This window comes from Triplophysa rosa, linkage group LG2 (assembly GCF_024868665.1).
Source record: "Triplophysa rosa linkage group LG2, Trosa_1v2, whole genome shotgun sequence".
NCBI classification, from domain to species: domain Eukaryota; kingdom Metazoa; phylum Chordata; class Actinopteri; order Cypriniformes; family Nemacheilidae; genus Triplophysa; species Triplophysa rosa.
In genome coordinates this window covers 26,948,882-27,020,970 of record NC_079891.1, presented here as the reverse complement: position 1 = coordinate 27,020,970, position 72,089 = coordinate 26,948,882, and the positions used below count along the sequence as shown (strand labels likewise).

Here is a 72,089-nt window from a genome sequence, read left to right as displayed (position 1 = left end):
TTAATTGTATTAGAATTTCTAAAATGTCTTTTAAACCCAACTGTTCATGTGTTTGTGTGTATTTGTGATTGACAGCCCTAGCGAGGCAAGGCCAGGTGGCGTCCTGTTGTAAATTTGCTTCTACCTTTCTCTCCACACGCGTCCCTCCCAGCTACAACCTGTCACGCTTGACAGCGCATACAAAGGAGGAGAATAGAGAGAGAGGCAGGGGAATGAGGATTAAAAAGAAAGCGAGATGAAAAAAAACTTAAAAGATGAAATTAAAGAAAAGAAGATGAGCTGACAGCAGCTTGTGAGGAGGTATTGTCTGATGGGGAAATGTATCTGTGAAAGGGAGGCTTTGATCACTAGAGGACAAGAGAGGGGGGAGAGCTTGTAAAACTGCTCTCTTCAGATTACCGAGAGACTGCAGGAAAATAACTAGACCTGCAATTACAAGCTACCAGTCAAAGGCGTAGGAAACAACACCGGTGCTAATGACACAACAAAACGGATGCTGGGAGGGTCAGATGGGAGGGTCCCTTCTTATACTCTTTGTGCTAGCAATTTATTGCCAAAAGTCTCGTCACATTCGGAGGAACCGGATCAGACCAGAGATGTTGTTATTTACTCACCTTTAGTGTAGCCGTTGGCACATATTCTCCAATACGTTGAATCTGGCCTGCATTGTTTATCAGTGCAAATCATTTCCTGCAACCCCTTGACCATCCCCATCAAAATGAGAGAAATAAAAGACAATAAAAAGAGAAGAAAAGAGACAAATAGATTCGTGTGGGTGTGTTTTGGGGAGCTGGGGATGAGGGGAGGAAAAAGCGCTGAAGGGTGAGGTCCAAGATAATCAGCCTTATTTAAGGATTTGAGGTGTGTGTGTGTATGTGTGTGTGTGTGTGTGTGTGTGTGTGTGTTGAGCATTGCTTCAGTGCTCTTCTATAGCTCTGTGGCACTTTGATAAGCAGAGCAGCTCGCTGCTGGTGGGGGAACTCATGAGGGGGCCTGTCTGATGAGGACCTGCCACTGTCTGCGTGGGGTCTCTGACTGGAACACGGCCTTTGATGTCTCTCTCTTTTCTTTTTTCTTTCTTTTTCTCTTTCTGTGTCTCTCATTCTTTCTTCCTTTCTTTCTCTCGAACCCCCTCCGGCTTAACACAAGAGCATTCAAGTGGCCAATGTTCCACTTGAGTGTACCTCTGTATTGACAAGTATCTGCTGAAGTGTGACCTGCCTCTGTGTTGTGTTAATTCGGACTGAATCACTCATGAGTTTGCCCCCCATTTTAATCATCTTTTTTTCATTTTGCTGAACTCCTGTGGTTTGGATCTTTCACGGGTGATTCAAACAATCTGTGTGTGTCTCTACAATGTACGCTTATGTGTGTGAAAAATGTATGCGTGAGAATGTGTTTTGGCGAGGGAGGGGAAACGGAAAAGGAAAAAGAGTCAAATTGAGGTGTGTGCGTGTGCATATGCATATGTGTGTGCTCTGATGGGGGTCAAACAGCACCTGTCAACGGCCTTGCTGCTTTAATGTGACATATTAATGTGACCTGCCAATGCCAATAAGTCACTACACATTGCACATGTGCGCATATTTATAAGCCTCCATAAATTCAAGTGGCTTGTAAAAAATTTAATCTCCTCTTTCGCCCAGAGCTGCTGAGTTGCTTTATATACGGCTTGAGCAAACATTTTTTTCTACCTGTTGTAAAATTGTTGTTGCATTTTTTTTTACCTCTCTGATGATTAATACGTTTATGTGCGTGTGTGTGGACATTCTGGCGCAGTTTCTATAAAGAGCTACACTTACATCAAATGACACAATTACTGAGGAAAAAACCATGACTAATTCAGCCTTGTCATTTCCTATTAACCTAGTTAACTTTTAACAAGCATACATACAGTATACTGTATATATACATTTTTGTTTATTATTATATTACATTATATTATATTATATCAATTTTTAAGACCATTTTTATTTTATTATTATCAGGGGCAGCGCTAGGGGTGGGCTAAGGGGGCTGAAGCCCCAAAAGTTTTCAGTAAAGCCCCGAATGTTTTTATTACCATGCCCTGTATGAATAACTTAGGGGCCATTTACATTTTGCGTCTTTTGCATGTAGAAGTTCGTTATTTTAAATGTAGACGCACTGCAAGCGTTCAAATGGAGAGCAACACGGTCGCGATGCACATGTGGTGTGGCATGCTCTTTATTCCTAGCGCGTCAGTGCTGAAATCTATCCTTTGCAGGAACCTTCCTGACGAGCGCAACTCATGGTGGCTTAGAAGCAGCAGTCGCCACAACAGCGCAAGCCCCCTTGCACTTTGAAAATACGAGAATGCGGCGAGTTCACGCTTTCCACACATTTTTAGATGCTAAATGTGTATTCTGACACATTTATGGATGTCTATGGGCTAAGCCCTGGATCTCCAGTCACCCTAGAACCGCCCCTGATTATTATTATATTATTTTATTGTTATATTACCGAATAAAAGACCATTTGTATCCATCCTGTAGTCCATTTAGTCACTCACTCACCACATTTGTTCATAAATCTGGCCATAAACCTGCATGCATAATTAATATAAAATAATTAGCAAATGCTGTTTGAACCATTTAAAATGTAGCATAGCATGTCACGACAAATCCCAAATACATTTACCATCAACTACCCATACACACGCACACACAGTATTACCCTCATACTTCACCTCTGCTACATGATATATGCAGAACATATAACACACACTTTATTTCCACAACCTTACTGATCAACCGGGAAAATAAAACAGGAAGAGACAGCAAAGACAGGTCGATTTTCAAGCTCTGCTTTGAGAAGAATACAGTAAGACTTCTCTCTTTTCCGTAATTTTCTTTGCTCCCTACCTCTGGAGTAAATGAGGTGCATGCGGACTGACAAATAGACAGACTTCAACCTCCTGACGGAGTTTCAGCCCAGAAAGCGCAATGACTTCAGACGTGCCCCCGAGTAAAGAGAGGTTACGCAAACTGGCCCCTAACCACCGACACTAATCACAAACTTACAGTCTTCTGCCATACTCGATGTCACACATACACACGCACACGCTTCACCGCTGTTATCTACCCTACATCAAAACAGAAATGTAAATAAAAGAAATGCCCGAACCCCATGAGGCAGAGGTTCAAATGAACTCTGACAGCTCGACACACAATATGGCATCGGTAATGTGATTACGGCCGTATGGCACTCCCTGCCTACACTCACAGCTCTCTGAGGGAAAGATCTGGACCTGCTACGCCAAACATATTACCACAAAAAAGGAGCGAAAGGGCTTTTTAGCCACCAGAGTTTACATTTGAATGTTTCATGCTTAAGAAAGCCTGGCTATGATGCTAATGTTGAATCAAAACTCTGGCTGTGTGATCACAAACACATGTGCAGGGACCGGCAGAGCGCTGGCTGCCGGACAAGAAACAAGAACGCCGGGATTCGAAAGAGCGGGTGACGCCAGGGTGTATTATGAATGTTTTGGAGTTAAATGGAATTACTTTGGATTACTCGGGGTCGCCCGGTTTGGCCTGTACTCGGCTTTGTGTTAACAGGGTTGGAGATCCATCAAAAACGGAACAATTCTGAGGAAAAACAGCAATAAAAGCCAATGAACTATGGCTGTCACACCTGTTAGAAAGTACAATGGAGAGAAAAGGAAAGAAAGAGAGAGAGAGAGAGAAATGAGAGAGCGAGGCAGGAAGAATGCCTATTGCTGTAAAGTCCAGCAGGAAACCCAATAAATATTCTTCAAAAGTCCACAGCTGACATTGAAAAATAGCAAAAGTATAAAGTGGGGCAGGGTAAATAAAGAGAGGGGTTATTATATTTGGCAGGACAGAACTGCATTTTCAATTGGGTGAAAGAAAGAACGAACAAAAGAAAGAAAGAAAGAAAGAAAGAAATGGAATAGGGTGATATCAGATGGTAATATGGCAATACATTATTTACCATTATGAATAATTATTATATTGATGGTATTTATATGAATACGATATTTGAACTTTTTATAAAGTTTCAAAAAGTTGTTTGTCGAGATAAAATTACTTGTTGTAAAACTAAGCTTGTTACTGGAGAGCAAAGATATGGTTGCGATGTTACAAAAGCCTCTTAGCTATTTATAAAAGGGGCGGACTCTCCAATATATTCTGCTCAGACTTTCTGTTTCTACAGAAAATAATTAACTGTGCACAGGTTCTTAAAGTTAGTAATATCTCTACTTCTAACCGCCAAGCAACAATCTAACAAAATAAAAACTTTTTTTAGTGTTCTTCAGTCTTTTTGAGCTGGTATAACATTGGTTTTGAAGAGAAAGAAGTGAGTAATGTTTGCATGGCGTCCTTTGAACTGAGAGTGCATTTACAGTCCAAAAAGAAAAGCATTGTTCTGCCAAACAGAGCAAATCCTTCAGTATTCAGAAATTACAGTTATTCTTCGGCGCTGTTTAAAAACGTGTCAACAGCTATGGAGATGGCCTGTGTTTGCCAGCGGTCTAGCTTTGCTTAGTCCTCCTCCCCCATTTTTTCCCCAATAACATGTTAAACGCTCCACTGGAATGACCTGCTCTCTCTCTCTCTCTCTCTCTCTCTCTCTCTCTCTCTCTCTTTCTGAACAGCCAAAGCTCACAACCCAAAATCCCTAATAAAAGAAAATGAATGCTATCCATCATTCTCCCTCTTCACGTTCACTCCATCAAGCACATGCTCACACGCAGGCTCTGGATCAGATGCTTAGAAACAATACAATGAGTAGTCATTCATTGTCAGTGAGCACTGGTTAGTCATGTAAAATGTAAAAATAGAATACAATTGAAAAAAAGAATAAAAACGTTTACTTTATGCAAATGAGAAGCAACACTGTGGCGGCTGCCGTTGAGAGAGATGGCATTGGTGCTTACGTGATCCATCTTCTGTGTAGCCGAGTAACAGAAGTTACAATCGTGTTGCTGTGAGCGATTTTAGTGTCTAAATTTGTTTTTTAGAAATTATCAGCATTTTAAGTGACTGTGATTCATGCTTTGATAATCATTTACAACACAATCTCACAGGAGTTTGTTACAATTTTACGAGGTGGCGAATTTGCATAAATTCGTACGATCGTATTCGTAGATTTTACTACGATCTGCATTTGCACTAGTGGCATTAGGTTTTGGGGTGGGGTTAGGTTTGGGGCTTCAGTATTGCTTTTTCTAATAATCGTATGTTTTTGTACAATTCACATTGTATGAATGCATACGAATTAGCCACCTCGTAAAATATTTACGAATTCCCATGAGACCAGGTTGAAATCTATAATATGATTTACAATACACGTATACATGGACATTTTTTGTGACAATTTAGTGAACTATTTTTTAATAGATTTGACTTGACATGTTGGTAATTTCATTTGAGTGTAATCATACATACAAAGCCTGTATGTATTGTATTGTATTGTATTGCACCTAGTCAATTAGAAAGCTATATAATCACATATTAAATATCTTAACATCTTCATAATTTACCCTGAAAGAATAAACTGATTCATACTCATTCAATTCTTAATACCAGCTTGTTGGTGTCACGCTTGGCTTCCTAGCAGGAAAAGTTGGCAACTGAATGGTATGGGCAATTTTCCTCAGCCATTTTAGTCATTAGTCATGAGAGAGCTCTTTTAACCGTATTCATTTTTCTTCGCCGTGCTGTGCACGTCACAGGGTCAGATTTCAGTACACCCGTGAACAACGCACCATGTCACACAGGACATTAATGCTTTGTGTGTCACTGCCCGCTACATGTTTTATTCATAAGGTCAAACTGTGATGAGTGTACTTGCTTGTTTCTGCGCATGCTTCGTCATAGGGTTGATTTTTACTTAGCGAGCGTTTGTGATCTTTCAGAGAACAAAACAAGTGTTTCTTGTGGTTCGGGGACAGGAGGGTTTCATAGCTGCAAACTAAAGGTGAAGTGGAGCATAATGTTCATGGTGTACGTGTGTATGCGAGTGTGTGTGTGGGCTTACCGCCTTGGCGGCAGGCCACCTCGTCAAAGTCACTTACTCAAACTCTTCGTGACGCGTGTAGCTCCGAGCACCTTGGCTTAAGTTACAGTTCCAGTAATAAAAAAGAAAGGCCTCATACTTGCTGTTTGGCATCGATAATAATATCTTAGTTACACTTCATCTCTCGTTTTCTCTCTCTTTCCACTTTTCAATCCCTTCATTTTGAGAGGTTGCTACAAACATATCCACCCAGCACTTGACTGCTAAACTAAAGAGACAGTTTGCTGACAGGCCGTCTGCCATTGAACTACAAGCCAACGAGGAAGATTTTATGAAAATATGCTGTCTGTCATCTCTCATACGCTTTATTCCCATTAAAACTCCACTTAACTTTACGTGAAGCGAGGGATGTGTGCGTGTGTTGATGCGTTTGTGTGGTTCAAAGCGAGAGTTGTCAGATCCTTCAGCGTGTTTTGATCTCAAACGCATTTCTCTCTGAATGACTTGTTAGTCAAAGCTCCCTAGATAGCATCTTTGATCGGGTCGACGCACTAACCTTCGGTCTCGTTCGCTTTAATTTCTTTATTTTTTCCTCACCCTCTTTAATAGGCATCTACTGCGCTGTTGAAATGAGAGCTGGTGACAGGGATGTCAACAGTGGTTTGTTTCGCGCTCGACTGGAGAACAGTACCGGTCTCTGTATCACCGCCATCCTTCCCCACCAAGCGCTCTAACCGTCTTCATTGCATGTAGACGGATGCCAAGCTGTATTAATGTCAATCTCCGAACCATCGTAGTGACGTGCGGAATCACCCGTGAGACACCTCCACATTCTCCAAAACTGCTTCACCCCACTGTCAGCGTGAACAGGACTTATGAATAGGAGATGCCGCGCAAGTTCCCTGTGTTTTGTCATAACTGATAACATTTCATTCCAACACTCTCCCGAGCACAGCCGCGATCAGCTCCGCTATAGTTTTTCTACTCTGTGATTTAAACAACGAAAACAACTCGTTGAGTTAATGGACAGACTATTTTTCTCTTACGGCAATCGGTCTTGACTTTAAATCTTCATTGGAGGTTAATCTATAGCTCTATCCCTCCCTTCACTTCTAAGTCACTTATGTTAAATTATGGCGAAATATCCCCACAGTACAGCGCAAACTATGATAAATCTTCGAGAACATCCACATCGCTTTGTCAAAAATGACCATCTCGGCTCCAAAGCCCTGCTGGAAAGAGAAAGACAGCTTTCTGTAATAAATGTAAATGATGAAAGGAAGAAAAAAAGCGGGCCTGTGGTAGAGGGATTGATTTTTGTGATGAATTAGTTAGTGCGCTTTCAACTGTCAGGCTGTTAATTTATGAGTGTGCAAACTTCCAAGTGTTTGGCTTGGCTGTTTAGCTCTACCTCCCCTCAGCTCTCCGAGGTGACTGTAAAATGAAATATGGAGGCAGCGTGTTACTGTTTTATTTATTTCACTGCCTGGAGCTCTCACACAGCTATTTGTTCAAATACTCCAGAGTGCCGTGGAGAGCTTGATTCCTGCGCACATTAATAAAGATAATATTTTGCAGGCCGAGTATAATGGTTGAAATGTCACCTTTATGCGCTCTCGCTCTCTGACCATAACTTAACAGGCTTCCTTTTTATATGCTGGGCGTAAAAAAACTGGGAGCATTTTCTACCTGGTTTTTAAGACTTTTTCTTGGTGTTTGCCCATGTGAGGTTGTCCAAATGTCACCTAGAGTAATTTGGAAGTTTTCGTCAGGGTTCTTTGTAGCTTTAGGGACTGTTTCTCCTTTTTGTCACTGTTCTAAAATGAGATCACTTTCTTAAGTTGTCTTCTGTGCTCGCAAGTGAGCAGGCACACACAGGCGCGCACACACAAAGTCACTGACTTGTTAAGAGTTCCTGTCCTACTAGAATAATAAAAGAGGGGTCATGCTCAGTACCAACCTTTGGAGTTACAGAAGGGGGTGGAGTGTGTCAAAGGCAGGGGGTAAAAACGAACACTGTTGAAATACAGTCAGACCTCATTGATCAGGGTTCAAAGTTGTTCACATTTTTACTGGCCCCACAGCAATTTTTTATTTATTTATGTCAGATAACATATTTTGGTTTTTTTTAATCAACTTTCATTTACATAAATTGTATAAAATTACTATTTTTCAGTCTTCAATGTCATCTGGAAAGTATTCAGTTTCATGACAGAATTCACATTTTTGCTGGGAAATGATGGCATGCAGCAAAACATCATTGTAGATATGCACCAATATATCAGCCAATAACTGGTATCGGATATCCGCTATCGGCCGATAGTTTAAAAACAACCAATAATCAATCAAAAGAGGACAGGACAATAAATTTGTGCTCTGTGTATAGAAAATGTTAAAAAATATCACCAGTATGAATTAATAACATTCAGAAAGTTAAGAAATATTAATTTCATCTTCAGAGTTTAATGTGACCACCATACTATCAGTTTCGGCATTGTCATATATCACTCTGAATAATCGGCTATCGTATCGGATGAGAAATTTAGTATTGGTGCATCTTTACATTACTCACGTCTCACAAGTTTTTAACCCATCTGTTACCCATTTGTCCATTTCTAATACTCAACTCATTTCACAATTTCATCGAAAGATCTGCCTACGTCAACCACGCACCCCCCCCCCCCCCACACCAGAGCCACCTCCCCGTTATACTTGTTCACAATCACCGGACTTTTAACCCGTGGACTCCATTTCCCATCAGTCACCGCACCCCACCGGCCATCTTGATTCTCCCCACACCTGACTCTGGTTACCGGACCCTTTATATGTTAATTTAAGATAAATACATTATCAGTAGCATTTTTTTGTAAATAAAACATTTAGGGTTTAATGTAACCTTCTATTCGATTAAAAAAACCTTTTTATGTACATTAATTAGATTAATAAAAATTGAATAGGTCTGTCACTGAAAAATTGCGCTGAATTTTTTACATAAAATTATGAAAAATTGTTTTTTTTCAAAACCCTAGGAGAGTCTTGAAGTTCTTTCCAAAAGGCCATTGCTTTATAATAGGCCTACAGATCTTACAATCTTTGATACCGTATTGCTAAATATCAGGCCACAGTATATTTTAACACCCCCCCCCCCCCCCACACACACACAATTTACATTTATAAAACCAAGCTGGCAAGACCAAGTCACTACTGTATGTCAACTAAAGCAAAACTCTCTCACACTGGCTTACAGCCCTACTGAATTTGTCAAAGATGAACGTTTCTCTCAATGCGTGGCCATGCAGCAGTGCTGGTTAACCTGAGTTAAGGTCGGGGTGAGATCATCACGAGAGCACGGGGAGATCTAAGGGAAGCAGAAGTTGTATTTCAGCCACAACTGTCCCATGACCCGATGACCTTCACAGACCACAAGCTTCTGTGTATCAGTCTGACAGACGAATGGAGCGTTTGTCAGCAGGGGAGGCGGCGGTCTGTGTGGGGGGGTTCACTCAGGAGAGTCTGTGTGCATCTGCATCTGTGTGTGTATTCGGCCTGTGTGTGTTCCTGAATTCCTGCCGAGTTCACGGTAAGGCCAGGCCTGTGGTGGAGTGTGCTGTGGGCTCATTAATTAAAGGCTGTGGCAGTCGGACGGCAGGCTGTAATTGATGCCTCCTATGCAGCAGGGGGGCCGCGCAGACACGCACTGAAAGGGTCACTGTTTAGACGGGGCGAAAACACACAAGCGTATGAAAATACACGTACGCACACAGATTCTCATACATACTAAACGGATACAGACACCGGCGTCAGCGTCTAACGCGAGCACTCGACACACAGCCGTACAGTATGTTTAGACAAATTCCATTAGCTCTATATACTGCATCTGCGCATACTTTGGTTTTGGTGGTTTGAAAGGGCGTGTGTGTGTTTGTGTGTCTCTCTCTGCTCCCGTGACTCCTATTCCTTGTCAGTAAGGGAAGAGAGATGACCCGTCAATAGTGAGGACAGACTGCCTCTTGTCAGGGTCCTCAGAGTTCCTGCTGGGCGTCCTTTGATCTGCCTGATGAATAATGAATAACAACTGACAGGCCGGGTCAGACACACAGCCCTCTGAGAGAGGCTTTGAGTGTGTGTGAACTTCTCTGTGGGAGGGGGCTTAACTTTCTCTCTTCTCGGTATGATTTTCCAGTGTGTGTGTGTTGTCCTGTTGCATTACCAAACAGTGTTGGAGGTGTGTGAAGAGACAGGTATGATTGAGTGGGCATGATACAGGGGTGATTTGGAGGTCATCTCCATGCTTCGGTTGTCATTCTGAACACACACGTACTCCCATGCACAGTTTGTGTTTGTGAGATCAGAGACATGAGATCTCAGACATAGGCTCTGATTTTTATTATTTTGGATAATAAAATATTGAGTCTATCTGTGGGTGGACTAGGGAGAAAATGAGTTGTAAATTCTGCTCTCTTTGTAACAATGGTGGGATGTTTAAACGTCTACATACTGTGTACGGTTCATGAATTGTGGGTGATTCTTTAATATGAGGAACTTTTCTAATTAGCTTTAAATGAAAATGGCTTTAAATATTCAATATTGTCTTTTTAATTGTGTTCATTTCATTTATTTTTTTAAATGTTAAATGCCAAATTTTCACAAATTTAGGCTTGCTCCCCCACCTAGATCTTTTAACTTTGCCTATGCAATAAATATATAGAAAGTGGTAAAATCAGAGAATTCTACATTGGAACTTGATTAAAAAATAGTTAAATATAATATAATAATATATAAACAAAATGTATGTATTTAAATATAAAAATATAATTTAATAAAATGATAATAAAATTAAGTAAAGTAAAATAAAATACATTTCGCTATTCTTATACTTTCTTTTGTACCTTATTTTACCGTTTTACCAGTATTTTGTATTGTAAGTGCACATACTGTAAAATAAAGTGAAAACCGTTTTTATTTTGAATAACAAACAAACTAATAAATAAAATAAATCCAAATATTTGGTTACTATGGAAACTGATCAACATTTGATACAATTCCTAATCAATCTGAAAATTATTTAAAGATCTTTCTTTTTTCCTTCTATCTGTCTGTTTGTCTGTCTGTCTTTCTTTCTTTCTCTCTTTCTTTATTTTGTCTGTCACACACATGTACCTGTGAGACACAAAGGTGAATTAAAAGTGAAAGGTGAGAATAGCAGGCAGGTGTGGAGGTCTGGGGTGGGCTCTGGCCCTTGACCACTGCTGCAGGACTTTAAAGGTCAACAGCAGGGCTACACAGAGAGAGAGAAGGGCGAGAGACCAGGATCCTGGTTCTGTTTGTTAGTTTAGATCCTGCTGTCACACACACACAAACACACACACACACACACGCACACACACACACACACACGCACACACACACAAATGCTTGCATGCCCCTGGGCCAAACTCCCTAGTTCATGTAAGAGTCAACAGGCTGAGGAACAGAGGAATGCGGTTTCAGCTGCTCAGAGCCATCAGTGAGGTTTCAGTCTATTAGGCTTGGAAATCACATTTGCAACAGGTCTGGTTGTAGTTAAGGATCATTTTAGAGTCATGCGCATGTGTGCGCACACGCCGTTTTATTAATTTGCCTTTAAAGATCTTGTGTACTTACTAAGACCTACGATGGGATCGTTTTATCACTGGGATTTGCAGCGCAGCACTTTTGGTCCTCACCCTGAGCCCTGTTAAGTCTCTGAGATCACACACTCTGTCAAACACACACACATTGTCAGACACACCCTGCATGACACTTTGACGGATTGAGACATGAACAGTTTTTTTTTTGTGAAATACAGACTGTTGATGACGGGGTGAGGTCAATCAATGAATAACCGGGATCAGTCTTTAATCTAGTAGTTACTCATTTTCTTTATCCGATGACATTATTATTGAATGGGGTGTGGACGATCGTTTTGATGAATTCTTTTCATAACACTTGACTAAACTCCTATTTTGAAAACACTTGTATAGGATGTTAATGGCGTGTTAACCAGACTTAGTGTCATTGTCAAACTTTACAGAAACAGCTTTGTGAAAACATCATAAATACTCATTGCACAGGAGGTGTCTTTTAGATAAATGAATTCAGATTTCTTTTAGCGGCAGGTCACAATTTTTTCCACCTTTAATTCCATCAGGGACGATAACACCAGGAAAGAAATTACAAATATAACTAATAGGATCCTACACTGTAAAAAATCATGTAAAAAAAAGAGAAACTCTCTGGCAGCTGGGGTGGCAGAAATGTACCGTAAAAATTACATGTATTTTCTTGTACATTTGCAGTCTTTTTTGTGATTTGACGGGTTTTGATCATATTTCAAAACAGTAAAATTCTGTCAAATTACAGTTTTTTCCATGTACAGTATCTTATAGAGGAATGGAAAGAGTTTGACTAGGCCAGTGTTTTTATAGTTTAGCTGGTGGCGCGTTGCTTTCACAATGCTAAGGTTATGGGTTCAAACCCAGGGAGTACACCAACTGATGCATATGCCTTGAAGGCACTGTAAATCACTATGGACAAACGTTTCTGCCCAACACATAAATGAAACAAGGGAGACTGTCATCTTATTGATCACAAGAATGCTGTGCAGACAGGAAGTTAACATTTATTAGTACACACACACAACTGAACTCTTCACTCCCCACTGTAAATACAAGCGCCCTCATATCCCTCTGTAGTTTACGGGAAAAACAGCGCCAGTAGAGAAGTGTCCAAACAACATGAGTTATCGCCCTGCAGACACTCTGAGTGTGCGAAAAGAAGACGCTAAGCAAACATGGCCAAAAATAAAAGACAAACAGGAATAAATCTAACACTGCGAGCCTTCAAGGAAGGAGAAAGGGACAGGATGGAGGGAGTGATTTATTGATGTATTAGTATTGAATATGCAGAGAGTAAAGTAAAATCGTTCAGTAGTACCCCCCCCCCCCACTCTTCCCCTCGTTTAACCTCGACTGCTGACAGTGAATCTCCATGTCCTGTACACCTACAGGCCCACACAACAAAAGAGATCAAGACCTGCTCCCACGCCACCAGACACAGATAACACCAACATCACCCGCTGTATGCAAGGACAGTGTGTGTGTGTGTGTGTGTGTGTGTGTGTGAGAGAGAGAGAGAGAGAGAGAGAGAGAGAGAGAGAGAGATAGAGTATACAGTTCCGGTCAAAGGTTTAGGATCACATACTCTTTTTCTTTATGATGATTTCAGAACAATAGTAACCATAATAAATAAAAGAAATGGAAAACTATGAAAAATATGTTTCAAGTAATAAAATCCTATGTAATATAATTTATTTATTTATTCATTTAAGCAGACACTTTTAGATCTGAAGGCTTTAAGGATTATGAGAAACTTTTCTGAACTTTTGACCCGTAGTGCATAATATATAGGAGGGAGCGGGGCCACAACGCATGTTGGTTTTGGCTGAATCATTCCAGAAATCTTTATGTTAGATTATATTGCTTATATTTTCACACAAACAACATACACATCGCTGCGACAAATGAATACTTAAAATTTCCAGAACATACCGTTACATTGTTACATACAGTACTGCATGTTACAATTTTCCCCATAGGTGGAAAAATTATATTTCTAATTCTATTTGAACATAAACAATTTCATTCCAAAAATCTTTTTGTTAGATTGCTTATATTTTCACACAAACAACATACACATCGCTGCTAAAAATGAATACTTTAAATTTCCAGAACATACTGTTACATACAGTATTGCATGTTTACAATTTTCCCATAGGTGGAAAAATTATATTTCTAATTCTATTTGAACAAAAATAATTTAATATTTTGTCTATGTATTAGAGGTGGTTTGTGCATCTTTCTATAACAGATGTCTACACATCTATTCTTCTATTATAGATTGCATAGACTTGTGAGGAGAGGCTGCACAATTATGAGAAAAAAACAGCTGTCAATTATTTCCACTGATACTGTAATAGCATTATGCATTTTGATTCATCTTTGGACGCTTGAAGTTAGTTGTGTGACAACTAACCCTGCTGTGTGTGGAACCAAAGGAATTGCTGACACTATTGCTATGTTATAGGCTAAAAGATTGAAATAATATGACGTTGGATTTGGTGACTTACACACCTAACTTAGACATGTAGACAAAAAAAAAATACTTTCATGCCACCAAAACAACCTTTGTCAAGTATCTCCACAAAAACACACAAAAATCTTCCACAACTTCACAGGAGACCATCTTCCGACAGTAACAGAAAAATACTAAAAGCAAAATATCACTTGATCCTGCATAACTAAGTAAAAGACCACGTCACAGTTACAATGACAGTTTCTGTCCAAATCTTTAGATAAAACCAGACTTTGTCTTTTAATTATTTTAATATAAACCGTGTGGGAAACTAAACTATTGGGAATCTGATTGTGTGCGTTTTAAGTGCAGTAATAGCGGCTAGGAACAGTGTTATGTGCTGAAGCTCGGCAGGCCTCAGGTTGTACGGTGTCAGTGATGTAATAATAGTTACCAAGCAATGAAAAAACCTGTCTCTCATTTTTTATACACAGAGTAGAAGAAAGAGAGAGAGAATACATGGCGAGTTAGCTGTGGCGATAGTTGGGAGGGATATGTGAGCGATATATGAGTGTTGAAAGAGCAAGAGTAAGGAGAGAGAGAGAAAAAAAAAGTAAGTGAGCCAAAAGCTCAAGATTTGACGTGGGCGTTTTTCTGACAGCTATAATTCTCCAGCCTACAGAATTTCATCAACACGAGTTGTGTTAAAGCTCAGCCCGAGGGCCTCAGCCCTTTCAAGTCCCCCACACTGACAGGTAGATTTATTAGTCCTGAAATTTGTACGGATCACACGTCACTCATGGCAAGCTGTCAGAGTGTCAGAGCAACGCGTCCCTTCGGGGCCTGACGCCATCACGCTCTGCTTTAGCACAGAGACACACACACACTGCACCGGCAGCGCTGCCCAAAAACACTCTTTTCAACTTAGCACTTCATGTTCATGTCCAAATAAACTATTTGTTTTAATTGCTACATGCTACATATGTGATTTTACAAAGTTTTAAAGCCTTCGAGATCAGAAGCGGTAATTTGTGTCTTCCTTACAGGCCGTGTTCATTCAGTGTAAATGTTTTGATCTTAGTGGTAAATTAGATGGAATTATGAATGCTTCGGTGAAATTTGTAGTCTGGGAGAGATGGAGAAAGATTATTAGGTAAAAGATGATGAGAGACGGGGAGAGAGAGGTGATGGACGTGAGAGGAAAGTGTCTGTGAACTGCAGGATATGCAGCAGAGCCAGAAAAATTTAACCAGGACCAGAGTACGACAAGTCACACATTAAAGCAAAAAGAGCTTCACTTAACAAAAACGAGTTTGAGAGAGAGAGAGAGAGAGAGAGAGATTGGCATGTTCTCTTGGCTGCTGCGTAGAAACTTCCTTCACCCGAACATCTGGTTCCTATATTTCAGAGTTAATTAGTCATATTGGGGTTGTCTGAAGATAAATTTATCATCGCAAAAAAACACAAACAATTTGAAAAATGAAAGGAAGTGGGGTGACACACGGCTGACGTTAAAATAAATCATTTCAGTGTGATTAAAAACTTACACAGTGCTGATGATAGAGTGAGTGAGGGAGAGAGGGAGAGACACAGCGGGATTTATGGTCTCTCCATCACATTTAAAAGCCTGTCTGTATTTCTTAATTATTGCTTCTGCTTTCACTCTTTCTTTCAGCTCTTCTTATTTTGGCTGTATTTCTTTTCCTGCTTTTCCACATGTTATAATTTATCTGTTTGAATTGATTTAAAATGTCGTCTTTTCACTTGCCGACAGGGCTCGTTCGGGCACAGTTTGCTTTCAATAGCTGTAGCACATTATAGATGTAACGACTGATTGGGAATGACAATTGTGCAGGCATTACTATAAGAACGTAATATCAGTTCGTAGCAGTGATTTTTATTTTACCATGTGTCGTTTGAAGGCCAATGACAAACGGAACGCAACGTTAATACATGTCTTCAGAGGTCCCATGAGATGGACAGTGAGTAAGGAGAGTGAAAGGAGATGAGTCTGTCAAGCTGTCTGTTAGAGGAAGAGTCATTATCACACTCAGCACTGAAGCAAACACACACTTTCTGACAGTTTCATTCAAATCTGTCTTCTACTGTGGTTACTTGCAAATTGAGATCCAAGAGCAGAGATCAGAAAGAAAGAAAACGCTTTTGTGACAACATGCCCCAATGGCTGGACATGATGACACATTATTTGGGGTAAGTTGTCACAATGGGAATCTGCAATTAAATTTAATTCAACTGTAAAACAATTATGAAATATAAAACTGCAAAAACTGAAAGATAAAAGAAATATAGAAATGGTATCAAATACATTTTATAATGCATCAAAAACATGACAACATACAAAATATGACAGATTTTATGACATTCACTTTACCCAACAGCTTACTCAAAAGAGATAGTTCACCCAAAAATGAAAATTCAGTCATCATTAACTCGCCCTCTAGTCATTTCAAACCTGTATGACTTCCTTTCTTTTGCAGAACACAAAAGATGATATTTTGAAGAAAGTTGGTAAGGGAACAGCGAGGGTACATTTACTTCTATTGTACCACATGGACACAAAACCAATGCAAGTGAATGGGTTCGATTTCACAACATTCTTTAAAATATCTTCTTTTGTTTTCCGCGGAAGGAAGAAAGTCATACAGGTTTGAAATGACAAGAGGGTGAGTAAATGATGACAGAATTTTAATTTTGAACTATATCACTTTAAGGTTGGAAGATAGAATTAAAAAATATTCAAATTTATGACAGTGTTAAACTGCGCTTGAAACCAGCACAACCACAGAAAAAGTGTAATTTGTAATTTGTGTAATTGGACCTTTGACCAGTACGGAGATAGTCCTTGAGACAAGTAGCAAAATAAACAGTTCTGTAGACTTGAAGTAACTGCAGTTTTTTAAGAGCTGAAATAATTACTTTTTAATTCTTTTTAAAACCTAAGGGAAAGTGCTTATTCGATATTTTTCGCTAGCATTTATGAGCCTCTTTAATAGCTTTGCCTTTGAGAATCATCGGGTAGCTCTTTTAAATTTAATTAAAACACACCACTTTTCTGGAGACTGCCTTTGATCTGTATCTATGACTTTCTACGTAAAATATTAAAATATTACAAGTGCCAAAATCAGGTTATAGTGGCAAAGGCCATCCGACCAGGAGAGTTCTTGTTCTGTTCTTTCATCACATTTCCCATAAATTTGGAGGGATATTCTTGTTAAGCAAGTGATTCGAGTTTCTGTGTTGTGTTGTCAAGTTGCCACATTGAAATGCCCTGTGGGTAAAGAGTGTGTGTTTGATATGATCATGTTTGACATAGCAGTGCGACACTCTGCACATTAGTTTGACAAAGCCACTTTAGCTCTTCTTTGACACTTGAGTGTGTATGTTTACGGTCTATATTACCAGGAGACTATTTGATGCTTCAAAATGTATGGAAGTGTTTTTGTGTAGCAGACCATTAATAATAGGATAATAAGAAGAGATAAGAGAAAAGTGTCTTGTAAACAGAACTGTTGTCTCGACTGGCGTCAGAGCAATTATATTGGATTGATGCTGCGGAGGTTCAAGTTCATTTATAGTGTTGCAGGGTGTGTGACATATAGAGATTTGTATTCTTTCACAAAGAGGTCAAGACGTCATATATTACAAACAAGTCTTTACAAAGTGTTTCGGTCAGGTTTTGTTGTTTGGGGAAACAGAAATTTTGTCTCCACAATGAATGCGAAACTTGCCACACACAAATGCTCTTTCCAGATCATTTTTGGAATCTAAACTGCAAAAACAGGTCATCAGAAATCTTCATGGTTATGATGTCACAACCATGAGCACTTTAACACCTATTCACTATTCAGCAGCTGGGCCCTTTGAAGAACAGAACTACAGCTGTAAAGTTAGCCAGTCAGACTCTGGGGATAAAATATACTGCAACAAAAGTTTTAGTGTTAGCCATTATAAAGCAGTTACATTTGAGACGCCTATTTCACGTTCAGCCACATGAAAAATAGCTATACACACAAGTACAGTTACAGCTGAGTCTCCGTTTGTCTGATTAGTTGCCGTATTGCTGTTTGCAGTCATTAGAGAACCCTCAATAACTCTCAATGTTGGACAACCTTTAGTGTAGACAAACACAAGACTCCATTCATCTCTCTGAGGGAATTCAGCTTGAAATATCAGACCTTCACTCTTGAGTTTTCTCTTTTGTTTTGCGTCTCCTCTTTTCTTCTCCCGTCGCTGCAGAGGGATAATTTACAGCACCTTCAGCTGTTGGAATGTATTTGTAGTTGCGTATAATGGAGGTCATCTATCCTGCCTGTCAGCAGCGGGAAACACTTTTCTGACCGCAGCGGGGAGAGCTATTTGACGGAAGATCGTGGGGCCAAAAAGTCTCCTGTTTTGGAGATGGGTGGGACTTTGTGGGTGTTTGAAATTGAAACGCTGGTTTTGAGAGCCGGCTTATTTTCTGAATGAATGCGTCTTCAACTTTATATGACATATACCCTACAACAGTTGTGTGTTTGGGTTAAGTTGACACCCAAAGATCAACGCAATGTTTTGCCAGCAGTTCCTTCAGATCTGAATGACCTTCAATTTGGACAAGACTTTATACATCCAATGGTATGCACTTTACACACATAATTCAAAAAAGTTGCTGAGTTTGTGTGCTTCTTGGAGGTGTGCTACAGCTTTTATACAGGCCTGTTACTCAATTCTAATCCAAAATGGCCACCTCAACTTACACTCCATGTTATACTGTATGGTAATGTCAACTTCACCTTTGTCAGTATTGCTAACAAATAAATCGATTTAATTTGCATAAATCTAATGGTGAAGTGTGTAATTTACGCACCACCAGCGTTACCAAACGTAATTGGAAAAATAATGACTATTATAAAAATCATGGCATCGCTTGAACCAGTGTTGCTGAGTTGTGCTGGTGCTCGAGCAAACAGAGCAATGTTTTTATAGCATTACAGAGCCACAAGGTTAAGTTTTCAGGGGAATCAACCTACAAATGGCTTAATTATAGCTGTCTCTGTATATTACGTTTATTTTATACGATGATTAGCTTGGCAAGCTAGAATTTAGCAGAGTAGCATCTCACAAACTACAACCAGTATGAATTATTGAGCTTACTGGGGATAGTTCACCCCAAAATAAAAATTCTGTCGACAGTATTTCACCTACATGTGGTTTAAACCCTGTTTGACTCTCTTTTTTTCTATAAAACATGAGATATTTAAAGAAATATTTCTCAAACACAGTTTTGTGTTTATGAAATAAAAGTCAACGGAGGCCAATGTTTGATTCTTCACATTATCTACTGCAGACCTTTACTAAAAAAAGTTTATGTGTGCTATTAGTTTACTTCTTTTAAACAATCAAACAAAAAAGAATATGTTTATTTTCAGTCTACTTTTTACACACTACCTAGAAATGTACTTTATATACTTCTCAAATACATAAAATTACACTCAAGTAAACTTGATTTATACTGACAGAAACTTTTAAATATATTTGACCTATACTTGTATTCAGTCTTTTGACTGAGATATACTTGTTACATGGTAGTACTGTATACTTAAAATGTTAAACAAATATATAAATATTCAACTATAATTTTGATGTTTAGTTCACTAAAGAAAACTTACAAGTAAACTTGCAGTATGAAAACCAACTAGTTTACAGAGGGTGTACTTAACGTGTACTTTCGTAAACTAAAAAATGTAGACCTATATGTTCACTTGTCATATAGTTGGAGTAGAAACAAAAAACATATTTGTAAAGTAGCAGTGTACTCAAATGTTCCTACTGCAACACTCAAAGTCTATTTAAAAGTATACTTTTATAAACTAAAAAGTGGGGCAATTTAGTCCCAAGTTTTATTGAAATTAGACACTTACAAATATACTTCCAGTACATTGATATTAGTATACTTACTTCACATAGTATAACTTTACTTCTGTATTTAAAAATAATTGGATGATGAATTGAACTCCCTTAAATATACATACATACTGTACTCCTTTACACATACATTTTGATATCCCAAAAGCTACACGCAATAGGATGAGGGGACGTCTGGAAATAAGAGTATGTTCCCCTTCTTTTTGTAGAGGAAACAAAATGTCAAAGACTAACGGCTGTGAGAAATTCCAGCACTGTGAAAGTCAGCCCCATGAAAGTGTGTCATTTATCAAGAGAGAGAGAGTGAGTGAGAGAGAGGCAGAGAGAATAAACACAACATTCACAGTGGACAACTCTTTCCATACAAGGCCAAGATCTCTGAAACACCTGTTAATGCAAAGTCCATCCAACACCTGGATCTCCTCAGTCACTCCCTGTGGAGGAGGAGACGCTCCGATATACACGCCGGAAAATAAACCATAAAACGGCTTTTTAAGGAAATGTTCTCTGCTTATCTAGGTTTTTCCTAAAGTGCATAATTAACAATAAAATCCACAATTGGTCACGACGGATTTAAGATGAATGTGAATCCTGGTTTACAAGTGGTTTTATTTGAGCAGTATGATGTATTTCGAAGTAAAACAGGATATATATATACTGTATAAAGAGAGAACAAATGTTGAGCAGGACATTCTGGGACTAATTTTATTTATCTGAAATTGATTGAATCGTGAAAAGTGGGCATTCCGTACCACATTGCTAAATTTCTATTCAGCTTTTGCTGAACATAATCCAATAGCCCATGGAGCCTAAATTACCCCAGCGGAAAAGTCATTTCAGTGGAAGAAAAATAAATTTTATTTTTTTACGTTTGGATCAATGAATCACCCACAATAACATAAGAAACAAAATAAAATGTAAAGTAAATAGCGTCAACTTAGATTTTTCAGTTACTGATTTATCAAACACATATTCTACAGCATACATTACATTATCTGTCAATTTTCCCTAGCTCACTACATTCCGCTTTATCCACGAATAAAATTTTGATTATATACAGCCCCCTCTCTGCAGGGCCGGTGTAAGGGGGAGGATTAACGAGTGATTAATTGATGTCATGGCTGCGGATAGATAGTAAAAAGCACTGAGGTCCTGCAGGCTGTGTCAGTGTGACTCATTAATGGCCTGGCCGGCCTGGCCTGAGCTCTGTATTACATTAAATCCAGTGAGTGAGTGAGTGAGTGGGGCAGAGAGAATGACAAAACTAATTACAGTGATGTAGTGGCTTTGTTGCACTCTGCTGCACATAGCAGCTCGCACATGTGCGCACAGACACGCACATCAACCAAAATGCGAGTGCATTTTATTCACATAAACCAGAGCTTACAAACGGCACGTCTGCACCTTCGCACATGCAATGTGTGTAATGCAGATGGACTGGTTATACAATCACAGGCTCTGTAATGACACTGATGCTATCTTTTTTGGGTCCAGATGTTCAAACTATCTTGGAGTACATCTGAAATTCTGCATTTAGACACAGCCTATTCATTAGACAACAATCAGAGAACACGGCGGGACTTATGGCGAGAGAGAGAAAGAGAACATGTATCAGGAGAGGGTTGAACAAGATAGAATTTGGGGCTGGAAAGGGGCAAGAATTCATCCACAGTTGTCTCATTTACTGGAATATGATTCAGTATGCTTTTTATAGAAATCCATATTTTCTACAGAAAATGCAAAACACTAATTTTTAGATGTTTTAAAAGTCTGACATGTTTTGAGGGCCAAAAATTTAAAGTTGGTGTAAATAAGAGTTCATTTGCAAAAAAAGTTCAAAAATCATGTTTTTGTTTTTGTGCATTCCAAGTAATCACACTGCAGTTGGGTTATTTTGATTAAGTAATAATAACACAGTAAAACAATATAAACATAACAAAATACAAAAATATAGAGTTGTATGATTTTTTTTCAAATGGACTCTTCAAATGAAAATCTATACACACAAATACAGCTTGAAACTAGATCACGATCTAAAACAATGGATGAATAAAGGACAAAAACAGACATCCTCGACTAACGGCTCTGTTTCTGACCCACAGAAAGCATCCACAGTCTTTGTGTTTAATATCTAGTGACAGTGATACAGGCCCCAGATGTGGCCTACAATGACTGCAGCCTGCAAAAAAAAAAATGTGGGAGAAAGACATAGAAAGGAGGTGACACAGCAAGTGCCCTGGTACAGAACAAAACAGAGGTCAGCATGTGCAGAGAAGCAAAGGCCAGACCTGTAGCAATAGGCTAATGACAACGCTCAAAGCAAAAGTCCAGCGTCACTCATAGCATTTAGCCTTTCTGTCTCCGCTAACATTGCATCTCTGATTGCTCATCTGCACTGTGTCACCTCTGACATCGTGAGGAATTATTTCATAACGCTAATCCATCCTCCTGGTGTTTCTAAGCCCTCAATTACTGTGGACTTTACGTCAAGGGCTGTTGTTCATTTGGTAAATAATACTGCCCCAAGAGCTGGACGATCAAGAACAATCAGTAATGATGTCAATCATTCTACATTCGTGTTCCCTAATTAAAATGTCTATAAATGACAACTGCTGGGTATTCGGCTTTGGTATATCATGGTTTGGCATTGCTTATTCATGATTTGTGTTGAAGTGTCTAATTACTTTCTCCTCTCCCAGCTTAATGTGCAGAAAATGGTAAGTACTGGGACGAAATCACTCGTAATGAAATCACTCGTTTTTGAAATCACTCGTAATGTTCCTGGGATCTTTCTGATGGATTGGTGGTGTTTTTGAAATCTAACTATGGTCTGTTTCCCTTGCAAGGAGATCTCCCTGAACCGCATGATGTGGGTTCACGGCAACAGCTTCCAAATGCAAAGACCACACATAGAATCAACTCCAGACCTTTAACAAATTAAAATTATTTAGCGGAAAGCCCATACCTGTCCATAAAACAGCTTTTGATTCACCTGTCCGACTATGTTTGGTCCTTTGAAAAATATTTAAGAACTGTAATCCCTAAACCCTTTAGCTAATCTGGATGTGAATACACTCTAAATAAAGCTGAGAGTGTGCACTGCATAACTGTAACTGGAATATATTTTGGTACACAGCTAAAATAACAAAAAATGAGACTCTTCCCAGACATTTATGGACCTAACTGTATCTTCATGGAACATGATCTTTACTTAATATCCTAATGATTTTTGGCATAAAAGAAAAATCGATCATTTTGACCCATACAATGTATCGTTGGCTATTGCTTCAAATATACCCGTGCCACTTATGACTGGTTTTGTGGTCCAGGGTCACATTTTTTCTGACAGTGTTCCCAACCATTAGTCCCATGAAGCAACTTGTTTGCAACACAGCGTTTCGTGTCACATAATAAAACACTAAAATATCTTGGGAGCTTGGGTTAACCGCACACCTTATTTCAGGCATTTAACTAAAAACCAAAAGTGCTAAAACGCTAACTCATATCCGGGTTTTGGCCCATAAAACTATGTCATGACTGCAGCATGAGCGGTAAATAAATTACACACTTTACTGTAACTTGCCTGTAATCAAAAATATAGCGAAAATAATAAATATTTAAAGCAATTATAGCCTCAGGAAGTCATACATTACAGCGATTTGAAGGCTATACTTAAAAGACTGCAATACGATGACACATTTGGTTACAACAAAAGCTTACATTCATTTCTATTAATGTTAATAATATTGGTCTACACAAGCCAAACAGAATAGCATGTGGTACATTAATACAGAATTCAACCATATTGGCTATTTACAATGGCTTTTGAACACGAATTAAGCTGTATGTATCCCTTTTGTAATACTAAGGAGTGCACTATAAGGCTGGTATTACATACACAGCAGTTTAAATCATTTCTATAAAGCATTCTTATAATCTATTAGCTTTAAAAGCAATATAACACTGAATCATTCTGCGCTATTATCTGCCCAAGACCGTTCCATGTTTGAGAGGCTGGCGAACACTTCATCCCTTTTTACAGGCCTTCAGCGAGCACCCGAGCACATTAATACAATTAATCCCAGTGTAAGGGGACATGTGGCCACTCATGATCATTGAGCTTTGCTACATTAATAGTAAAACTAATTATTTCATGACGGTAGATGGCTAACGACCTGCAGCGCACCCAGAGGACAGGCCCGTGATAAATGGACTCATTTACCCTTTTAAGGACGCAATCATTTAACACAAGGCAAGAATCTCTGCTAGCATTTAATCCTGTTTAATGGTTACGCCAAGAGAGAGGCAGAGAGAAAGTGAGGAGACGACGAGAAGAGAAAATGGATCTACATGAGAAATTGGTTTTGTGTCTATGTGTTTGTGACAGGGAGAGAAAGAGGTTAGTCAGGAGGGGGGGGGTAGAATCACAAATGAACTTAACAGTTAATCAGAGAGGAGAAATGGTTACTGGGTTTATGTCCTCCTAATTAGAAATAGCTCAGATCTATCCTCTCGCCGCGAGTGCCTTGTTAACGACTGTTTCGCTAACGAGCTTAGCTCAGTGGCAGTTACGCAGATAAAAACCCTTCCTGATTGATCTGAGCGCCCTTCTGAAATTTGTTTCACTCCAGCGTATTGATTTAATTCTGTTGCTTGAAAAGCTCTAATTAATAATGATAATAAAAGTGTCCCAGCTCGTTAACATCAGCGGGTGTTTTTTCATTCTTCCTTCTTTTATCTCTCGCGCGCGCGCCAATCTTTAAGGGCTGCCGGTGAGATGTTTTCGCCTTTGTTGTCGTCTGTTGGCTTTAATCAATGGAGAGGTGTGTGGGGGACTGCGGGAGGCTTTGAAGATACGAAACGAGCGATAACGACGAGGTTTTGAAAAAATATATAGAGCTGTGAAAGCTTTGTGAAAACCACGTCTCAAAATGAGATAATGAGCATCAAAGTTTGATGTCAAGCATTAATTGATTTCAATCTTGCACAAGGTCTTACTCAGTCAATATTAAATATATATCAAGATTATATCTTCACAAACTGTTCTTTACATTATGTAGTATGATTTTATGTAACAACAGTAAATAACAAAAAATGACTTTAGCTGGGAGTTCACAGACTGGATCTGTTTTTAAGTTGGCGGAAGATGAGATGCTAAGATGTGTTCTACCTGTTGAGGAGTCCGCCTTATGATAACTGCTGAAAAACACCGAAGGCTAAAGTGTTTTGTCAGCAGAAATGTTGAGGTTTCACTTTCCACTATGCAATGATGTAATTAACCAGGAAAGGTGCTTGTTTTCATGCTGTTTGATATTTGTAAGCTGCTGGTGTTTTGCTCTCCAAGGAACGACAGGAAACCACTCAAAACTTACTTCAAAACCACATTCTCTATAGACCACTTTGGAAAATGTGAACAATGCTGGTCCAACGCTGGTCCAGAAGAACTTCTTGTTTCAGTTTTTTAACACTGCACAAACGCTTGAACAGAAAACAGAACATTTATACCAATCAGAGTTTTATTGTTGGAGTGTTACTTATAAATAACTTACAAATGTAATTGTATATGCAAGATTTTAAATAATAAAATAAAAAATGAAACTGGAAGTGGAAGTGCTATACCAGTGTTATCATCTTGCAAAGTGGACTATAGCTTTTCATTTCGTTTCGTTTCACTTCTTCCTTTTCTTTACACCTGTCCCCTCCCTCTTCCCTTTATGCCATGGGGGGTGGGGGGATTGGGTGGAGCTACTGATGAAGATGAAGCTGTCTGGCTGTGTCACAGGGGGCCGTTCCACCACATTCTGACTGAGGGAGGAGATGGAGAGAGAGCGAGAGAGAGTGCCTAATCCATCATGGCAAGGGAGGACTGACACAACAAAAGACAGAGTGCGGAGCAAGGCTTTTTGGCGGCTAGGGCCGAGGCAACTTCGACAATATTTTTTGGTGCCTGTCAGGCTGTCTAATAAAGCAGAGCTGGAATATGAACTATCTCTCACTGCTGTAATACGCCTCATAAATCAGATTTAATTACGCGGTGTGGGGACAGGCAGTGGGAGCCCTGGCTGGATTTATGGGGCCTTGACTTGGCATCTTAACAACTTTGCGCTTTTAATATCATTACACTGTCATCTATTTTGCCTCCTGCCACAGAGCACGCCCAAACTTCCTGTGTAACACCACCATTTTTTTCTCTGAGGTATCTTTTTTCTTCACTGTTTCTTTCATCCGTCCCTTTTTCACCCTGAGAAAAGCGTGTTGACATGATGTAGACGGAACTGTGTTGAGCTGCATAGCGGTTAATACGAACTGTTAAAATGAAAAGACTCTTATATCAAATAGAAAAATGAACTTACTACTTGGAAGTTCTAACAACTTAAAACAACAGAAACACAAGAAAACTTTTTTATACTTTAAGGCCACATCCACACGAAGCCAGAGCTTTCCCTATCCGATACTTTTTGTTTTCACAGCGTCATCTCAAGAAATACAGTATCTGTTCACACACGAAACCGCTAAACCAATTCAAAACGATGTAGTACACACCGGTATTTATGAGATTTTAAATACAAAATAGTAATTTGTATTTGATAGGGTTGATGAAAATAGCTTCATATTTTGTATCAAAATACTTTAGTGATATTATTTTTGTAGTTTTAAAATACTGTAAAGTACTTTGTAAGAAGTCTACATGATGACATAAAAATGCAGCCTCTGATTGGTGCTACTGCCTACTCAGTTGTTTGCCCAGACTTGAAAACAGATCTACTGTATATCGATGAAAAGTGGTCAAGGTAAGAAACGTGCAGGCTGCCAGATTTCCATCGCCCTTTTTTTGTTGTTGTATAAATTGCTATAATTTTTAAACAGTTCATGTTAAGTTTTGGTGTTTGTTTTAGTGGCCTAGGCTAAATAGTTACATTACCAATTTACATAATGTGTTGTGTTGAAAGGCATCATTGCTAATGAGACCTAAGTTTGACTGTTTTTGTTAGACTTTGTTAAGTTGACAAGTTCTGTTGCTGCTTTACGATTATGTTTCTGGCTGCATTTAACATATTTGGCTTAAACATATGGCTACAAAACATATTGATCACTTAATAATTGTTGAAATGCTAAAATGTTTTTTTTTTTACTTCCAAATACATGTCCAATTTAAATAAATTTATATATTATACATTATAAATAAATATTTGAAGTACCTGTATAGTAGGATCATGATTTTGCATACCATTGCAAGAATGACTGCCTGACACATAATATATTATTATATTTATGATTAACAATCAGATGATTAATTAGTTAGAAACTAGTTGCTATGAATACAGGAGCCATCAGTTGTCTTCTTATGAATGACTTGTTTGTCATTGAGTCAGTGTTGCTGATGCAAAGTAGGCCCTTCGTTACCAATCACCAAATAACTAAATTAGGAAACAATTATGAGTCATTCACAAACTGTAAAACATTAAACTGTTGGTTACTTCAAAACTGACACCGTGTCTACTCTGGACGCGACACAACACGACTATGGCTTGTTCTTAATGGGTTTATCGCATTGCGCCGTGTCCGTTGTGGACAAAATTTTAAATTAAATTGGCGCTAGCGTGTTCTATTGTCTTTTATTGTGTTGTGTCATGTCCGGTGTAGACATGGTGAAAGCTTTATCTGGGAGATCACAGGGATATGCGAATATGTGATCTATTGATCTGTACTGGTTGCATATGTCAGATTTATTGCATGACTCAGGCAGAGAAAAGCTGTTGCTATCAAACATTGTTTACTTAATCAACTCAAAATCAAATCGAGTCAGTGTAATGGTGAAGGAATATATCAAATAGGCCAATTGATTGATGGAAGGTTTGCTAAGAAATTTCATACTCCCTTGTAAAAGTATTTTTTAGTATTTTTAAAATACAAAAATATACTGTAGTTTATTTTGATACGTGGTGTGGCTACTGTGTTTTGTATTTTATTCTGATACACATAAAATTAAGGTATTTTATTTTAAAATACATTTTGATGTATTTTTGCCAAGCTGTAAATCAGTATGTGGCGCAGTACGTCTGTCACAGAGAAACACTAAAAACGGAGAATTAGATTTGGAGCATGTGCATAAACTTTGCGCTGGGGTGATGACATCATTGTTTAAAAAAATATACCGATCGGCTGTACACACGAAAACGCAAGGGTGGCATTTTCAGATTTATCCACTCTGGGACCCGCTTTAAAAAAATAGCAGTTTAAGGCTCCCAAAACGTCGGATCCGTGTGGACGAAACGCCGATACGATACAAAATCTTTACGTATACAGCTAAAGGCGTCTCCGTGGGGATGGCCTCCAAGCTGAGACAGATTAATCCATTGTTGTAGTTTTAAAACATTTCAGTTTAAAAAATGGTTTACTTTATTCCCAGCATGCACCGGGCAAGGGAGAGTTCGTATTGTTTAAACTATTTTCATGATTTGTTATCTTGTTATGTCAGGATGAGTTAATTCCTTGTAAATAAAGACAAAACTTTGTATAAAACGTGATTAAAACTTAAAATCTAGATACACCTTAAAGGCAAGTGTTACAATGATGCGGATTTAAAGGGGCGGTTCACCCAAAAATGAAAACTCTGTCATCATTTACTCACCCATATGTCATTCCAGACCTGTATGACTTTCTTTCTTCTGCAGAACACAAAAGAAGACATTCTGACTTCAATTGCATGGACACCAAACTGCTAAAACATTCCTTAAAATAAGAAACGTTTTGAACGAAATAGGGTATATAAAGTATTACAGAATTTAGGGTAAATAAATGATGACAGAATTAATATTTCTGGTGAACTATCGCTTTAAGTAGGTGTAGCTGCAACTACAGTTTAAGTTTACTTAAAATAGTTAATAAAAAACTGCTGCCTTCATTTTTTTGCTTTGCTGAAGCATATCTGTTTGAGGTTTATCCGGTGTCTGAAGGAGCACATGCTTACAGGTCAGCACATTTCCAAACAAGCAAACAGTCTGATCAGCAAGAGCACTCCAGCTCCGACCGTCTATCTGCTCAAGATTTCACTCATCTTCCTCTTTCCTTCCTCGTCCTTTCTGCGTCATTGTCCTCATTTCAGCACCCCCCACACTTCCTTCTCCCTCTCCTTCACTGACCCCCCATTTCCTCCTTTTGCTTAATCTTCCTCTACCCTCTCACCGGGCCGTTTGTCGGGCCCATTCTTCCTCATCCACGGCGCAGGGCTTTGACAGAACAATAAGAGAAGAAGAAGACAAAGAGGAAGAGGAGGAAGGAAAGGAAAAAAAGGGGGCATAAAAAATGAGCGTGGAGTGAAAACAGAACCCTCATCCTTGTCTTACTAATGGCCCCTAGAGCAGCGTTCCACATAGCGCGCAGACGCTGGTGACGTTAGCCGTCTTGTTAATGCTAGCCCCTAAATGCCTGCGCGAGCTTTGTGACAGTGACATATTAGTTTTGCAGCCCTGCGTAATCTGATATTTCAAAGCATGCTGCTGCACTAAAGATTTGATTAATGCTGTTCCATTTGGGCTCAGTAATTGGCCGAGACTAGAGCAGCGAGAGAAAGCAAGTTAGCTGGAGAGAGAGACAGAGAGCGAGAGTCATATAGAAAGAGTGTTAATAAGAGAGAGGGTTAATTAAGCGTCTGGCATCATGGAGACAGTTACTGATGATCCCCAGAAAAAACTGCCATGGCTAATACGCGCGCACCCACACACGCTGGTCGTTGTTAAGAGATGTGAGTTCAACCTCATCCAAACTCACCCATGAGCCCGGACAAGGGTGGAGAACTGGACCTCTACATCGGCCCACAGACCCTGGTTTATTTTAAGGTATAAAACGCAGCAATTACACAGAAACATTACATTAATTATAGTTTGGAGAAACTCTCCGTGCAGTAGCTTCCAGGGAGAAGCAATTAGAACGAACATATTCATGAGAATGCAGTGTTTGTACTAGCACTTAAATGTAGTCACTTGAAATAAAGTGCTATCGTGAAATAAGTCACTTGCAGACATCGTGGCCGCGTGTTGTGGGAAGCGACCGAAATATCAGATTTATCTGTGGCTCATTAAACCTGTTCAGTGCACTATAAACTGCATGAGTGATTCAAACCCACGCTAGGGGCCAGGCTATTTTCAGCCCGCGCTTCAAGAAGCCAAACCGCTCACTCCATCAGAGCAAACACGCTGACCAATCAGAGGTGAGGTCATTGTTTATGCATGTGTGGAATTATTTACACAGACCAATGGTGCAGTAAAGCCGAAACTGATGGAGAGACACTTAAAATGCTATTAGTCACCTTGTGTTGTTAACAAATCATGGACGCGATCAAAACAGACTTAATACCATTTGCTTTTATAACATCAGCAAGCATCGCATACACGAATATAACTATTGTATTAAAGCCCTTAAGGTTTATCTAAACATCATTCTCGGTGTCTGTGCTGTATTATATCTGGGTTATGTAAATCAGCTGTGTTAAAGTTACACAGAAGTGAACAGCACTGTTCGGTATTGAGCTCATTTATTCTCTTTAACGGTAAATGTTGGTAACAGAGACTTTTCCAGTGAAATTAGCTTGTGTTGTGCATTGCGAACTTTACTATAGAGTAAATAAGCATCCTACACTCGAAAGAATGACTTTCTCTGCTTGCTCAATTTACTTGAAGTGAGCTAGTGCGAAACCTGGAAAACAATATTTTATATCTCACGAGATCTGATGAAGTTCTCAGTTTTTGTTTCGTTTAAATATTACATTTGTGTCAGATTTTTTCCCCTCAAGTTGCTAGAAAGAAATAGATGCAAATGAGACAAATACGAGTATGGAGCTATAAAATGAATTTAGATTGTACAGATGGTTTCATCGAACGCATGCGCCTGGTCGAAGTTAACTTCCGATCTGTTTGGTTAATATAAATAACGATTTACTTTGTATTTAATATATATTAATATCAATTTAATTCATATTTTATTGTATATTAATTGTATTCAATTAAATTAAAACTATACTCAACAGTTCTTTGCGGAAGTCTACCGGAAGTTACGTTTGGGCCACATAACGTTTGTGTATGTTTTTTGCCACTAAAACTGTAGCTAAAATAAATCTGGTTTTGGGTAAAGTTGATAAGCAACGCTTGAGTTCATATATTTAACTCTTTAATATTGATTTTGCAGATTAGTTTTGGGACGTAGATTTTTTTCATCAGAAGAAATGTGTGAGATGCGAGAAACTAAGCAAAAGTTTACATTTGATTTCTATTTAAACCCACTGTAGTCTATGAGATATTAAAGACATCACAACTGTGACTTTTCTTTCCTAAAGAAATTTGTTAAAATTTCTAAACTAAGTTTACCTTTGTTTTCATCACTTCCTCTCACATTCTTGTAGACTAGACCTGCATGACTTTCTTCTAAGGGGGTGTTTACATTAACCCATTGTCATAGGAAAACGGCGTCTTAAAAAGAAAACGATCCTCGTTTATACTGCCGTATTTGGTGAGGAGACTAACAGATGACAGTTGTTTCCTCTCTTTCTCCCGTGCTCCGCCCACTAACCAAACCATCTTCTAACAGTGACCATGCCCATTTAAATCTGCAGATCTGTCTGTGCATGCAGCGCCACAAACAGTTTATGTCTACATTCACGAGGCCATTGATTGCTGTTGCGTGTCATGACTTGCGCTAATTTCGCGATCTTAAGTTATCTTCCAAACATGATCGGCATTTGCAGGACAATTGATTGCTGTTGCGACTTGTGACTCACGCTAATTTCACGATCTGAAAGTTATCTATTGAGCATGACCGGAATTTGCAGGCATTTTGTCCATGGTGGCGAGTGCGGCCACACTATAGCTCCGCATCTGAGCTCTGGCCTCCCATCGCTGTGTCAAGGGTTGCCAGATTTGCGTAGCACTGCAGCACTGCAGCACTGCAGACATGGCAACACTGCTTATGTCTGACTAGCGACTGTTTCTGCGCAAGCATGAGCGATCATGTCTACACTTTTAATTCAGAATTTCACTTCTGCAGTTTAAAAAATGTTCATATAAATCAATGATTAGACTGAAAAGTAACTCGAGTTACTTGAAAAACAAAGTAACTCGAGTATTGATATGTAAATGTATAAAGTAACTGCGTTACATTATTCGTTACTTTAAAAAGTAATCTGATTACGTAACACACGTTACTTGTAACGCGTTACCCCCAACACCGAAAATGAACATGATGGCGAAGGATGTCTTCGCGTGGATAACATTAGATGAGGTAATCCATATTAGGTTTGATTTCATCCGGCGCCACGCAGACCGAACGACGGATGACATTGCAGTACTGAGAGGACGATTTAAAAGCATACAATTCTCGATTCTCTCTCGCGTTGCTGTTATGTGACCGTGTCGATCCGTGTACGCAGCGCAGCTTGAAGTCAAACAAGTAGTGATGTTACGTTCTGAGCCGAGGCTTCGGAGCATGTGTCGAGAAATCCTGGAAGCTTTCAGTGAAGCGTGTATCGAGGCTTGTATGACGTCATAGATGATGTCTGAAGCCTCGCTCCTGACTGAGTGGTTCTGTAAGCGGTTCGAATCTTGACGCGACATTTTGACAGCTATATAAACCAAGTACCACAAGCACATTCACTGCCCTCTGCCCAGTTAAACTCAGACACTTTCCAGTTTTAGAATAATAATATTTCCCCTTCTGCCTATTATGACCAAATAATTGATTTACACACATTTATTTCAAGCCAATAAGTTAATTACACAGTTATGTTATACAATAATTATATTATATACCACCAGAAAATACACATTATATTCATATAAATAGATTAGTCTATGTGGAAATTGATTTTTTTTCTTCACCGTTATATCTTAGCCTTAACTGGCGCAAAATACAGTGTATCACAGACCACATCAGGCACATCTGTAAAGTATCTGCTTGTTTTACACTCTTTGGCCACCAGATGGTATTGTGAGAAAATGAAGCCTCGAGAAATGAACCCTTTTGTGAACCACTTGGCTAAAAAGCTTCAAAGCTTCATGAGGCTTCATCTCGCTACCACTACAAACAAGCCTGTTGTTTACACGGTCGTTGCGAGGCTGGTCATTGTCGCCTTCAGGTAGCGTAATGGCTCATATGACAGGGGCTTAACGAATCAGGGAAGCAAACACAATGATCCAGATGACCCAATCAGTAAGCGAATGTGGGCAACCACGCCTGCGTATTCTAAAGTCTCAGTTTTTGTCCGTTTACACAGAAACGCAACCCCGGAGTTTTCAAGCTTAAAGGGGTCTGCAGCTTTCCAAAAGTCTCCGTTTTCGGGGGGTCGAAAACACCAGGCATAACCAAGCGTTTTAAAAGAAAACACACTAGTATAAATGCCGTCTAAGACAGTGGTTATCAAACTTTTTTGTTGTAAGGCCCCCTTTGTGTAGAGTGCATCGCTTTGCGGCCCCCCAAATAAAGACTTATAATCTTAAATTTAACATTTTTATTTAAACAAAAACATATTCGGTTATACAATGCTGAAACATCAATTCTTTTGTCTGGTGGTCTTATTTTTCTGATGTTTGATTGCATAAAATCTATGATCAATTTCTATATTTCATAAAATGCCACAAAATCTGTGCCCCCCCTGGATCCATCTCGGGGCCTCTCCAGGGGCCACGGCCCCCAGTTTGAGAACTACTGGTCTAAGAAACACAACATCCACACCACATTCATTCACTTTCATTGTTTGTTAAAAGATCAGTGCTAAAATTCTTTAACATTTCTTTACCCATGGAAGATAAAACGTCATACAGGTTTGGAGTAAGTCAGTGTAAACAATGATATTTTCATTTCTGTGAAAACTAACCCTGTGTCAAACCCACAATTCAAACAAGTTCAGTCACAGAATTATGTTTTCAATGTACGCCCCGTGACATTTATAGGCAAAATAAATCAAAATTGGCACATGAATGGCACATAACAGCCAATATAACAACTACATACTGTGATTTCTGTGATGTTTGTGTGTCTGCATTTAGGAAAGAGAGACATTACGAGAGGGAGTGTCTGTATCGGTATTTATGGCCACATTAGCCTGCCATGATATGTGTACACAAGCAGTGTTTATTGTTTGGCCGTATTGTGAGGGAAGGTAGAGGGAGCCGTATTTCATCCTCTCCGTCCGACAAGCCTCTGTGTGTCGCCCCTCCTGAAGACGAATTGCTGAAAACAGAGGGGACCGGCATCTGTGGCTCTTCAGAGCTGTCTGAAGGAACAGGGGGAGGAGAGAGACGAGAGGAGAGATGGATGTGACACAGAAGAGGGAGGGAGGGGCAGTTGGTGCTGCATTGAATGTGCCGACCTCACTATAACCTCACCACCTCTCCCTGACCCTCACAAACAAGACCTGTAGGAGAAAGCAGGGGAGGTCAAAAAGTTAGTCCCCGACTCATGAAAAGAAGAGGGAAAAGGAGGGCAGAGAAGAAAAGAGATCCCCCTTTCAGAAACATCTGGTGTAAGTTTTTTCAGACTGGGCAGGATGAATAGAACGGGCCGCCCTTTTCCTCACAGCTACTAGAGTAATTAGGCCTGGTGCAAAGGTTCCGGGCACGCTGTTCATCTAAAGAGCTTACTCAAGTTTTTATATACACCTTGAGTAAGCTCTTTACATTTGTCAAGCTGACAGGTTTTTGGGAACAATTTCTCTTCATTTCAGAGCTCTCGTGAAATGCTTTCGCTCCCAACTTTTGTGGAAGTTTTAAAACATTAGAGGATTAGTTCACCCAAAAATAAAAATCCTGTCAAAATTCATCATTTATGCTCTCACGTCGTTCCAGACCTGTATGATGTTTTTCCGTTGTGGAATACAACATTTTTAACAATTGTACTGGTTGTTCTTTTCGGTGCAATAATAATGAATTATAGAGCTGAATTAGAGCTTTCAAGCTTTAAAAAAAGATGCCAAAAAATGTTGACATGTACTCAACTAGGGTTGCCAACTTTAGCACGGAATACTCTCAGTTTATCCTAAGGAAAATAAGGGATACTTGACTATTTTTTTCTTAGCTTACTGGTATATTGCCTTCATTGCTTTTGTAAAAAATGCAATACCCTATTAAAGTGTAAAGGACCATTACATATCGATTTTGTCTTTAAAATTCACCATTCTTGCATTAAAGAACGCCTGCATCTTATAGATACTGTTGGTAAATGCATTAAATAAATTGCTTAAATAAATTACATCCAATAAAATCCAAAAGGATTGTTATGGCTGATTTCAATTGCATTGGAAACTTTAAATAGAAAGCCACACAGAAGGTTGAAAAGGTCATGCAGGTTTAAAACAACATGCGGGTGAGTAAATAATTACAGAATAAAAATGGTTTGGTAAACTATTTCTTTAAACAGACCCAAAGAAGTGCCCTGCTTGTTACAACTGCTTTCATTTCTACTTTTGTTGATTCATTTGGTCATTGTTTCCCCAGGGTTGAGCTTTTTGGTGCCAGTGGAGAGATGGATGGATGGATGGGGGATGAAAAGAATGAGAATGGAGAGAATGCAAGAGAGGGTGTGGATAGATGAACTTTGCCTGGTGAGTCAGGGCTCTACGTGTGTGTGTGCACGAGGGAACTTTCTGTAATTAAGTTTTACAATCTTCGGCTCAGTAAATGACACATAAATCTTGCCCCTCCTCATCATGCAAAGATCGTAATCCCCTCCTCAATTTCCTGTCTCTATGGACACTCACTTGATTTAATGGCCTTCGATGATTGCTCGGTAAAACAGTACATGGGGTATCCACTTGAGATCACAGAGGGCGGCGTGTGTCATTTATCAAAGAACAGTGAGCCAACTTTTATTAATGTATGTCCAAGGTAGAGCATAAAATGACCATTTACTTGAAAGACACCATGAAGTCAGAATTGAAGTTTTGTTGCTGTTATTCCACATCCTTAAGGTGTGAGGCTGTGTGCCAGTATACTTCTGAAAGTTTAAATAATTAAAATTCAGTACATACACACATACAATTTACAGTCTCTGTCAACCTGTCCCACCCTAACCAAATCTACTATAAAGTCATCTTGCATTAAAATGTCCAATCAAATACCAATAACACCCGTCTCCGACTAGCAACAGCATCAAATCAAGGTTAAAGGAATAGTTCACCCGAAAATAAAAAATTCTCTCATCATATATTTACCCTCATGCGGTTGAAAACCTGTATATGACTCTTCTGAGGAACACAAAAGAAGATACTTTGAAGATGTCGCCTGTGCTTAAAGTCCCCTTGTTGTGAAATCAAGTTTTAATGTTGTTTACATGTCTGTGTGGTGTTTTTAATATGTTTTAAGATAAACCCTGTGCAAATTCATCCTTTTAAACCATTGGCAAGTATTTTCTCCATAAGACAGTATACCAAAGACAGTTTGAAACTGGTTTATGTCATCATAACCCTGTAACCAATCACGTTAACGGATTTGAGCCATAGATATGCAAGGATGGCGCCTAGACTCTGCACTAAAACAATCGCTCCTTCTGCAACACGAGCATGCGCCGCACACGCGTCGAATGAGGCATCTATGTACCTATAATCAATGGTCCGAGCTCCCGCCACTGAGTGGAGGCGGGGAATAATTTGCATATTCATGAATCTGCATATACTTAATGAAGCAAGAGAGTAGAGTTACATCCAAGCCACTTTAAGGCATGACGAAATTATTATCACAGGACAAAAACTTGTACGTATGCTGTTTTAATGCTTAAAGAAAATTATGGAATGCAGCGGGACTTCAAGTTTTCTAAGTGTCTTCAAGACACACGTACACACACGTATAGTGGAGATGAACAAGGTTTTTTAATATTGCAGTAGTATATTGCATTTCTCCTCCAACTCTTCCTTTTCATTTCTCCAAACACTCCATAAATATTCACTCTCAGTGCATGAAAATAGTCTGTTCTCATTAGTCTTTCATAAACTACATTATCTGCAAAAGCCAAGCAATTAAATCTGCATGTCTTAATGTAGCTGTTATGATGGATCATGTTTATTGGATTGACTCAATAGCTCTTGGATTATTCATCAGCGATCAGGCAGGGCCGCCTGACACAAGGGAGGTGGGGGGGGGTGTACGAGTGACAGAAAGAGCAGATAAACACTCACCTTGCTTGTGTGCTAATTGTTGTGCCTCCTTCTGTTAGCTTCCCCTCTCCTTTTGTTTCTCTCCTGTCGGGTCTAATCATGCATTAGATCCTCAGCAGATGGGAGAGATGGAACAGGAGCGACAGGGAGGCCGTGGGAATAGACGTTTGGTTTTAGCAACGCTGCCCTCTATCTGACAAGGAGAATGAGTTGGTCTTGCGCAGCACCGGTAAACCTGATTGAGTTAGGTAGAAAAATATGATATGTAGTTGATTGTTGTTATAATTATTGTTTTAAGTTATCTCCCCGTTTGCTCGTGGCTTGGACTAGCAGAAAGGTAATTATTTATTCCCATGGTGCACTGTGATTTCCATAAACACAAGCATGCAAGCATATTGGGTTCCTGCAGATCATATTTTACACTATTAATATGCCATCTGCTTCTGCGAACACCCACCCACCCACACACACACACACACACACACACACACACACAGACAAACTTGCAGTCAACAGAAGAGCTGAGAATGCATACTGTGAAATACAAATGATCGTAGGGAGACCAAATGCACACGCAGATTTATTGACACCAAAACACGCCTACTCAAGCAAGTCGACGCAACAAACACACAAGCAGATGTGACATGCTTTTAAGTCTATGGCTGTTAGTTTTGAAGCAATGTAAATGCTAGTCTGAAAGTTGACAAACACTTCACATATAGCAGAAATTTGCTTTGGTTTCAAGGGCAACGGATCAAAATGAATTACTTAAATGAATTGGAAAAAGAAGCCCGAGTCATACTGCACTGCTCAGAATATTGTCCAATCCAATGCTTTCTGAAATAAGAATGTCCCTCCCCCTGCAAATAAAGTTTTTATGACTATGATGTTACCAAAACGTATTAGCTAACCCCAAACTTCCTGTTTTAACAGGAAATACGTCAAGTTATGATATAAAACTGTGCTTTCATGGGTTCTTTCCTGTCTGGTTGTTGGCAGTGGGATAATCATTCCACATTGTGCCGGAAAAAAATAGAAGGCAAAAAAGAAAGCAAAGAAATAAAAAGTTACTGTTTAACTGAGACCTTGCTATTTTTCGTCATGTCAGCGAGGAGTCTCTGTAGGATTAGAGCGGCGGTCAATGACAGGTCAGGAGATAACTGCCGGCTCACAGAGGAAACTGTTTAAATGAGAACAGCTGATCAGCTGCCATGGATTAGCATTCCTGCCATACTCCAGGGGCTCTGATGATGGAGGGGATTACACTAATGACTGATGCATTTAATATGCCTATCAGTATTTCAACAGTGACATCAGTCATTACATGATAGGGGTCAAACTATTTTAGATTAGTCGATTTTTTCAGGTGACAGGGATCGTTTACGTGTGAGACAGCAGGAGGAAACAGGGTTGATCAGCAACCTCTAAAAGCTAGAAACTAGAGGAGAAAACCAGAGACTGAGAAAGAGATAGAAAGCGAGAGAGGCAGTGACAAAGAGAGGGGGGGGGGGTAAGGAGGAGGGGTGTTCTGGCTGGGTTGACAGCAGCCCATTCATCCTCCATGCTAGAGGAGACAAAGTGCTGGCTGGCTCAGGACAGGCCCCATAAATCACCTTCCATAAGACACACTACCTACTGCTTATTACATTCAGCATGACAAAGCCCCTCTCGCTTTTTCTGTTTTCTCTGCTCTGTATTCATGCTGCCTTACCTTTCTCTGTACTTGTTTCCCTTTTCCCGTCGTCTTGTCTCTCCTGTCTCGCTTTCCTTCATCATATAAAGCTGACAGAATGTTAAAGAAATAGTTCACCCAGAAATAAAAATTCTGTCATGATTTACTCACCCTCACGTCATTCCGAAACTGCGTGGCATTTCTTTCATGGGACACGAATAATGCTGAAGAATGTACTGGTGTCTCTTTTCCATACAATGAAAGTGGATAGTGACCGTTGCTCCTAAAAGACAAGACAAACACTATTAAAATATATTTTGGAGTACAGTATTCCAAACCATCTGGAGGTTTAGAGCAACATTTTGTGGTAAAATATATATTTATATATAAACTATATATGAAGAGTTTGGTCCAAAATGAGATTTTTTTTATTGTGCATTCCAATTAATATCAATCAAACTGCAGTTGGTTTGTTTTGATTTAAGCCATAATAACAAAAAAATACAGCTAACTAACACAATAAAACACAATTAAAACATGATAACATAATACAAAACATGATTTTAGAATTTTTTTAAAAACTGTGTTCTCATTTTGGAACCAAACTCTTCTTATTTTGAAGAACGTTGGTAACCGAACAACATTGGCCTCCATTGACTTCCATTGTATACACACAAAACCACAAAGACATTTCTCAAAATATCTTCTTTTGCGTTCCACAGAAGAAAGAGTCATATACTAGTTTGGTATAACATGAGGGTGAATTAAAGATGACAGATTTTTCATTTTTGAGTGAAGTTGTTTATCTTTCTTGGTCATATTTATAGTTGCTGTTATTGAGCTATATTTTAATTCTGTATTTAATTTATCACATGTATTTTTCCAGACAGGGTGGGTGGCTGTTTGCCTTTTTTTCTGTGTCACTAATACTATGAGTCAGACGGATAAGTAGAGGGCAACAGAGACAACATTAAGATGGAATTGCAAAATACTTCCTCCGGCTTCGCACAAATGACACGCAATACTCCAGAGCCATTTTGTACTTGACGCATGACGGCCTTTACCCGAACCAGCCTTGGTAAGATTTAAGAGTTTTCGTAAGATACTGGGCAAAGTCCTTGATCTCCATCTTTGTCTGTGGAACGGTCAGAGCACCAAACCCCTCATCAATCTCTGCCTCTACATTACAGAAACACAATATTTTCATTTCCCCCTCCGCTCCGTCCTGTGTGTGCATGCATGTGCATGAGCTGCTATAATAGAGGATGCGTTACAGCAGGGTAATGATCTGTGCGTGCGTGTGTGTGTATTGATCAAAGTGTGATTTATTTCAGACGTCTCGTGATTATCGGGTCGTTCATCATGCCTGAATTACCCTATCAATACTGCTGCCTGCACAGACCACGAGAGACCGCTGAGAGAGGGAGAGATTTGTTACGAGGGTGGAAAGGAGTGGAGGGGATGCATAAAGAAAGAGGAGTAGAAAAACATTTAAATACTTCCATTTTATCCTACACGTCGTAAACCACTGCCCCCTCAGCAGTTCTTTAATATCTTAAAGCCCCACAACATTATTAGAGTGGAAAACCAATCTGTTGCGCTTTTTTAAAAATGGTTATAAAGTTTTCAGAATAAACGCAACTAACAAGGTTTTCCTGTACTGCCTCAGTCTGGTATGCCCAACTGACAGAGAGCACCATTGACTTACAGTCAAAATGACGATCTAAAATAACCCGTTTTTCAGCTTGTAAGACGCGCGATAATTTTTAGTTCAAATTTGTCTTTAAATTAATTGTTACTTCTGATGTTTTTCCAATGTTTATGTCTATTTTGGGCAGAATAGCGACATATAGAAATCAATGAATAGAAGGTGAGTGTGTATTGCATGTAATGGCACATGTGTAAATGTTTAGAAATAAAGCTTCATGACTTAAAGAACATTATACAGCCTGTATTTAGATTTCAGAATAAGCTAATTTGTTGAGGTGTCTCGTTAGTCTGCTTATCTGATATGTGCGCTACTGTAATAAAAATGAACGTAACTCACTCTATATCTAATAAGTTCCAGACTTTAAAGGTGTCATGAACTCGCCTTTTTTATTATTTTATACTGTTGTCTGAGGTCTACTTATGACGTTCACGTGATTTTTACATTCAAAAACATCAAAATAAATAAGTAAAAGGCTATTTTCTACCCTGGTTTTGAGGCCGGCTCAAGAAACACTCGGTTTTTATGGGCGGGCCGCATTGAAGACTTGGAAGTAAACACCCACTGCTATGATTGGATAACAGTTCCAAAAGACAGCAGTGTAACATGTGATGTACATTTCTGTGTGTCTGTTTGACAAGCTATGTGCTTAGTTAGCCTTCTGTAAACTTGGTTAGACATGTAGGTTACACATAATCAGGACATATAAAGCGATCTCTAAAAAAGCAATAGTGACACATCGTACATTTATTTTTACTCACATAAGATTCTGGTCGGATTCAATATTGACGGCGCAGCATTGCTTATTAATCTCAGTCTCTCTGCAAATCCAGCATCGACACGAACTTATATTTGGGTGAACTATCTTTTTAAAGTCTTTAATAAAAGATATCTGAAGACCTTTTAATACCGGTGTGAAAAAAGACTGAAATAAACATTTCTCTGGCTAAACAAAAAAATCTAACTAACTCTGAGCAATAGCTAAGCAAACACCACAAAGAAAAAGCAAGTTCAAGATTACTTACAGAAATGAAAATAAAGACCTATCTTGAGATTTAGAATATTTCAAGTATGCAACAATATTTGAAAATGTTCTACAATAGCAAAGTCAACATGAAAAAGCCACAGAGCGACATTAAAGTGGTCTACACTTTGTTTTGCTTGCTTTATAGCATATCATTTAGCAATTCCACAACATGTTATTGAATTTACCTTCTATAAATCTGTCAGAATATAGGGTGAGAAGGTTAGAAACACTTTTGATAATTAGCATGGCTTAGACTTAAGGTGGGCGCAATGGACGTAATGAAGAGAAGTTTTTAAAATGTCTTGAGACACACAAACACATGCGACATGTGTTTACTGTTATGCTAATTTCTGGTTGGGATAGAAGCAACATCATTATCTTGAGAGGCATTTCTTGTGACGTCGCTAGGTTAACAAATCTGAGAACAATTTATTACAACACGTTCTGGCAGTTAAAGTGATAGTTTACCCAAAATGAAAATTCTGTCATCATTTACTCACCCTCTTGTCATTTCAAACCTGTATGACTTTCTTTCTTCCACAGGACAAAAAAAAGGATATTTTTAAGAAAGTTGGTAACCGAACAGCACTGGCCCCCATTCATTTCTATTGTATGGACACAGAACCAATGCAAGTGAACGGGGGCCAGTTAACAACATTCTTCAAAATATCTTCTTTTGTGTTCCGCAGAAGAAAGAAATTCGTAAAGGTTTGAAATGAGGGTGAGTAAATGATGGCAGGAGTTTTATTTTGGGGTGAACTATCACTTTAATTGTGTTTTTCGTGACCTCTACTGTAATTGCTAGCACATATAGTCTCTGATGTCTTCTCCAGTCACCTGCTCATCTATTTTGAGGGATGTCAATATTTGCTGTCTTACTCCATGCCCAACGTCAACATTTAAAAACCGCCCGGTGCAATTCTGAACGCTAATGACATGCTAACTATACACCAAACCATGAGAAACCCTGCGTTAGCGCCATAGCTGCTAACCTCGATTTGAACGAGCTGTAAAAGCAACAGCGCCACAGGAATTTCTGTGGCTGTAGCATGGGTGTGTCCTCAGCTCATCCTCTGAGGTTAACGTCATTGAAAAGGCCACTTCACAGTAGTAAATGAAGACACTTCTGAAGTCTGTGATTAAACGGACAAAGAATTATTACAACCATATACAGTACAAATAGACACCAGATTCGGAATAGCTGTGCTTTTTCTCCTACACTTCAGCAAAGTTTAATAACACTAGGAGCCATAAAATTTTCATTTTGGGGTGAACTATCCCTTTAAAATACAAGAAATGACTGCCAATTTACATGGCCAGTTTTGAGAGTTTCTGATAAATTACAATCACAAATTATTGTGGAAAATGTAACACAATGTGCCATGTCATGAAATGAATCTCAGTCACTGTTGTATGCAGACCGAGACAAAGAATGATTTCCACAGTCATCAAGTCTCTCAGTACACCGCAGCCACCATCGAACATGTCAACTCTATAAACTCCATCTCAAGACAGAAACTCACTTTGAAAAACCTTTTCATAGAGTCCTGCACAATTCATTCATTCAGCCGGCTTGGAATTCTTCCAGATTGAAGCAGAACTTAAACTAATATGGGTGCTTTACATTCTGGGCTCCGAGTCTCTCTTTCTTTCTGTCGGTCTCTTTCTCTCTGTGCTGTTGGGAGAGATTATACTTCTGAAAGATGAGAAACACAGTAGACAGTGCGGATGGGATAATCAATCAGGCGGTGCGGGAGAATGTGAAAGCACAGGAGTTGAGGCAAGGAGAGGGCAGCAAAATAAAATACATATACACGGTTATGAGTGCGGGCTGCATCTGCACCAGGGAATTGGAGTCATAAATCAAAAAGCCTGTCAGAGAACAGAGAGAGAGAGAGAGAGAAAGGCAAAGGTAGTATGTGTGTCTTTGGGAGTGTGTGTGACGCTGTGACTGACTCCTCTGCTCCCTCCTTCACTGGAATGCAATTTCCTGGAATGTCAGGCGGAGAGATGGGGAGCAGATAACGTGCCATGAGCGTGAGTGTGTCTGTCCTCCACCCCGTCCGCAGCGGCAACGCAGCTCAACCCAAATCTCATTACAGAGACATGATAGAATTTGCTCAGTGTGTAACCTCATTATTCTCACTCACAGATAAGGCCTGTAATTGGCCAGATCTACAGAATGGAGGAGAAAGAGGGACTGGCACGGCAGGTGTGTGTGCGCGCGTATCTGGCCGGGACTACGCCACGAGATACAGGAAGTGATTGACACAGCAAGATGCGTGTGTGGGTGCGTTACACTGACCAATTGCACACGAATACAGAGGTGAGCAGGGAAGGGTTGCTGTGGAAGGGAGTCTCGTTGCATCATGTGGATTTAAACAGTGGTCAGACCGGTATACAGTTAGAGAGTGTGGGAGAACGCCCCAGGGGCAAACACTGTTATGGTTTGTTTTGATCCACTGTCAGTTCCTCCGTTCTTGCCAAAAATCAATGTTGATTTGAGGAATCGGTGTGAAAATTGCTTGAAATTGTGGTATGTTTACTTTCAAGGTGATTCCTGCGGGGACGCTGGATGGGAATGGGCGTAAAATGGGGGCAATTGTGCCCATTTTTATATAGTAGAAGCAACTTGATGGTTTTGTCCTAGCTGTATCTAAGAAACATAATACTAGCCTTGCAACTACTCAATGGCATAAAGAAAAAATGAAATTTAATAAATACAGTATATTTATTTTTCATATATATAGGCAATTCCATTACCATGAAAAAAGCATTTAAATTCACAGAAATCCTACAAAGTGTGTTGTCTCTCAAAAAGTCTTTTTTGTCACATTTATTTTCTTTTTTTTTCAAATAGAAAATATGTATATACTGATGTCTTTTGTTGTCAGGACTTTGAAAATATTAACATATGGTTCAGGTGGTTTTAGGAGAGTTGATGTTTCAAGTTTTGACTGCAAATGTCACATCCATGACACTGGAATTGCCCATACATACATTTCTTTATTTATATTAATTATTAATTTTCAGAAGATCTATTGACAGAAATGCAATATAATATACTGTACAGTACATAACTATGTCTCCAGAGGTGTATAAAGACCTTACATAATGAAGCATTATGTTTTTATTACCTATTTCTATCCACATACACCGTGGGTCCCCTTACATGGAATTCGCTATGTTGTTTCTACAGTAGCCCTAAATGGACAAACTGCTCTACAGAGCGAGTTTTGTAAATACGTTATCTACTTTTGCAAAGAAGTGAAAACATGACGACATCTTAGTTCTGTGTCAGCCTTTGTAGTGCTTCGAAAAGGAAGGGGTGGAGTGAGCCGTTGCTTGCAATTCGCAACCTCACCGCTAGATGCCGCTAAATTCCATACACTGGACCTTTAATAAATAGATTTAATAGAATATTTAATCAAATATTTCTGTGTAGTGTGTAACGCAATGTTCTCTCAGTTGAACTACAGGAACCTTGCTGCAATTATGTGCTATATTTATCCATAAAACTGTAAAGTATATACTGTACCAAAGCTGCTTGATCAAAACCACAAGAAAAAAAAAAATCCAAAAGCCATGAAACCTCTGAATCCTGTTTTCCCTCACAATTTGTCAAACTCTACATTAAGCTGAAAATCACTGAAATGAGAGAATAATAACTCTAATGTGGCGGAGACCACCATAACTAAACATGTGTGTCTGTGTGTGTTATCTGTCCAGAAGACCACCCATCAATCCGTCTGCCCCACCGCCACACACATGCAAACCTCGAGGTCATCGGAGCTTCCAGACACGCACTCAGTAAACGTTGCCTATCCACCACACGCCCTGTGCTGGTTCAGAGGTACCATTCCAAACCTAACATGGAAAATCACACTGTGGCTATGGGACCAAAAAGTGAAGCTGATTCAGGATAGAGGTGTGTGCTTATTCTGCAAGCCTGTTTCATGTCCAATCAAGCCCACCGCGGAGAGTGTGACCCAAACATAAACATTTATTCTGTATTTAGCTCTCTTTCTCGGTTATTATTTCTCATTAAGAGTCTCTGAATCAGACCGCTGCTCAAACCAAAACAAACAGGCTTTTAAATATGTCTCTTTTGGGTTTCAACTGTGTACACACACTAAAATGGTTCAGTTAGAATAAAAAATGCCTTTATCTCCCATTGGTAAAACTTTTTAAGTAACCTGATGAACTACACCTATAGACCATTTTGCAAGGCGTGAACTTAAGTTTCAGAAGTACTTCCTGTCTCAGTTTTTTACACATTACACAAACGATTGAACAAAATAAAACCAATTGTAATATCAAACAGATATCTTTCATACGTTAAATAAAAAAATAATAACAAAACTGAAATAGCAATGGGTCCTGGACGAGTGTCGTTTATGTCTTATAAAATGGTCTATAGTATTTTATTCAAAAAATGTGGATGAACTTAAAGGGAACTAATGACATTTATCCAGTAGAATGACCTGGGAACCTAAAATGAACAAAAAGAAGTGCAAAATGTCTTATTTTGAGTTTGCTATTTGTTTCGATATATTGTTTTGTATTGTATTGTATTTTACCAAAATGTGCATGTTTAAAGAAATGTTTGGGTGTACTGGCACTTTAAATTGCCCATATCCCATAATGTAACATCAAAAACGTTTTGTCTTTTAATTCAAGCACCTTTATACAATATATAGAAAAATGTCTCTTGGTTTAGAAATAAACCATTAAAGAACTTGTGTCACTCTTTACATTTTGATCTTCAAGCCCTTCCGTCACCTTCATTTCCATCCCTGCGTGTCAACGGAACACCATAACATTCCCCTCCGGATCCTGATCCCCAACATCAGATCAGAACATAAGAGCGCTTGCTCTTCCGAACCGCGATCAGCGCTGGAGTCTGGAGTGTGACATATTCATCAGCTGACAGGGGGTGGAGGTGGGACGGTTCGACTACACTGGGACCTGCCAGGGCTGTCATGACACACTGAATAGCTTCTCCCACACACACACACACACACACACACACACACACACACACACACACACACACACACAGGCAGCTGGTTGTCTGTCCTCTGAGGAGGCAGATATAATAACAGAGAGAGAGAACTCAGATCAAAACAGCAAAACAGAAACTGGATTTCTGAGTAAAAGCGAGTGGGAGAGAGGGATTGTGGGAAGGAGAGAAAGTGGGTGTATCATTACCCCCCTTTACTGTTCTCTTTCCTCTCTCCGTGAAGGCATGTTGACATGTCATGAATTCGGTGCCTGCTGCGTGAGGGCTCAGTGTGTGTGAAGTCAAACAGCTAGAGCAGGCCATTAGTGTCACACACACCTACAAAAACACACAGCCATCTTATAAGAGGGATTATGAGTGTGAAAAGGGCAAGCAGGCCCACTCGGAGAACAGGAAGGCATCCCGATCTGAAGGGGCTTGTGTCTGTGTATGTGTGTGTGCCGTCCCCTCCTTCTCTTTCAAGTGTGACAGTGATTAATGATTCTCAGCTGTCAGGTACATTACTCACATGACCTGTTCCTTTCACCGACACACATTTGCTCTATAGCGGAGACACCACAACTCTGTGGGTTGGGCTGAGTGGATACAAACAGAGACTGTATCTGAAGAAACGAAGGAGATTCAAAGTGGAGGGTGGTGGAAACAACTATGTCTGGATAGTGTGCAGGAGCTCTTTGAGAGCACTGAAACGGACAAAACCACTAATAAGGGAGAAAGAGAACAAATATTTTCACGTATGCATCAGTGTGTGTGAGTGTTTGTGGCATATGCCTGCTCAAGCCTCTGTCAGTTTGAGAAAACCAAGGCACCCGAGTTCAGGCGTTACTCGTTCTTGCTCTTTTTCCTTGGATGACGGATTGAGGCGAATGAAAAGTTTCCTCTCCTGGTCGTCAGATCGGGCATCTGCTTTCCATCTCCGCCCTGCAGATCCTGGAGCAGAAATTTTTCAGGCAAAGACTATCACGGTCACTGCATTGAGAACAAGCCAACCAAGCTGACAAAAAGAGCAAAAGGAGGCAGTGCGGCTTGCGAATCTTACCCAAGAACCAAACGTTCTTTAAAGGAAATAACTAAGCACTGCAGTCGGCCAAGTCTTTGTCATATGTGGAAAAGTGCATTGAATAAATCAAAGAAGATGGTTTGTCTTTGAGGGTTAGAACTTTACAAAAACTCCTTTAGCTCTCTGCCCTCCAAAGTAGAATACAAAAGAGCGATTCTCAGTGGACGAAAAATGAAAAGCGGAGAAGAGAGATAGAGAGCTCCAAACTGCAGAGTAATTACCCATGAGGCTCCACCCAGCGCTCTATGCAGGGCTGTCACAGAATTATGGCAGGAGTGAAAAGTCTGTGAATTTAAACAAACGATTTTAATCGCAGCGGCACAAGCCTTTCTGTCAGATTTGATTTATTACCAACAACAGATTAATGCAGGGGAGGTGACGAGGTCAGCGACTGAGAAGAGAGAGAGAGAGAGAAGAAGGAAAAGATCTAAAAATATAAAGATACGTTTTTAGGCCACACAACGAAACTGTCACAGATGTGTAAACATGCTTGTCTGTTGTTTATCCTATTTTGCCTTACAGCTGCTTCCCCCTCTCCATCTTTCTCATCAGTCTGGACGAAAAAAGTTATACAGATTTTTAAACTCTTACTAATGAATGAAATTAAAGGGATCACTTTGTTGTTTACTTACCCTGATGATATTCCAAACCCTGTATGATATATTTTTTCGGTAACTCTTTACAGTAAGGTGCTATTAGGTAACATTAGTAAATGCATTATAGCGTACATTAGCTAACATGAACAATTTAGTTTTTCAGCATTTATTAATTCTTGACAATGTTAGTTCATGTCCATCCATACAGTTATTCAGTCCAACAGTGACAACGTTTGATTTTAATAATGTATTAGTAAATGATGAAATTAACATGAATTAATATTAATAAATGCTGTAGAAGTATTCTTCATTGTTAGTTCATGTTAGCTAATGCATTAACTAATTGTTAAAAAAACAGCACCTTATTGTAAAGTGTTACCATTTTTTCTTTATGAAGCACAAAAGAAGATATTTTAAGACCTCAGTGGTTTTGTGTCCTTAGTCAATGGTGGTCAATGTTGTTTGGTTCTTCAGAATATCTTCCTTAGTGTTCTGCAGAAGAAAGTACGTCATACAGGTTTGGAATAAAATGAGGATGAGTACATTTTAATTTTTTAAGATAATTTACAAGTAGTAAAACGGTCACACTATCAGTTATATACTGCATACATTTGTATACAGTCTATACTTCAACCAGCAATCTGTAAAAAAAAATTGGGCTAAATGAACAAAATTCAACACATAAAAGTACATAAGCATATATCAATATATAATATATAATAGAATAATAATTAATAATTTGAGCTGCCAGGACAGATTTAGTGGGAAATGTCAATCTGATTTCATTTGACTTCAACACACAGATGAGTATGTAAAGCAACCTGCAATTTTATGGTTCAAAACGAGATGTAGAAGAATGGCAACTTTAATAATACAGATTAGAATTAACGTATCCTAAATCTGCTAAACAAATTCCGTAGATTGAAGTGTGCATCTGTGCTATATTGCATTATTATGTAAGCAACAGAACTTTCCCATAAACAGCACAACATATAGGGCATAGTTGAGGTATGCGAATTGGGACATATACGTATGTGGAATATTATCTTAAAATGCCATGTATTAACGTTTTCAGTCTAGCTTGTGTAACAAATAAGCTGCCGACTCAAGTGACTGCATGTGTTTGCGAGTGTGAGTACGTCTGAAACTGGTGCATGGTATTTTTCACCGGGACTGTGTAGTTCTCAGAAGTTTACACAGACGTACAGATTCGCCTGACAGCAGGAACCGATTTTTCCACTCTCACATGCGCTCATTTTATCCCAGGCCCTCGCTGTCAACTCATCCGAAGATACAGAACAGACTTCCTCCATTTTCATAACACACACTCGGTCGGTAAAAAATGTGTGTGCCATATTATCACCGTGCGTGCAGAGAGACAGACAGAGGTGACATGAGACAGGTGAGACAAGGACGACAGCTGCGGCATGTGTCGCAGCAGGTGAGTTACAGGTGGGCGTGACCTGCCAATCAACATCAGTTAGTGTGGCGCTCGTCTAAGTCTCGCGTAAACATCCACCCACACCGCAACACGTGTGAGTAAACAGCTCTGTTTTGACAATGTTGTCTCGACATCCACACGTTTTTTCAGAGTGTGCAAACAAACACGGAAGCATCATTTCATTACAAATCATTCACCATATAAACACAGACCACTTGTGTTTATCAGCTTATTTACAGAAGAAACATTTTACATTAAGACTCCAGCCGAGCTAGAAAAGGAGTGTTAATGTGCTTGTGCGCGTTTCGCTATAACCTGACAAATGCTGACATATTGTAGCCATCAGAAGTGGAGTGGGAGGTCGGTGGTCCAGGGGGAGATCATCCATCATTTCCATCCTCATGGCTGTCTAACAGCATCTGACAGCCTGCTATGTCTCTATTATCCCTCCTCTCATCCCCCTTCACTCTATTCTTCCACACTTCTCTTATTTCTTTTGTCTCTTTCTCAATCTGTTATGAGCTTATGTAGAAGCTAAAGTTACACTGCTGTGATAGATTAGCACAATGGCTTTTAGATCATATCTGGTTTTGAAATAGCATTTAATGGTGTCTGTGGTTTAATAAGATTTTCTTACATTATAATGACCTGTAGATTAATACAATTAATATCTCAATTCTCGACAGCGATGAGATTCAATTAAGGGCTAATAGAGATTTTGGTCTCCTGCTTTCTTTTAAGAAACTTACCTTAATAATTTCACATGTATAAGACAAGATCTGAAAAATGTCTCAAAGAGTTACCAATAAATTTTACAATAAAATTCAAGAATTTCTAAACATATTCTTCTAGGAACAAATGATCTGAGTTGCGCTAAATACATAGCATTACACTTAATGTCAACGATTGTAAAATGTTTTTGTTATTTAAAGAGAAACATCTGAGACTAAAAGAAACGAAACATACAGTAACTGGAACCTCCATCAAGTGTAATGGGCTGTGAGGGAGCAAACTCTGAGCAATAAAAGGTTTCTCTGGGCAATTTCTCCTCTAGCAAAAGCCAACCATAATCTCAGGACAGTTAATATCTGCCTTGTCTTTCAAGACATTTTCTTATTTGTTCCTCTGTCATACTGTCGAGAAGTATTAAAAATGATGTAATTTGCTTTCGAAGATAAATTTGTGCAGTTCTTGCTTTCTTTTCATTTGTCTGTTTCATCTAAACTATGTAAAAGAAGTCCTTCCATCGTAAAAACTCATAACCTGCGTTTGTGCATGAACACATGCCGTATCGATAACAGTTTGACAACCGCCTCATTCCCTCCGAGTGTTTGGCCATTTATCCACGTATCCATCATTCTCGATCAATAGTCTTGTGGTTCAGTGAGCCAGTAAGGCAGTCACCTGACTGACAGGATCAATCGCGGCCTCTCCACAACAATGAGCTCGAGCCGCACCGCCAAATTCCACTCCAACCAGAAAGCCATTGAGAGGAGGACTGGAATTCTTCTCCCGGTGGGATGCATAGCTCAGAGAAAAGTGGACTACGAGACAGAAAGAGAGTGGAATTGAGATGCTTTGTTCTTGATCTTGCTATTTTATACCTCCTTGTGATGGAACCCCATTAGAGCCGTCCCACGTCAGCTCGTGGAAGGCAAATGAAATAACTCGCCCACTTAAAATTCCTTCCCACACTCTCTTGTGGCGAAATGTCAGGACCGTTTTGCCTTCGTGAAGTTCTACGCGGGGAGAGCGAGTGGCACCTAACAGGCGAGTTTGATTGACAGCCTATTGTCATTTCTGGACAGGAATATCCCCATTGTCCCGCAGGCCTTCTAACACCGCTATAGGGATTAGTGTGCATTCATTAGTGATCGGGTTTGATGAATTACTTTCAGATCCTCTGCTCCTTACAACAAAAGCTGTCATACAAGCATTCAGCTCTCTAGACAAGTGGCTCAAAATCTACTGATACTTTTTCATTATCTCATTCTCCTCCAAAGCCGGAGAGACACATGCTAAGAGGGCAGTGAGTCAATATTCCAGCCTGGGTGTTGTGTTAAGAATGACAGTTTATGAATATGTATAAACATGTATAAAGGATAAAGATCTCTCTCTCTCTGTGTGTCTCTCTCTCAGCTGTTCAAATATTGGTGCGCTATTTATACTAGGGTAGTGGAAATATTTACCTTGGGCTGCTGGAGTAAAAGGAAATGAATGGGCATCATTTCAGCTTGTCAAATTAGCCTCTGTGTGTTACCTTACGGTGTGTGTGTGCAGGCGTATTGTTATCGGAGAGCTGGCAGGCCTGTCTGTCATATGTGTCTTATCTTTACAGGGATGTCAACAGAATCCAAATTTAACACAATGCTTTTATGTTAAAGGGGTCATATGGCGGAAGTATGTGTTTTTCTGTGTTTTTGGTGTGTTATAAGTTGCCCATGCATGTATTAGACACGTAAAATTGCACAAATGAAAGTGTGGGAACAAAAGATGCATTCTATCTAAAAGCGAATGCTCAACCAGACTTGCCTGAAACGCCTCGTGTAACCACACCCCGGCGAATCTACGTAACTTCGTAACATGATTTGAGTAAGACCGCTCAAATCTACACATAGTTAAGGTGGGCGTAATTGTAAATCTCATTGTATCGTCTGCCAGTACAATTGCTTTGGAACCTGATGTTCCGAATATGGTAAGAGGCGTTACATTTCCGTGAAATGCTTGCAGTATTTGACCAATCACTACACACTGGTTAACTGGCCAATCATAGCACACCTCGCTTTTCAGAGCGATGAGCTTTGTAAAAAATCTGCGCGTTTCAGAGAGGCGGGGCAAAGAGGAGATACAAACATGCACGGTATGTGGAAAATACAACGTTTTTTAAACTTTAAATGGTGTATGCACATTGCGTTACATCTAAAACAAACAATAATATTCATTTTAGCCGTGCAATATGACCCCTTTAAGAAGAGGTTCAGGATTTGTGATCAGTTATGACATAATGGCAAGATTTAAAAAAGCCAAATAGTTTTTAGCATTAGCATTTATGCATTTGGCAGATGCTTCTATCCGATCACATGCTTTCAAGGAACACACTTGAGAATTAAACCTGTGACTTTGGTGTTGCAAGCATCACGGTTTACCAGTTCAAAATTCACTTTAACATACATAAAAATCTGTCTCTAACCATTCTTCCTTTTCCACAAAATAATAAATTCCTGATGCATAAGAAATATCACACTATGGGCGTAAAATGGGTTGCAAATCAATGCTGTCCTTCTAAAACCTTGTATCTCCATATTTCGTGATATTTATTTGTTTGCCATAAATGATTATTATTTACCATTTTATGTTCGCCACTGGGTTTTGGAAGTATAAAACCAATAAAAAGTTTTGAAAAGTGCTAGTCAACTTGAACAACACAGTATTTAATTATTTTAAAAAGTATTTTTCCATTTCCTGAAAATCAACGAGTTTGGACATACAAGGTTTTGAAAGGACAGCAACGAAATGCTATTTTATGATATACAAATCTTAAATGATATACACACCTGGCCAAAGTTCTTATATCTTTTTAAACTGTCTTTGTTTGAAAAAATATATAGTCATTTTGAGTTTTCCAGAGATTTGCAAATGAGGAATATTACAAGCAACACTGCAATGCCAAAGTGAGGGGCATTAAAAACAATTAATGCTACGAAAAAATTCAAGGCTAATTTTGTAATTAATTACTTCTGCACAAGTGTAATTCATCATATTAACTATAGCCAACCATAAAGTATTTGGTCCTAAATTTGTTTAAAATGATTTTGCAAAATGTGGTGCTTGAAAGCTGTGCTGATGCTATCTCTCTTTCAAATAAATGCCACAAGGTTTGATATTTTGAAAATACATTTATACAAGCGAACCCCATCATAGTGTAGTACAATCTCAGTACAAAATGTATCCTGTGATAGATTTAAGACAAAACGAGATCAGTCTGCGTATCTCAATCAGCTCAACCTGATTAAACATCATACACAATTTACAATTTAATTAAGAGATTTCTGTAGTGCAAAACACTGTTGTTCTTAATGATAATGGCTGCCTAAGATCAATATTTTCTCTTTTAACCAATAGAGTTCCCGCAGGGTGAAGAGATAGACAAAGAGTGAGCGAGAAAAGAGAGACAGCGCAGGAAAGCAAGCAAGCATGTATCGATCTTCTGCTGGGAGAGATTGATAGAGCAATAAGGAGCTGAGGCGAGGAAGGAGAGACGGAGAGGGAGAGAGATGGAATAAGGATAGAGGAGAGCGACAGAGACAGAGTATATGTGTGAGGGGGAGAGAGGCTAAATGAAAGTGTGTGGAGACCATCTCAGGCCAATCAACTCATATGGGCTGTAATATAAGCGGGGACACGGTGACTGATGGGGTGACGGGGAAAGAGAGGGACAGAAAGAAGGAATGAAAGAACCGATTCATTCTTGTGTAAGGGGCCTGTGAGAAAGAAAGGTGATGATCTTGTAGATAGATCGATATGCATATGCGTTATTACTTGCATTCTCATGCATGCATGTCTGATAAGTGATAAACCTCCTCTCGTGTTCAGTTTAATGAAGACGTCTCCTTTCTTTCTCTCTTGTCCTCCTGTTCTCCTCTTGCCTGTCCCCTTGGGTCAGGTGTAATTTACATTGAGCGATGTGTGCGTGTGGATGGACAGGGTCATTAAATAGAGGGCTCTAGAATGACACATGATGCATAGCAGTGGTGGAACCGTTATGTTGCGAGGTGTCTGAAACGGTGTGTGTGTGCCCAAACGTGAGCGTATGTGTGTCCCATCACTCAGGTGCGCCTCTAATGGAAGGTCTGCCTCTGACAGGCGCTGACAGATCACCTATCCCATAATGCCGAGCTGCAACAGTCATTAGATAGCCCTGCTAATGTCTGACCTCTTTCACTGCTCCTCTCATCGTTCATTTATAGGAAGAGACAAAGAGACACGGCAAAAGAAAAGAGAAAATAGGATGAAAGGAGAAGATGCTTACATTTCTTTCCATATTCAGAGCTGATGTAAATCCAGATTCAAGAAATGTGCACACACTTAGCAGGATAACAAACTCAAATATACTGCGTGTAAAGGATTATCTCTAAAAGAGCTTTTAGGTACTTGGTGACATCATCATGTTCCCTTTACCTTTAAAGAAAACATAAGACACCTGCAATAAATAATAATAACTTACATGTGTTTTGGGTCATTGTAGCAGAGGAACATGGCTGCCATCACTTCCCATTAGTCTTCAAGCAGATGAAATGCTGAGAGACATTAAGGTAATGTTACAGGCCAATAAAGTATTTAAAGACCCCCAGGGGCCCTCGCTCTCTCTCTCTCTCTCTCTCTCTCTCTCTCTGGGGACTGAAGAATGAATAGAAAAAGAGGTGAAAGAGTGAAAGAGAATTCAAGGATGGCATATATCCATTTCTGTCTTTCTAGCGCTGGTTTGTTCAGAACCAAAAAAAAGGAATTATGTCGTGTGATATTAAAAAGATTAGTTCACCCAAATATGAAAATTGAAAGTTATTTTTCATAATTCTCCTGACGAAATGTGCATACAACAAGACATGCGAGAACAAATTTTGAAGTTATCGATGTGCTGCCATATTTAAATCGAAATCTTTATCTAGTAACCTCTAATCCTGGTTTGGATTACTTTAATGATGTATGCATGCGCTTTTTGGAGTACCATTTGGAGTCCCTTGTAGGATAAAATGATGCGATTTTTATATAAAATTTGTGTGTTCGACTGAAGAAGTCATCTCACATAACATCTTATCATATGTGCATAAACACACACACATCTCTAGATAGATGGATAGATCTGAAAGTCATACGGCTTTGGAGCAATGAGGCCATGACAAACTCCTAGCGGCAAATTCCTGTTATTGACAAAAAGGGACAACCATTACGTAGATCTGAACCTAGATTTGAACTTGAAACCTTCTAGATGTGGCCCGTTTAAATGATGCATGCCCAACGATAATGATCAGATGCATTAGGAATGTGGTGGAGAGACCGGGCAGGAAATAGTCTGGCTGTATTGATTTCTCACAAGCCTTTTATTGCATTGCAGCAAATAGCTAATAGCCCCCGTTCCTGCTCTATGGTGAATTATTAAACAGAGTGTTTTGTTATGTGTCAGTAACAAAGTCATTGCAGATTTATTGTAGGTGATATCTGATGCTCTCGCTGAGTCGACCGGAGGAGTCGCACACACTGGCACTTCTCTGATCCGCTGTCAGTGTCAATCAGGTAGAACGAAAACCAATAGACTAAAGACTTCAGAGACAAACATAAAGCTAATGCGATGTGGCGAAACTGCAAGGAAATCTATGGCATTTACTGGGTGTAATGGGCTAAAGATGGAGGAGCTGGTTCAGTCACAGGTGGAAGCGAATAATCTCACACATAATTTCCTGTGGGGAGACATTCGACTAAAACAGAGAGAGAAAGGGAGAGCGCAGGATATTAAAACTAGAGAGAGATTACTGTAGAAACAATGAGTTAGAAGGTGATAAAGCACTTGGCAATGACCTAATGTGAACAGCAGAGATGGCAAGAGCGGGCGAGAGGAAGGGAGGATAAAAGCAGAGGGAGAGAGAGAGAGGCAGAGGCAGAGAGAGAGAGAGAGAGAGAGAAAGAGAGAGAGGGGCAGAGAAGTAGAGGAGTTAGTTAAGATTCAGGAGGGCTGCAGTAGGCCTATCATTACCATACATCAAGACAATAAATGAGGCTTTCAGCGGGCCGTAATAAGAGTTTGATAAATCATCAGGCGAGAATTAACTAGACGTCAAAACAATGTGCAGGGCCTGATGGATGGGAAGGGTGGGGGCCAGGACACACATTAGTCAGGCTGGCCACTGACACACACACACGCACACACACACTGAGGGTGGGGGCCTGCACACACATTAGTCAGGCTAGTCCGTGGTGCGCACACACACACACACACATACACACGGGAAAGTGGAGGAGAGCGAGAGAGCCAACAAGGTCACAAGAACGTGTGTGTGTGCGTGTGTGAAGAAGGTCAGAGGGGAGATTTTGATCAAAGACTGAGGTGTGTATGCGTGCATGTGGTCAGTTACAATAAAAATGGAACTGTTGGGGATATGATGATTTTGTTATAATCCTCATGCATTGTATTTTTTCCACTTTAACACAAAACATAGCTCTTATCCAAAGTTCATAGCAATTATGCACTAATAATTGAATTCAGATTTTAAAATGGCTCATCTTTGTATTGGTTTGCAAGTCTGTCATAGTCAAATATGATGTGTCAGTTTGTGTGTTTCTCAACCCTGTTCTGGGAACAGTACACATCAGATGTCTATTTTTCACCTCAAAAGTTAAATTCTCTGTGTGTCGTTTTTTTGGAGGATCTATTGACAGAAAATGCATTATTATGGACATAACTCCGTCCCCAGAGGTGTATAAAGACCTTACATAATGAGGCGTTATGTTTTTATTACCTTAGAATGAGCTATTTCTATCTACATACACCCTTGCATGGAATTCGCCGTGTTGTTTCTAGTAGCCCTAAATGGACAAACTGCTCTACAGAGTGTTTCGTAAACACGTTATCTCCTTCAGCAACCCCCCCCCCCAAATCTTAGTTCTGCGTCAGCCACAGTAGTTCTTTGAAAGGGAGAGGTGGAGTGAGCCATTGGTTGCAATTCGCAACCTCACCACTAGATGCCGCTAAATTTCATACACTGGACCTTTAAAGCTTATGTATTTCAATTACGTTTCATTTACTGAGTCACATAAATCCAATGTAAAAGTTAACATTTATTAAACCTTCAACATCACATTTAGTTATTTGAGAAACTGTAATTTAAGATTGTGTAATACATAAACTTTACCTGTTCCCATTAACTTTGTTTTCCATTAACTTTCCATTAACTGTCATCTTATTATACATAGTTATATAAATGCTAACATTAACATGATACTTGCTTTTACTGGTCCTGTCAGGAAGCACCAATGTTTACTTCACTGGCATTTACACAGTATTTAATTATCACTGAATAAAGCCACACACATGCAAAAACAGAATCTTTTTTTGGAGTGCACCCATTTCAAGTAAAAGTACTTGGACAGATAATGAGTTGAATTCTGTTGGATAGAGGGACATACAAATGTATACAGATCAGAAGTGTTGCAATATAGCACAAAAGTTGTATATACCATGTATATACATACCATATAGCCATGATTTTTTCTAACTATTGCTGTATGGATAAGAACTGAATACAGGACTGGAACAACATGACACATGCGACTAAACAACTACTGTACCTCATTTTCTTTTTTAGGGGAACTATAACTTAACAAAACCAAAGACAAATGAAAGACGAACTAGAGAGAGAACAAAGATACAAAACTACTCTGGTTGAAACAGATCCAAACAAAACAGAGCAAAGCAAACAGTTTGAACAAATGAACCCGGTCTCTAATCTTGAAGTAATCTAATACATTCCATTTTAAACTCGGACAAAGCCGAACGAATGCATCCATTCCTTTTACGAGCAATTCAAAACAAAAGAGAAAAACAACTGAGAGCACACAGAACAAGTGCAGAGGGGAAGGCTGAAAATAAATGAAGGGGCAGAAAAGCAAGAAGGGACAGGCAATAGATACCCCTGCAGATTGGCGTGTGTGTGTGTTCTTATGATGAGCAGCATAAGTAGGGCTACAGTGTGAGGCATTAGAGGCCTGGTGTCACAGTCCCCGTGTCGTCTTCCCCCATTTTTCCAGCCCACCGCAGGGAGATTTAATTGCGTGCCGTTGACCTTTCCGCGGTCGCCTTGACAACCCTGTGGGCAGCGGGGAGAGGTGACGGCTGCCCGATTACTTCTGACAGGGTGAGCAGGCACTAACGATGACGAGGAAGATGAGGATGAAGAGTGGATAATTAGAGCTTGTAGTCAGCATTGGCTAGTCGCGACTGCCAAGCTCCAAGGACTCCTGTGTCAAGTCCGCTCAGCCTTCGGGAACTTGAGCGAATGTGTGTGTGTATGAACCTGTCAGGCCAGAGAGCAGAGGGCTAAGCTAACGCGACAGTTCGATTGAACAGCACGAGGCACAATTACGACGCAACACTCAGAGGATAATAATGTTCAACGATACCGCGCGCGCACACGCACCCCGCCTTCCAGTTAACCTGATGTAATATCTCTCTCGGGGCAGCCAAACGTGATTTGTCCTACAGCCGCCGTTCGTGGCTCTGGTACAGGTCTGCAGGTCTTGAAATGATGTCATCGCTGGGCTGCCATTAGCCTCTGCTTGTGGCTCTGCTGCTAGCTTAACATGCTATATAAGCATGCTTGCTAACATATAACAGCTTTAAAAATACAAATACAAATACAATGTTAAACAGTTTCAGCCACACTTTTATATTAATTGCCACAAAAAGTTCTTCACAGTTATGCTATAGAAAAAGCATTTTTGGTTCCCCATTCTGTTTACTCAAAGGTACTTATAAGAACTACATTTGTCTTACTTTTAAGAATCTAAAAGTTCTACAGATGTTAAAGATTCTTTAGGGAAGCAAAAACATTATTCTGTCACTGTGAAGCATCTTTGTATGTTAAAAGTGCACATTAGCATACTTGCTATGTGTCACTTCAATAAAATTGTGCTAACTTCATAGTGCTAACTAGCACCGTCATCAAAAATGAAAACAAAATGGCAGAAATGTTCTGAAAGTTGTTTAAAGGAGATCCCATATTAATTATTTACGCTTTTACAGTAGGAACCATAATTGTAAATAATGTTAAATATAATAATTTGTTGCTTTCCTTACAAAACTTCTTATGTCCATATTCTGTTTTTCAGGAAATGGTAAAAAACACTGTATTTTTTAATTATTAAATACTGTGTTGTTGTCAAAGTTGAAAGCACTTTTTAATACTTTGTAATGGTGGGACTTTTGCCAGAAAACAGTGACAATCAAAGGGTGACTAATAATAATGATTTATGACAAAAAAAAATCACAAAATATGGAGATAAAAGGTTTTGAAAGGCAACTCATCAAGAATGCATTTATCCCATTGCACTGCGGCACTTTCCATAGTTTTATAATGTAAACATGCGATTGTTTACAGTAGCAAGTTGACACAGCGATTTCTGTTGTTTAAGGCATGTCTCAAGACCCTACTGTAATTTTTTGTAATCATTCCTGAGCACTTTGAATTGCTCTAAGAGAAGTAGCCAAATGTACAATGTTTCACTTTCAATTTTCGTAAGTCCGATTTAGCTTATTGGTGGAGTGACACAAACGGTGAAGCGGTTCCGGGGAGATAGTGGTGGAATATTGCATGGCTCTCAGCCAATCAGATTTGAGAACCAGGAAGAATTGTTGTATAATATCGTTAACTGTTTGTTTTCAAATTGTTTGCTATGTCACACCACAGGACACATGCACAGTATATTCGTCAACTACCCAAATACAGTTACTATGGTAAATGTTCCTCACTGATAGCAATGAGAACTACAACCAACCGTCAAAAATGTTGTTAATGTGAGTACAAGTGCTAACGCTAACACAAACAGCATTACACATAAAGCACTCATTTGTTCAAGCTTCATAAGACCTTCAGGCTTTAAGGAGGACATTTCAAAATGGCCGCTGTGTGTGATTACATGGGAATGAGTGATGGCAAGAGAACTAATAGAAGCCATCTGTCCCTGTAATGAACACACTCGTCTCAACGAGCTGTTTTTAATTAAGGCCACTGCATTAGCCATGATATGTTGCTTATCAGCAGTCTCCGTCATTATGCAAATATAATAAAGAACATCCAGCAGCATAGAAATTAATAACAGAAGTGGTTGCCAAGTTTTGCTTAATGGATCTAGCAGAGCTTTTGTATTGCCATGCCACGCTCGTGACAGTGCAGTGGTTTATGTTAAAGGTGGTTTTAAGGTCAGGTGTTCTGGCTAAAGGATGATGTACATGTATTTGTTTAGCAGACGCTTTATCCAAAGCGACTTGGTAAAGATACACTTATACTCAGACAACTAGCTCAACAAGTATCTTAAAAGGATTGTTCAGCTAAAAGTCTTTTATCATTTACTCACCATCATGTTGTTCCAAACCTGTATGACTTACTTTCTTCTGCAAAACACAACTGAGACATTTCTTAAAATATCTTCTTTTATCTTTTATTATTTTATATATCTTCTCTTAATAAGAAAGAGATTATAGCCTAAATTATGACAGAATTTTTATTTTGGGGGACTGTCCCTTTAACCAGGCCATGTGGCTCTGCTGGTACACCAGTTGCACCAGACCAGATACAAACAGCTGTTGTTTCAGCAGGGAAGATTGACAGGTTGACAACCCCTGCAAGTGAGACGTGAATAGATGTGGTGCAAATCTAGCCAAATATTCCTTTTTCTTTCCATAGCGTCCTGCCCTAAAGAAAAAAATATTAAATTAAAAAACAACACAGACACTGTTACTGACTTTCATTAACATGCGTTTTCCCTGGGACTTGAACCCATGAACTTGGCATTGCTCTGCCAGTGGAGCAACAGGAACGCCACAAACAATGTGAAAATGCAGGAGCTACTTTTAGTTGTAATATTACATTGCTTTCCCAAAATGTCTCGAAATCAAAAACGTCCAACATAAACGTCCAAACCACCAATCGATAAACGTACACTGATCCAAGTAATTTACGTGTGGTTTAGAATTTATAAAATACTGGTCGAGTTGAGAAAAAAGCAAGAGAGAATGAACTGAAAGCCAGAGAAAGACCAGAGCTGGAAGGAAAACTTGCCCTCGAGCTCAAAAGCGACTTAACACTGCTGAAAGACCTGACAGCGCTCTACTGTAACTCAATATGCTTCCACGAGTAAATGGAAAGGACGTAGAAACGCAAGAAAGTAACCGCAATACTTCCCAGGTAAAAAGTCAATTCATCCAAATCGTTCTCCCTCTCTCTCCTGTCTTTCGCACTAACACTCTTAACGCTTTTATGTACTGTATATATTATTGATTTAGTGTATGTGTGTGTGTGTGTGTGTGTGTGTGTGTGTGTGTGTGTATGCAGACACTCTAGTTTGCCTCAAAGATAGTGTGTGTGTGGGAGGGAGGGGGTAGGCACCCCTCGCTGACCCCGTGGTCATTAATCTCTCTCCTTGTCAGGGTAATGGATGATGATGGACAAGCCAGTGTTTGCTACGTATCACTGCACACATACTCTAAAAAACACTCTCGGTGCCCCACTGACAGCTACACACACACGCACACACCCTCAGTCATTCAGTGGTTGACAGTGTCTAAAGCAATCAGTCAGTGGGTTGCTGCTAAATCTGCCCTCTGTGTGTGCGTGTGTGTGCGGAAATGTGGTGTTAAGGTGAAGTGTTAGCAGTAAGCCCATTCTGTGATACAGCATGGTCATTGTATGAAGCTCAGCAAACTCAGTGTGGCACATAGACAAACAGTAATGCCCATGCATCAGCCACCCCCTCTGGTGTTGGAGTGGGGAACTTCGGCCAATACCTTTATAAACAAGTACATGCATGTATTATGTGACATACAAGTGAAATCCAGCCTGAAGTCACATTAATCTCTCTTTTGATCAAATGAGCATTTCAATATTCAATTTTAAATATATCAAGGTTGAAGCCATTTCTATTTATGTTGGCTGCTTTTTATTCATTATTTGGTCCAAGTAATCCATTTCAAAAAACTTTTTTTTAATAAAAATTCTACTAAAAGAGAATATGTTGGCATAATTATATTTTGTCTACAAAAGAAATTCCAAACATTGAAACACAAACGATTAATCGCATACAGAATAAAAGTTTGTTTTACATAATATATGTGTACTGTGCATAATCAATTTGTAAATATACACACAAAAACATACACATACATGTATATATATTTAGGAAATATTGTGATGTATGTATTTAGATTTACCAATAATTAAATTTTTTCTTAAATATATGCAGGTATGTGTTTGTTTTTATAAATACCAAATTAATATGCACAGTAGACATATATTATGTAAACAGAAACTTTTATTCTAGATGCAATTAATCACGATTAGTCGTTTGACAGCCCTAAAACACACCATAAGATTTAAAGATTTCTAAGATCATAAGAAACATTTTTGTCAAGAGATCCTATTCTATATACATACACTGTACACATACATGCACGCATACATTCATATCGTCACTGTTCTTCCGAACCTCGGGTGTCCAAATTTGCTGTTTTTCAGAAAATGGAACACTGCATTGTACTTTTAGGTGACAAGCACTTTTTAATATGTTTTGTTGGTTATATATTTGTAAAAACCAGTGACAAACATAAAGGTTGACTAATAATAATGATTTATGACAAAAATAAAAATCAGCAAATATGAAGATACAAGGTTTCAAAAGGACAACAGCGATACTATCAATAAAGTCTGAAAAATAAAATTCCTCCTAACCTTAACCCCCCTCCAAAAACTGTATTGTGTATCTAAGCTGTCACAGGGAGGTCAGAAACACAACACACTCACTCAAAGCCTGCTTCCCTCTCTCTCTCTCTCTCTCTCTCTCTCTCTCTCTCTCTCTCTTTCTGTCCAGCCAGCACTGTTCCAGCACATTTCAAAGCAATTACTCTATGTTGATTTAGCTGTCATTGGGGGCATGTGTTTCAACATGATTTATAGACTCGCTCTCCGTGCCAGTCGACTTGCCATAAATTGCACAATATTCAGAAAGGGCTCATTTGCTTAGCGTTACATTAGTGGGGCCGATGATTGCTGCACAAAGTCATGTAAATGAGTTCTGAGAGGCCCCATCACTCATGATGTCATGTAGCCAATCCTATTATTATTTATTAGCATAATTGCCCTGTGTTTCCCCCGGCCATGTAGCAGTCCTGATATATGCCATGACAGCTCCACTCAGTGTGACAAGCACAGATAGATAGAAAAAATAGAAGTGAGAGAGAAATCTGCACCTCTGAACAATATCACCCGTCCGGACGTGCGTTTCTTCCTCTTGCGGTTCAACTCTTGTGTGAATATGTTCAGAATAGAATACTACCATCTGTTTTATACCATTTTTTAGTATGCTGTGGCACAGTATGCTTTTTTTATGGATTATTGTATCAGACAATGCAGTGCACTTAACTTGATCTTTATTTCCACTGTGATGGATGAATGGAAATTATAGCTGCCATGATTTGTTTCTTTGTCTTTCTTGACTCATTCAATCAGACAGACAGATGTTGAGAAGTTTTAAACACAAAGTTGGATTAAATATGCAAAATAACATATTTATTTTCATGATACTAACTGGAAAGTTCTCATTGAATAACACATGAGGTCATGTGACAGCCATTGGGGGGTCAACAATGTAGCATACTACAGTTTAAAACATGGCAAAATAATGCCTACTTTTTATATATCTTGAACATATCCAAAAGTTGGTCTCTTTCCATTTTATTGATAGCAGAAGTAAAGACATGACACAGGTTTTATTCAAACCCACTGTTCCAAATACAATGCTACCCCCATACGAAACCAAAGAATTCTCGCACCAAATGCTAATCTGCTGTTTCCAGCAGCGATAGGTGGTGTTTCACTCAATGAAGATACAGCTGTGTTTATCTCAGTGTATGTGAGATGAACTAAAACAAGATAATCTGTGTAATGCACCTCACATGTACGCGGCAAACAAACGCACAGTCCGTCACTCAGAAGCACTCACGGTTTGATACGGAGGTCGTGTTTATCTGTGAGAGGAAGGAGCCAGAGTCTGAGTGTTATCAGCTGACGAACAGCACAAGTGTGACTGATACCATCACTGGATTCTCAGACAGACAGAATACACGTTTACTGTCATTGTACTGTCATTGAGTTTATAGACATTCAAATGAATACTTACTGGTTTAGGTTTCGCTCGAAAATTACACCTGCGCCAGTGACTCCATATAGGAACGCTGCAGGTATTAATTGGGTATGCCTTAGGCAACATGTATGAACATCAAAAACGAATTTGTTTTGAGTTCGTGTAGAATGGTGCAATCGGGGAGCAACAAAGTGTGTTGCTATTTGAAATAGCAGCGCTAGTTGATACGTTACTAGATGAGGGTTAACGGAATTCAGTTGTTGATGTTTATCGACGTGCTGTGATACAATGAAGATTAACCTTAATTAAATGTTGATTAGTCAGATGTTTGGGGGGAAATTCACCTCCCCACTCACCACCCCTATAAATAGATATGAATAGCTTAAATGAGTATAGCTGAAAAATACAACACAATCTCTCAAGCTATTTTACGAGGTGGCTGATTCGTATGAATTTGTACGATGTAATTCGTACATTTCAGTGCGATTTGCTTTATGACCAGTGATGTTACATTGGGGCGGATTTAGGGTCGGGGTTTAGGCATAATGTTTTTCTAGTATTCTTGATGTACATGGTACGAATTTACACGAATAAGCCACCTGGTAAAATTCCAGAATTCCTGTGGGATCAGACTGAAAAATACAGTTCAGGTGGTGCTTCATAAGACTGTGATTAACCAGCTTTCTTGAACTTCATTCCTTCGAGCGAAACAACACTAACATTTCTGAACACCTCGCAAAACAAATCCCTTTCGCAGACTGAGCTGGACATGTCATAACTTTGCTGCAAGCAAGTGCAACTGTCAAACACATCAATCGCCCGAGCCAAAACAAAACTCTATGGGGTCTTTTATGTCTAACCTGCCTGTATTTACCTTCCCTCGGCTGGACTGCGTGATTGGCAGCGGGCCCCTTTCTTTCTTTCCGCCTTCAACTCATGACCTCATCTGATCACTCAGGTTTTACCTTAGAGCGCTGTTGGGAAAAGGTTATCAGCGCTGAGCAGAGGAGGGGAGAAAGAATGTTGCCTAGAAATTGGGAGAGATAAACATGAAGGGCCTGGACGACAAGCTACGTTGCAATTGGGACAAAAGGAGCAACGCAATGGGACCTAGTAGAGGATCCGCTGCACCCTGAATTGCATAATTATTTCCTCGACTCGATTATAATCCTGAGCATGACAAATCGCATCTGGCTCGCTTTGTCAATTTATCATATGAATGATGCCTCTATGACATCATAATGCCCATCATTTGATTCTAGTTCATCACAAACAGGAACAAGGACACATTCCTCATCCTCCCTCGTTTCTATCTCTCGCTCCGTGGCTGCTTTTTTCCCTGTTTTCCGCTCAGCCCCCTCTTCCCCGCTCCCACTGGAGGTTTTGTTTTTTAAGGGATGAATTATTGAGTTAAACAGGGGCGATTAATCAGGGTGTAATGGGGCTACAGGGAGGAGCGGGCGGACCATGCATCACTGCAAGAGATGAGCCCTGTCACAGCACACATCCAGCACTCCTCAATCACCCCCACATTAACACCAGAGAGAGAGGGGGGAGAAGAGGGATGGGACGCAGAAAGATTAAGAGCGAGAGAAGAGAAGGAGAGAGATTAAGAGAGGGAGTGAGTGGAGAGACAGAGGGGAGAGATAAATTGTGATGTAGGATGAAGGGGGGTTATGAGGGATGGAGGCAGAGAAACAGATGAGAGACTGCGCTGGAAAGGAAAGAAAGATTGATGGCGAAGGAAAAAAAGAAGAGAAAGACAGATTTAGGTGGAGACATGGGCGCATTGTAAGCGAAGCAGAGACGGCTGAGAATGAGAGAGACAGAGAAAGAGATAAAAGGCAGACTCTGGCAGCTGCTTGGGTGCTGAGCTGTATGTTTGATCTCTTCTGGTGGTACAGTAGATGTACACAAACTGCAAACACACACACACACACATTGAGAGCGAGACACAGAGGAGACATTGTGTCTCACGCATTAGATCATATTCACTTACAACATACCACATGTCTGACAGTACATGCTAGCACACTCGCCCTTACAGCTTTCCAGCTGTGTGTTATAACCATTAACCATAAAGAATTTTAACTTTCAAATGACCAAGACCAAACTGACAAGAGCTGTACTGTATATCAGGGGATAGTTGTTATTGCTCAAAGGGTTTTTTTAATAGTTCTAGTATGTTGCATTTAAAGGAACAGTGTAATTTTTTTGGAGGATCTATTGACAGAAATGCAATATAATATACACAACTATGTGTTCAGAGCTGTATTAAGATCCTACATAATGAAGCATTGTTTTTATTACCTTAGAATGAGCTATTTCTATCTACATACACCGCGGTTCCCCTTGCATGGAATTCACCATGTTGTATCTACAGTAGCCCTAAACAGACAATCTGCTCTACAGACCGCGTGTCGTAAATACGTTATGTGCTTCGGCAAAGAAGCGAAAACATGACAATTTCTTAGCCCTGTGTCAGCCACCGTAGTGCTTCGAAAGGGAGGGGTTTGAAGTGAGCCGGTGGTTGCAATTCACAACCTCACCACTAGATGTTGCTGAAATCTCCACATTGCTCCATTAAGTGCTGATGTTCCTAAAATTTGTGAGGAGGTAAAAAATGTCGCTGAGATGATGACGAGGTCAGAATAAGAGAAGAGCACAGATAATGTGATCTTGGAGAATTTGATGAAAAATGTGGAGCTGATAATGAAATCTCTCACATTTGATTAAACTGGGCATAGCTAAGATCTCATGTGAAGGTCTAGAGGAGACATGTAAGATTACTGAAAAGATGTTTGCTATTACTGTGCTATTAGTATACATCTTTCAAAAAGAATAAGTATACTTTCAGTCTACTTTATATGTGCAATGCATTTAGTATACCTTCTTATACTGACAGAAAAGCCTACACTAAGCATATCTGGTCTATTAGTTGTAGCCTACTGACGGTGACAAAAGCTCCCGCACAGAGGAGACGACATCCTATTGGAACAAAATTAAAAATGCCGCATTCGTCACAGGAACTTGTGCATCATTTGACACGCCTGCATCATTTGCCGGAAAAAAAAGCATCTGGTTCACGCGCAGCAGAGGGATAATGGAAGCTAGACAATAGACATTATCGTTAAAGGAGTAGTTCACTTTCAAAATCAATTTTCATGATAATTTACTCACCCCCATGTCATCCAAGATGTTTATGTATTTGTTTCTTTAGTCGAAAAGACTAAAGTTTATGATTAAAACATTCCAGGATTTTTCTCCATATAGTGGACTTCAATGGACTCCAAACGGTTGAAGGTCAAAATTACAGTTTCAGTGCAGCTTCAAAGGGCTTTAAACGATACCAGACGATGAATAAGGGTCTTATCTAGCAAAACGATCGGTCATTTTCTAAAAAAAATAAAATGGTTATGCTTTATAAACACAAATGCTCGCCTTGCTCTGTTCTGCGATGCGCGTTCATGACTTCTTGTAATACATAATTACGTTGAAAACTTGCACGTTCAACTTGTAAACACTGACTCAGTACTTCCGCCTACGTCAAGCGTAGACCAGAAGAGCCACACACATGCGGGGAGCAGAGCGAGACGGTCAGCCAATATGCCGGGGCTCCGCCCCAGACAGCCCCAGCCCAATTTAACCCCTGCTTCTAACATAGTTTTACATACTGTTATCTAATATCTAAATAGAAGGACAGCTGTAATATGCAAAAATAACATATCAATAGTAATCTGTGGGTATGATGTTAAGTTCACTTACATATACTGTATACTTGCAGTATAAAAACTACAAAACTAATAGTTTCCTGAGAGTCTACTTTGAAGTGTACTTTCATCAACTAAAATGTGCTGAACTAGTAAACTATCACTATACAATACAGTATACAGTATACTATCAGTATACGTTTACTTATGGTTGCAGTACAAAAAAACGTAAGTATACCTAAAAGTATACTTTTATAAACTAAAAATATGGGCCAATTTAGTCCCAAGTAGTAAATATTACAAAGATGGCCACCAAGTGGACTAGCTTGCCTTAAAGGGACTTTGGTTTAGACATTGGCTGCGTCCCAATACCCCCACTTGCGGTCTTTGCACTTGACCACTTGACTAATTTCTTGACGTATTTCCTGTTTTTGGCCCAAGTTTTCTAGTGGGCGTGAAGGTCCCAAGTGAGCATGTAGTATTTCTAACCCGTTGGGACACACTAAGCAAGTGCAAACATGTAACATTAATTAATGTGGTGTTTCGAATTATATGATAAAAAGCAGTTTTACAAAATACATAACTCTGAAGTTTTCACCAATAAAATGTGCAACACTACGTTAGTACAAAATTATATGTAATTTCTAATTATATATTCAAGTCAAGTCAGATTTATTTTTATAGTGCTTTATTTGTATTGTATCAAAGCAGCTGTACCCAAAAAAGCAAAAACATGTTAGCCAAACATAGAATAAATAAAGATATAACCTTAAAAAGTAGTTGTATAACTTACACTGGAAAGCTTTCCGCAACAACTCGCGAGACCCGGGCAAAAAGTCTCATGATATATCCAGAACATGATGCATGATGGGATACATTTAGCCCTGAATACCGCTTCAGAGTGTGGGTTTAGCGTGCGTTAAGGGCACTGCACTTTGGCGTTTTAAAGACATTGGACAGACTTGCGCTCGTATTTCTTGTCGCGTGCACGCGCTCTCAAGTGGCCAAGACCGCAAGTGGGGGTATTTGGACGCAGCCTTTGTCAGATTGTACTGCCTAAGTTCGCCTTCTCTCCGAGACAGCTGTCAATCATTCGATCAGCCCACTTCACGTCCTAAATCGTGCGCTTCAGTCATAATCCCTAACCAGACTCCGCCTGTCAAAGGTAAAGATAAGTTTGATACGCTGCCAGTAAGAGATGGTCTCCTCCGCTCCTCTCCCCTTTTCAAATCCTTCAAACCAAAACTGCCAATCAAAAAGTCTCTTCAGCACAGAAAAATAAAAAATACCCTTTCCCCACTCAAAAGTTCAAAGCAGGAAATCATACAGGCTTTACCGAGACGTTAATAGCTGAAACACTGACGTGTTCTCCAAAGACATTTAGACGTGGTTTAAAAGCCATGCCAACAAGTGAAGACTCATCTCAAAGTGTCAGACAGACAATCACACGCTCTACAGCTCTTCATTAGTTAAAGAGAATACCCCTGCGTCTCACTCGGCACTGTTATGGCCACGGGCTACAGCCTAATCTCAGCCCTCCACCTACAAAAAGAGACACATTTTTCACGGTATGCAACGGAGTGATCCCTGGTGATGTCTCTTTCTCTCTCTTTCTCTCTCTCTCTTCGTCTATCACTTCTCTCGTCTTTGCCTCCCTCTCTTTGTGTCTGTCAAGCTACTGTGGGGTGAGGGAGTGTTTGTGATGGGTGATGTCTGTGTTGACTGCTCCCTCTCCCTCTCCCTCTCTGCAGTCAGATGTCTCAGCTTTCAGCAAACCTCTTTATTCTGATATCATCTCGTCCTCATGGTGAGATTTGGGAATATGTGTGTTTGGATAAAACACACACATACACACACCAATAGCAGTTTTTCCTTTGCTTTTGCCAAAAAACTGGCTTTGGCCAAAAAAATTAAAGTCACCAGTGAACAGTAACTTTAACTTTGTATTAGGTTTTTGCTTGTAATAAACTGTATGAAAGTCTGGCTTTTAAAAGTGATGTACGCAATTCAAAACAAAGACAAAAAAATCTGCCACGCCTGGTCCATCTTCAAGATTTTTAAAAAGTAGAAAGTGCAAAAAAGAAAAAGGAGCAGTTTCATAAATGGCATATAAATTTGACAAAAAAATAATAATAATTTGGAACCTAAACACACATATTTTCTCGTCCACTCACACCTTTTGCACCCTCGGCATATTTGAAATGTTTCTTTTTTTCTTCTTTTTGTCTTTTGTTGAGTTTCTCTCTAAATACATCAGTCAGGTGTGTGTGTGAGCCGTGGCCTGTGGCAACTTCTGCACCGCCCGCTCATTGATGAGACATAAACACACATGCCAGATACTTTCTGACACTAACTTCTAAACTGATATCAGACCAGTCTGTCCTTCCTAACCCAACCATACACACTTAAATAAACACTTTGACAACTCATGTATAGCCATGTCACTCATACTTAAGGCGAGACTATGTTATTGCTCATTCAAAGCTCATGTTAGAAATCTCACTTATGTTTTCGATTCATCTGCTGTCTCTCATGTTATTTTTCAGAAAAATATAAATAAATTACACATTTGACCAAATTTGAGTATATCGCTCTGCTGTCCTTCTGAAACCTTGCATCTCCATATTTCGTGATTTTTTTTTAGCCATAAATCATTATTATTGCTCACCCTTTATGTGGGTTTTGCAACTATTTAACCAATAAAAAGTATTAAAAAGTGCTTGTCAACTTTGACAACACTAGGGTTGGGCCGATAGACGATGACATCGTCCATCGCCGATGGCTGACAGCCGTCACGATGTTGGGCCGGCATCGTGATTCCCCTGCATGATGCAATTTTTGTCATCAGGAGGGTCCGAGGTCATCCGCACATCCCGTCCGCGTACAGCACATTCCCAAGACAAATGTTGACAGCCGAGTCCACAGTATGACATTCTGCGCATGTGTCGAGCTCATCCATTCATGCAGTTGAGTATGATTTGGAAGCTGCGCGACGCGTGTGTGCGCGAGACGGAGACGGACGTAGAAAGTGAACGCAAACAGTGAATTGTATTAATGCGCACACGTTGTGTGTGTGTAAACTTGTCAATGACGACCTGAACTGTGCGCATCCACAATGGCAGTGGGAAACATCAGTGCCGCGTGACCCGCGCAGTTGACTAATCACACACACACAGCCTACACTGGTGGGCTCACGATCTACTCGTCTTTCCACATTAAATAACAACCGGAAGAAATTCCAAATTTGCAGGTACTTGTGAAAAAAAATCATGCCGTCTTGAAAACTGGTCACAAAATGTGTTTTGGTCGCAGTCTAGAGCACTGATATAATTGTTTTTAATGTTTTGCCAGATGGCCATCTAGCAAACTGATATGCCCCGCCCCCCGATGTCATCGTCCATCACGATGTTTCACTGTAGGCATTGTCCGATGCCAATTTGGTAGACATCACCCAACCCTAGACAACACAGTATTTAACAATGTAAAAATGTAGTATAAAATAGCGTTTTTCCATTTCCTAAAAAACTGCAAATTTAGACATAGAAGGTTTCGGAAGAACAGTGACAATATCCAAGTATAGAGCCGTCCCTTTTTTTGCAAATGATCCAAGTTTATATTAAAATGATTTACTTTTTGGTATGTTGAATCAAACTGAGCATAGTCTGTTGAGACTTCTTCTAAACTCAAAAGGACACATGTGAGATTAGAAGGGGAAAAAACTACAGGCAACCACTTAACTTCTTCTAAATTTAATTTCTTTGGTGTCTAGCAGAAACAACCAAGACATTA

General features: G+C 39.5%; 2 long non-coding RNA genes across 2 annotated transcripts; one reads left to right on the top strand and one right to left on the bottom strand.

The window, feature by feature from the left end:
- Positions 1-33,453: 33,453 nt before the first annotated feature.
- LOC130566193 (uncharacterized) lies at positions 33,454-39,092 on the bottom strand. The gene is made up of 3 exons (XR_008964437.1): positions 38,871-39,092; positions 37,181-37,394; positions 33,454-34,426 (listed from the first exon to the last, which is right to left on the bottom strand). It is a non-coding gene; the product is annotated as an uncharacterized LOC130566193 (long non-coding RNA).
- A 4,399-nt stretch (positions 39,093-43,491) lies between these two features.
- Positions 43,492-46,274, top strand: LOC130566183 (uncharacterized). Its single transcript, XR_008964434.1, has 3 exons — positions 43,492-43,603; positions 43,719-43,892; positions 45,296-46,274. It is a non-coding gene; the product is annotated as an uncharacterized LOC130566183 (long non-coding RNA).
- Positions 46,275-72,089: the final 25,815 nt, after the last annotated feature.